This window comes from Streptopelia decaocto, assembly GCF_964273445.1.
Source record: "Streptopelia decaocto genome assembly, chromosome: 7".
NCBI lineage: Eukaryota > Metazoa > Chordata > Aves > Columbiformes > Columbidae > Streptopelia > Streptopelia decaocto.
The window spans coordinates 57189906-57250853 of record NC_138661.1 but is presented as its reverse complement, the minus strand read 5'-3'; the positions used below and the strand labels follow the sequence as shown (position 1 = coordinate 57250853).

General features: G+C 42.9%; 1 protein-coding gene across 2 annotated transcripts; it reads left to right on the top strand.

Annotated features, from left to right (window-relative positions):
- Nucleotides 1-2468: 2468 nt before the first annotated feature.
- SCUBE2 (signal peptide, CUB domain and EGF like domain containing 2) lies at nt 2469-46541 on the top strand (the record flags this gene model as incomplete). 2 transcript variants are annotated; one of them, XM_082057487.1, is made up of 22 exons in its annotated part: nt 2469-2586; nt 4836-4958; nt 5388-5513; nt 8473-8607; nt 14317-14442; nt 14837-14953; nt 15824-15913; nt 17441-17557; nt 18413-18535; nt 20351-20467; nt 22900-23022; nt 23519-23635; nt 24227-24313; nt 24995-25099; nt 26199-26354; nt 26718-26921; nt 35508-35675; nt 38249-38410; nt 39596-39793; nt 40347-40499; nt 41612-41691; nt 42544-46541. In XM_082057487.1, 22 exons carry the CDS (start codon nt 2484-2486, stop codon nt 42694-42696), a joined length of 2883 nt encoding a protein of 960 aa, XP_081913613.1. In that variant the 3' UTR covers nt 42697-46541. The 2 variants fall into 2 exon arrangements, with proteins under 2 accessions (XP_081913613.1, XP_081913612.1); XM_082057486.1 differs by lacking the exons at nt 23519-23635; nt 24227-24313; nt 24995-25099; nt 26199-26354 and having other exon boundaries at nt 2484-2586.
- Nucleotides 46542-60948: the final 14407 nt, after the last annotated feature.

Here is a 60948-nt window from a genome sequence, read left to right as displayed (position 1 = left end):
ACACACTGTTTGTAGTGTTTGTAGTGTTGTGTTCCTGGCAGTCCAAAGGGATCCAACAGCGTTAGTGGAAGGAAGTTTGAGGTTTTGCAATATTATAAGGTAGCACACACCTTGGTACAATTGGAAAAAGCAGATGAGGTTTCTGATGCGCAGCCTTTCTCCAAACATAAACCAGCCAAACCTCTCTCCCCAAAGCATCTGTGGAACAACTCATGAGACTCTGGTCCACACAACACTGAGAAAATTTAGTTTGAGATTGAGATACTGTATATTATCGAGATGAGCAAAAACTTTGCTATTGGTTTTAGGATCTGTATGCATAATATGTGAAAATATCTTATTTGCAAACACTTGTTGCAGATATTTACCAGTAGCTATTTTCCTCCCTAAAACTTTGATTTTATTTTTAATTGCTGAAAAAAACCCCAAACAGTGTTATTTGGGGTCTCTTCCTGTTGAACTGCTCCTGGTATGTTTGTTTGTCTTTCATCGTACTTAAATTATTGCTGAAGTTGTCTTAAGAATTTTTCTAGCTTCTCTCTCCCGGTAAAGATCTTAATACCCGGTGCGGTCATCTGTCACTGTGACCCTATAGTTGAATAGAAATAGTTAAGAATAGAAATAGTTAAGAAGACTACAGAAAGCCGTCTGACTTATGTCTGAGCTTCTGTCTGCTCTGTGCCTTTGAAGAGATATTTTAATAGCAATTCTTCATCTTAAACAAATGAGTATTATATATGAAATAATAGGATCCTTCACAAAGCACTTTGAGATTTGTATGTAAGAAATGGTTTCATTAACTAAGATAAAACTAATACTGTTCCTGTTTGTTTTCCAAGCTGTGTTGAGACCTTTTGATCTAATTCGGGCATTCCCAAATATTTATGTGTGACTTTATATTTTAGTTTACAGAAGTAATTAAGATGCTTTGCTTTTACTGCGTCTCAGAAAGCTTCAGTTATTTGGGAATATGACTCTTCGCTGTCCCTTAGTGTTGTTTGTTTGTTTTCTGCTACACTCTTCGTGTGTAGATTTTATGTCTTTCGTCAAATCTTGTGATGAATTTTAATTAAATGAATATTGGTCAAGTTCATTGAGGAACCTTGACTGGAAAGTGCTTAAAAAACATAACTTTTCTGTGAGGTAGCTTGTAGTCACATGCCTCAATGGGAGATGGCTTCTCTGTGCATTTGGGAAACTCGTTTGTAGAGACATCTTGGCTGATAGCCCTGGAGGAGAGGTGTGTGGTGTTCCTAAGTATGATTGTTTAGTTATGTGAACATGGAAACTGCCGAGGTCTTCATTCATTTATTACTTTCTGTTGGAAGGAGAAGCTTGGTCTGTGGTGTGGGGCTGGAGAATCCTTGGAGTGCTTAATGAGCAGCTTTATGCATTTATAGACGAGTTTGACTAAGACTGAAACTGTCCAGAAGATACAATAGGTTGTTTCTCATTGGATTTTAGAAGAGAATAACTTTGATCATTTCAAAAGCAATGAAGCCTGATGCTCCAGTGAGAAAGGAAAGTGGTAATTTATAGCTACCATTAAGGAAACAAAGACAAAGACTGAGGGAAAGTTTCACTCTGAAGATTTACTAATGTGTATAAACCACCCTTACAAGTAGAAATAGCTTGGTATTTCTCACAGAACAAAACAAAAGAGAAAAGGCAGCGAAATGGGGATGGGAGGGAGGGGTGGAAAAGAATACTGCCTGCTTTCAGCTTGCACCATGAAAGGTCAAACAACATTTAGGAAACTACAATTTCAGTGCATAATGGATAGGCCGCTTTTACCTGCCAAAGGAAGGACAGCTGTGAGAGATCCCTGGCTGGGAAAGGAGGTGGGATGGGGCTGATGGGGATGTTGTGGATCCTGATACAGCCTTTGGAGGGGGATTTCACATGTTGCAGTGGGGTGTAATTACTTGGTAAAAACTGTAATGTTTTATTTTTGAAGAAACAAGCAAGACTGCAGTTGTGTATATCTGGCTTGTGACAGGATGCAGGCATACACGATCTTTGCGTGGGCTTGTCTCTACTAGAAAGAGACCGTTTTATGGGCGCTCCAGAAAGGGGAGCCCCGGTTCAAATACACTTGCCGCTGGCACCCACGGTCTGCGTGTGAGGTATTTCATGTACCCTCAGGAAGCGTCGGCTCTCCGGGACATCTGTGTTTGGGGCGTTGTGCAGGTGTTTGAACGCCGGTGCGGTGGGTGGGTGCGCTGGTGCGGCGGATGGCGGGTTTTCATGTGGGATGGGGCGGATCGTGCGCCGGGGCTGCGCTCGTCGCCTCCGGGTGCCGCCGGGCGGCCCGCGGGGAGGGCAGGGAGGCCGGGGAGGGGAGGCCCGCCCAGCCCCCGCCGCCCCGCTCCCGCTGTCAGTGCGAGGCGGGCCGGCCGCCCGCAGACACCTCCCTCCGCCGCCGCCTCCTCCCGCCCGGCGGCGGCAGCACCAGCGCAGCCTCCGCCGCCGCAGCGCCATCGATGGGGTCCGGCGGCCGCCGCGGCGCGGCGGGGGCGCGGGCGCTGCCGCTGCTGCTCCTGCTGCTGCCCGCGCCGGGCGCCCCCGCCGCCCTGGCCCTGCCCGGTGAGTGCCGCCCGCCGCTCGCCTTCAGCCCCGGACAGCGGCTCCTCCGGGGCGCCGGGCGCTACCGGCTTTCCCCTCGGGGCGCCGGGCCATCGCTGCCGGGGGGCAGCGCCCGGGGCAGGGGGGCGGGAGGGTGAGGCTGTTCCCGAGGTGCGGCTGCTGGCGGAACGAGCGGGGAGCCTTTCCCAGGCCGGGGGTCGCTCCTCGCGGGGCGCTGCAGGCGCCGCTGGTGACTCTGAAGTGCCGGTTTGCAGGCGGTCTCGTCCGGGAGCGGGGCTGACCCCCGGGGGTAGGGCACCTGGTTGACGCCTCACCTTGGCCGAAGGAGCGGGGAAGTGAACTCTGCGGATATCAAGGCTTAATCTGCCTTTGGTGGCCGAGGAATAAACCCAGTAATTCTTCCTGCAGCCTCCTCCGCGTCGCCTTTACTGCCAAGTTTAAGGCTGTGATGTTTGCTCGCAGCCTCCCTCCTCCAGGGTCTCTCCTCAGCTCAGGCTACTGTCACGACATGAGGAAATCTCGCTCCCTGTGCCTACTGATTTTTTTCTAGCCTTCTTTGTGATGCTTCTGTATTCATTAACGCTGGGATTTTTTACTGCTGATCTTCCAAGCGCTGCAGACCATAGAGGGTGACTGTAAAAAGAAAACAGCAGAACGGCTGTTTTGCCCCTGGAGCAGGATCTCGCTGATGTTTCTGTGTCACAGCTTTGAAAGAAGCCCCCTCCCCGGTGTGTGCTTTTTGGCACCCCACCCCCGCCTTGTCGGGCCGGTGTGTCCCTCTGCTTCCCTGGCCCGGGCTGGCCGGGGAGAGCTCCGTGCACAGGGGTGCGCAGCCAGCGCCTGCGGCTGATGCCTCCGCCTGCCCGCTGGCTTCCCTTCCCCATCCTTTCCTCCTGCCCCGGCCACCCGAATCCCACTGGCTGGAGGCCCCTCAGCGATTCCCTTCACCCCTCCTTGCTTGACTTGCTCCCTCAATCCACTGCACCCCCATTTTTAATGGCTCAATTTTTCTGCTTGGAGAGGAAGCAGATTCTGCCGCTCTCTCCGGGTGTTTTCCACCTTCCCCTTGCTTCCTGGGGACTCCAGCGCTGTTACCGGTTCTGTGTGCACCTGAGAGCCAGGAGAGAGAGCACTGCTGCTCCGGCACCGGCTCTTTGCGTTGTTTCTCACTGCTAAACGCCATTAAGAGTTGAAACCAAATGAATATTTTGTGGAGTTGGCAACCGCTGCAGTACCTACAGGCATATTTTGTGATTAGGGGGGAAAAAAAAAATATATATATATATATATGAATGCTATAATTGTAAATGGGAGAGGTGCTGGCTGAAATTCCCTGTTAGAAAGTGATTCCTCCTATAAAAAGTGGCCGATTGTTCAAGGAGCCGCTTTCTCCTGCAATTCATCCTGTTATTTCAGGAGTCACTTTTTGTATGTGGGATGCTCCTTCTGCAATTCTTCCTTTTAGCCAGTTGCTAGAAATCTTCCCATATCCATGCTTGAATTCTCTTCTGCTGTAGGAAAAACTTCTGCTGATGTCTTCTGCTGCCTGTAACTTTTCTTCCTCTTCTTCTGTCTATACTTCTTCATCTCCAGGGCTTCCTCCTGTGCGTGTTTCCCTTTCTCCTCATTTTCTCTGCTCTGAAGTTTCCACCTGGATATTGTGCTTCAGTATGCTGTGCTTTGTGATGGCTGGCCAGGTGATTTGGCAATGCTGCTCACCACATACTATTATTATATTTTAAAAGTGGCATTATTTATAAATTATGCATCTGTTAATTGGTAAGTCTGCCTTTTAACATGTTGATGGTGACATGGAAAGTATATTTCTGTAAACTCTTGTTAGTTTAAAAACCATTGGGTTTCCTAAGGTTCATGTCACAGATGTGATCAAGAACTCTTTCAATAACTGTATTTTGTTAACCAGAAATATTACCAGTCTCTGATGAATCTGTGCAAAACTGTCAGCTAAATCTCGTGGAGGATGTAGCCCATAATAGATTATTTTGGATGTATTTATAAGTGGGTACAAAAGCTTAACACAAGCTTATTTGAATTGCATACAAATACATGTATGTGCAGGTAGAGCATTATACAAATTTAAGTTCAGGTGTATGTTTCTGTCCTGGCTCACAAATACATACAATGTGTGGTTGTGCACTGCCAGCAGGTGCTCAGCCCTGTGCCATCTGGTCAGTGATGTGCACAGGAGACGTGTCCTGTCCTCCAGGCCTGAATCTGTCTTTTCACAGATGTGGACGAGTGTGCCCTGGGGCTCGATGACTGCCACCCAGACGCGATTTGTCAAAACACCCCCAAGCTGTACAAGTGCATGTGCAAACTGGGTTACGCTGGTGAAGGGAAGAAATGTGAAGGTAAAGTGACCAAAGCATTATGCTCTGCCTGGGTCAACATGAGGTATTTCTAAAAAGAGCCGTTAAAAATAATTGCTTAGAACACAGAGGATGGTTTTAAATGAAAATAGTTACTGTTTCTTCACCTGAGTTACTTGTTTACAAAATCAGGGGCAACATCGTGTGGCTTTTGGCCTGGTAATATCACTTAATCTAATAGTTTGTTTAACCAGCAGACGTAAAACCGATAAAGGTAAAGCTAAAGGTAAATCTCGGGGCGTTTGTCACTCTTTAGAAACATTCAGCAAGCAACGCGTTAAGTATAGTCTATTTGCAAGACAATGATGATTTCGGACAGCAGTTGCTGCTCACATTTACGCAGTCTCATCTCTAGCTGTCCGTAATACTCAGGCAAGCATCCATCACATTGACTTTTCCTTTATTCCTTAGACATTGATGAATGTGATAACGACTTCAATGGAGGCTGCGTCCACGAGTGTTTCAACATTCCAGGCAATTACCGCTGTACTTGCTACGACGGCTTCATGTTGGCACAGGATGGCCACAACTGCCTGGGTAAGAAGTGTGTTCATGGACCTTGCAAGTGGTGATGCTGACATAACCCTTCGGCTGCACCCATGGGAAATGTGAGGGGATCTGTTGGGCTAAATCGGCTCAGCTAGAGAAGAACGTTAGTTTTGGACTAAGGAATTCCAGATACTGATGCATTGTCCCATTTTGGCTCTTTCTCCATCTATAAAAGACGAGGATAATTGTGCTGCATTTCTGTTAAGTGCTTTGGGTTAAAATGTGTGAAGGGCCATCTATTATTATGCCAAATGAGTTTGTGTAAGAGAACGTGTTATTATTGTCTTTTCTGTTCCCAAGTTAGTTTAGGATCAGTTCTCAGGTGTGTTTCTAGGTTTAGAAATCTTTACTACATCTAGAAGGTGTGGGCTTCTCACTCTGTGTCTGAGTGCTTCCAGACATGCAAAGTGTAAGGAAAGGACAATGAGGAGTGTGCAGGAGCTGTGTGTGATACAGGCTACTGAAGTACAGGGGGACTAAGCCGAATGCTTGGAGCTTCCCTGGGTGGTTAGTGTGAAGCAAAGTATGCAGCTTTGAAAATGTGTGAAGCTGATGAAGCCGTCCTGCTCCCGGGCCCCGCGCTGGTACCCTGTGTGGCTCTGCCCTGCGCTGTGGTACCTGTCCCATCTGCTTGTTCAGAGATGACTCAGTTTCTCTCTTCTGCTGCAGTGTGGATGTGCCTGGGCAGGCAGCCGTGCCCGTGTCAGCCAGAGGGAAACTCGCCTTCACAGCACAATTTCAAGACTGTAGTTATATTGGCTGGGTTATTTCCCATTATAGTGTATGGCATATCAGTTGGGGGATCAGACCGTCCTGGCCTGTATCTTCAGAAAAGCTCTGGAGTCTTCAGTGGGATTGTGTGGGGTTTCATCTGCTGGGAACTTTATGTGTCCCCAGAGGTGAACTTTGTTACAGTGTAAGCAGAGGAGAGGATGAAGTGACCAAGTTCCAAGTATTTCACTAAAGCAAGTAGAGAGGGAAGCAAAATATCTGCTGATGCTTCAAACTAGTAGGAAGGCCATCTTATTTTTCTCTAGTGCGTTTGTGTAAACACACAGTGGAGTTCAGCTGAAGTTACCACGAAGGGCTGAATGTGAACCAACACGTTGTCTCTTACAATGCCACCAAAGGGTCTGTTCTCTTTGTATCCAGTAGCCCCTCCAGAGCACACTTCAGCTGACTTGTTTGTGATCAGTAAGACCCAGACATAACTCAGACCAAAAGCTACCACGTGCTTTGTTACTGGGAAGCTACTCGGTATTGCATGACAGACTTTTTAAAGTAAAATAAAATGTCATTGACATACAATGAAGTTTTTACCACTGACCTGCCAATTTTGAGATGTGATGTAAACTTTAAATAAATATTTTGGCATGCAGCAAATTGGATCACATCTTCTCTTAATCTGTTTATTTACTTTATTCACGCCAGGGTTGCCCTCCTCTCACCCTTATTTTTGAAGATCTCGGCTGTGTGCCTGGGTTTAAGCCAAATAGACAATTACTTGTTGGAAAGAGATGATTTTTTGTAAGCTTTCCAAGGTCTGTAAGACAGAAACATCTGCTGGAGTTCAAATCTGTAGTTCTAAAGACTTATGGTGGCTGTTTATTCATGATTGTTTGCACATTCACATCACTGTAGAACTCTAAAATACTCAGCTTCTCTGTGATGGAGATATGTCAGCTGCTCCTTTTGCTACAGCAGGTCACATTCTTTTACATCCAATTGGCTTACTCATTGCCTTCAGTAGAAATTAAATCTGTTGTAATGCTATGCTATGCTTCTTACTAAAAGCCTTTCTCTTTCTCCTTTTTTAGAAGTCAGCTGTTTTATGCCAGAAATGCTACAGTGTTAAATTAAAAACATTGTACTTTTACCACAGGAACAATGAACAGAACAGGCAGCAAATACGGTTTTCCACATTAATTTGCAAATGAGACCAATGCTTGGCCTCAGCAACGTTTTCCTCTGTTTTTAAGGACTGAGCATATTAGCTTCCTGTTCAGAGTGGCATTTCTGAAAATTAAGATAGGAAAATTTTCTGCTGGTAGTGGTTACAAAAACCTGCGCTTATTAATGGGTAAAACTCCAAACAATTGGAGGTTGGGATGAGCATCCTGTTGTTCAGAGGATTAGATTAGCTGAAGTTTTTCTACTCTTTGTTTCTCTTGGTTATCTTGTAAGCAGAGCCTTTCTGTATTCTCTGGTATTGCGGAAGCTCTGAATATTGCAAAATCAACATTAAAACTACTTCTAGAACCTCTGTTCTTGTCCTTGACTGCAGTCAGGCAACACAGCAGCCTTGATGGTAAGTGGTGATGACCAAGAGATGAGGGAGGAGGATGATAAATGGGACTGAGCATCAGAACAGATGTGATATGTAAATTTTAGCTTGAGTGAAATAAGGAGCAAAGGATAGGCTTTAAGCTAAATTTATTTTGATGTGTGTATTATTCTTGTTCCACCTTCAATTCAGAATGGGAAGCTTTCTGGAAAAACACCTTTTACAGTTTGGATGAGTTTGGGGCCAAAGTTGTGCCCCACTGACCAAGACAGAACCACGTGTGGATGCTCAGCCTAGATGTGAATGTGCTGGGCTGCTGAGCGCTAGTGCCGTCCTGCTGCTCTGAGGGGCAGGGTACGCTCAGCTAGTTGGAGTGTGGAGCCCTGATTCTGGCTCTACCAGGGCTACTCTGCCTTAGTTGTAACCAGTAACTCTGGTTAGCTGGCTAATATTCCTTGGGAGCCCCGTGACTGGGCAAACTGTGAATAGGGGAAGAGCAGCAGCAAATATATAGTTTCCCAAGGGTGACAGCAAAATAAGAATAGACCAGCCTGGATGGTTACATGCCAAGGAGATATCTGTCTGTACTGCACATTGAGTGGCTGCTGCCAATATCATCATATTGGTGTACAAAGCTGATCTTTCTCTTTCACTCTCTTTCAGATACAGATGAATGCATGTTCAACAACGGTGGCTGCCAGCATGTTTGTGTCAACACTGTGGGGAGCTATGAATGTCGCTGTAAGGAAGGGTTCTTTCTAAGTGATAACCAGCATACGTGCATCCACCGCTCAGAAGGTACTGTTTGCTTCCCTCCAGGCACCACGCAGGAGCTTTTGACAGAAGCTGACTACAAAAACTCCAAAGCAGCTTCAAAACTGTCTTTAGGTTGAGTTTTTCAAAGCTGTGAAGGGTCTTGAAGTCCTCACTCCTTTTAAAAGGAGCAGTGTGTGAGGATCTTCTAAGTGACTTTGAAGCATCTTTACATCCCTTCTGCCCCTTTGATCCCACCTGTACGTCTGCAGTGTTGTGTTTGCTGAGGGCTGTGCTGCTGTAGTCCCGGTGTACGTTGTGCTCTGTTGTGCAGCTAAGCTGTGTCCTGATCCAGGGAGTGGCAACAAACGGTAGGACAGTGAGTTCTGACCATTTCCGTTGGCTTTAGTTACAGGGCAATATCTGCATTACCTTCGGATACCTTTTAGATTCCCTGGACGGTGTTTAGGTTTCAGCTAAGAGATTTATTGTTTGTCAGCCCCAAAGGTATTCAAATTGCGTTCTTTGTTTTGAGTAAAACCTTTATGAAGCGACCTTTGAGAGATCAGAGAGCTTTGGATATCTAACTAGACATCAGATTGAACAAAATTATTCTGGGTGCCCTTAGGGAATACTTTAAAGTGGTTGCTCAGATCAGGGATTTGTCCATTGAACTGTACAGTGAATATCTTACTATGAAGTATTGAAAGCTGCAAAACTTTCTTTAATCTAAGGCTTATCATTGGCATGACTATAAGAGGAATCTGAGCATGAATAAACATATCTCACTTTAAAAATCCCCATAGTGAAGAGATCAACATCTATAGACATATATGGCCATCCACAGATGGGTATGCTGAGGTGGCTGTCATCTGACGCAGCTAATTGATTTTTGTTTAAGTTAAGAATTTGTATTCTTGGCTTCCTGGTACTGGGCTTGGTCTCATGGGGGTCTGCTGGTGCATGGTGGTTCCTCAGGCCATTGCTCGGTTTGCTGCTGCAGGTGCTGAGGCAGGAGTGGGGCCGAGCGGGAAGGCTGCAGTGCTGGGACAACGCATTTCCCTTCATGTTTCCTTGCTAGCAGTGGTGTATGTTTGTGTGTGCGCATGGATGATGAATCTAAGGATGAAAATCGGTTGCTTGAATTCCTTGTCTTGTCTGATGCAACGGGATGAAAACCTTCCGACTCTTTATTCTTCGTTGCTGCTACTTAAGTATCTTTCCTGAAATAACAGCAACAGCATTTCCTGTTGTTCATATTTGTTCCCTAAATGGTACCTTTGGAGTTCTACCTCTGTTCTCTTATTTTTAAAGATGCAGTTAATGTCTTTTAACTTTTTGGCAAAGGTGGCCTTTTTTCCTATAATACCAAATTTCCACTTTTTTTTTTTTTTTCTTTGAAAAACAAGAGACAAAAAGCTGCCTTTTTCCCCTCAAAAAACTACTACATTAAATATATTGTTATGGATACCAGTATTATCAAAAAAGCTCTTACTGTTTTTGCATGAAATGTTTATTTTCTTTATACCGAAGTACAGAAACATTTGTTTTGTTTTTTTGAAAAGGCATTTTTTTCAGGTTATCACATTGTGATTCTTTCCCTCCCACCTCTCCTCCATTACTGTGTAGAAGTGCTCCATGGGATTCCCCTCTTTTCTTTTCCTTGGGTGGGCAGGTCTGTTGTAAGCTAAATATCATTGCTTTATCTTTCCCCTCACTTTGTTTTCAGCTTTTCTGCTCATCACTAGGTCTTCTATTCTCTGCCTTGTGTACACATCACTCGGTGGATGTGCTTTATTAATGCTCTTTTGAGACCTCACAGCATTGATCTAAACAGCATTTGGTACCTACTGCCCAGACCATCTATTCAGTTTTGCTTCTTATCTATAGTATAAGGGAGCATTTCCTTCTCCATCTCCCGGCGCATTTAAGAGGGTGTATACATTGATGCTTGAGAGACCTTCCTAGTAGTCTGTAATACTGGTCTTTATATACACAGAAAAAGAGTTGAGACAGGAGAAATAGAGGGACTTGGGGATGTTGTATTCCTTCTGTTTACCAGTGTGACTGGGGAGCCTCAGAGTCATCTGCCCTTTCAAGCCTAACTGCAATTATCCTCTGGGTTCCCTGTCACCTACTGGGACATGGGACTCAAGGCCTGGTAGTTATTAGAGCAGAGTTTCAAGTTGATTTTTCATCTGATATGACTGTGGTGGCCTGAAGCACAGGGGTGCTCTGGGGGGTGCTCAAACCACAGGAACTCAGTGTGTCTTGGAAAGATGTACACAATTCTGTTTGTTTCCTTGGTTGTCTGCTCCGAATGAGCTCTTCATCTATATGTGGGAGAAAGGATTTACTTTGGGTGGCTGTTAAAGTGGCTGGCAGGACAGCCATGCACATATAGCTTGTTCTGCTGTTTAACTTGTTCCATATTAGCGAATATAAAAATTTGAAGGAAAACAGAGTTTTTTCACAAGGAAATATGTAGTACATCCTGTGGTTGATGTGGATGTTGCTATGGATGACAAATCTTGCTACTCTCCCTTGTGGTATTTAATTCATAGCTATTTACTTGTTGGGCTGAATCAATGGGAGTGAATTGAACCTGCCACATTTAAAATCACTGTATGGACTGAAGGCTTGTGCACAGGGATCATCTCAGCTGTTGCTCTTAGACTCCTGACTATGGAGAACAGTCATAACTAGAAAGGTTTTTGAAAAAGTTGCCTTAACAAAAGGGTGTAGAAAGCGTGAAAAAAAGACAAATGCATTCCAGTTCCGCTGGCTGTGCTGATGGTCCTCACCATTTGGCTCTTAGAGGGTGCCTGTGAGAATCTCTGATAGTTCTTTGTACAAGTGCATCCCCTCCCTCTGTCCTAGTGAGTGTCTGTTTGAATGTGTCCTAAATGGAGCCTCAATGCTCTTAGCGGATTGGTGGTGATGTCCCTATGTCTTCTGTCTAAAAAAGACAAAGATTTAAACACAGATCATACATGAAAAAGATTAATTTAACTTGACATGATAGGAAAATACTGTGCTGGCTTTTTGCGAGTGCTCAGATCTTGCTGAGGTTTGCTGGATAACTTCACGAAGTCCAGTCACCAGAAAGGACTCACCTGGCTTGGTGTCCACGAGGCCAGGCAGGCGCTGGGTTCAGCTGTCTTGGCTGCGAGTGTGGCCATCAGGAGGCTCATCCATCCCAAGACACTTGTGTGTCAGTAGGGCAGAATCTCCTGCAAGAGAAGTTGTGTTTCTGGGAAGCACATGGAGGCATTTGACCAAAATTTGTTTGGGCTTTGGTTCTGGACCACAGTCTGTCATTGCAACAGCTCTGGAACAACGTAACCTGGCGGACTTTGTGTCCATGGAGGGGTTTGTAGTCACACAGCTTTTATGGTTTTACAGACGATTTTAATACAACCTAATAAAATGAGAGTGAGTAGGAATCTACCACCTATGGAAACAAGCAGCAGCTTCATAGTAAATGCTAGAATGTGTGGATGTATGTAGCTTCTGTCAAACACTCACTGTCTTTTGGGTCAGCTGGATTTTGGTGGGTTTGGTCACATTACCTTGTTACACAACTGATACTTTGTTATTAAAATGTGCCCTGGTTTGGGAAGTGCAGTTTGAGCTTTCTGTGGAGACCTGATTGAATTCTGCAATCCCAGAAGGAGTATTTAAACCGTTTGTCTGATCTCAGTGAACTTTACCAAAGTACCTGCTTGAAGAGTTTCCCCTTTGGTAGCTCAATAGAGACAAAAAGTCCCCCAAACTTTGTTAACAGAAACTAAGCTGCTAATTCTCTTAATGCTTTCTAACATCTCTGACCTAACAGACCAAACCATGTTGCATACTTAAGAACAGAAGTGTCACAAAAACACAAGAGTTAATGAGGCTAATTTGTGGCCTAATAGCTTGTTCCGTTCCTTGACTGACAGCACAATAAGGGATGACAGCTTTCATGTGGGCTCCTTGGGCATCTGTGTGCTGCGGGATTTAAGTACAATTGTCTTGTTAGACTTCTACTGAGTCCTCACTGTGGGAAAAGAACCAAAAAGCCAGTAGAGCAGAATAATCTAGGCTCTGCAATATCCATTCTTTTGTTGCTTAAAGCTGTCTTAGTAGAGAAAGGGTTCTGTAGCTTGTGCTTCAGATGGCAAGAATAGTCGTGTGCAGAGCAAGCACCTAATTGAAGTGTAGTGGAATAATGGTGACAAGCTGATCTCTGCTTGCCAATACAGTGGTTTTGTTTCATTTAGTAATAAAGCTGCAAAAAGGTGCAGGTTTGAAAAATACGTAGAGTGTGAAATGGTTCATGCAGTCCCTTTTCAGCAGCATGGCCACCCTTTCATTCTCTGTCTGTGCATCTCTTCAGCTCAGTAGAAGTTCACTGAGGCAATGTGGGATAAGCCCTTGCAGCCAAATCGTGTTACTCCAAGTCTTTCAAATGAAGTGTTCTTGCCAAGAGGAAAGAGTGTTTTGGTGTGACATGTCCTACCAAAGTCAAGGCAGAGCATTTGATGACAAAGGTGTGTTCTCAGTGTACCTGAGGAGAGAATTCAGTTGTATTCTCTCCTAATTTTGTCACAGTGTAGAAGACTTTAGCAAAAATCTGTGGTGTACTGTTAGAAGAAAAAATATCCTTTCAATTTGATCTCTTGATTCCATTTGATAACTCAGCCAGCAGCTGTGTAGTTTAAAGTTGTGTGTGTACAAATTATGTTACCATCTTCCCAATGACAAAGGCATTGATTTAGCTGAACGATGGGGCAAGGTGAAAAATTTTTGCAATAATTAATTCTAGAAACAATTCCTTCCTGTTTAATTGACTTTAACTTTTTGCAAAGACCAGACAAGACACTCTGGCAGTCATTGAGTTCTAGTGCATGAACAGCTTGTAATAGTCAGAGACAAAAATGAAAGGATGTTTTTAGGAGATGCACCAAAAGGAAGGAAGTAATGAGTGTCACCTTGCTTTTCCATTTGGTTAAAGTAAGCACTGGCACTGATTTCTGTCCAGCTGGGAAGGTGTGTGGAAATACAGAACACTGTGATAGTTCCTAGTGGGGTTATTTTGGGAAGTATTTATTGGAATCACACACACACACAAAGAAAACAAAATGGGTAACAAAAAAAAGAGAATTGACATACAGTCTGTGTACAATCTGCATGTCTACCTGGTCACAACTTGGGCACTACTAAGGTAGGTTATGACTTTGGGAATCTGTTTTGTAGGCCAGGAATTGGAAAAGGGGTGACTTTTGTGACTGTCCGTCTAGGCGTTCCTGTGTCAGGTGGCTACTCTTTTAAGCAAAGAAATAAGAACTTCACTTTAGGCTCTGGTCTTGCCAGATATCAGCCACCTTCCAATTTTTATCAAAGAAATGAGTCATTATAAACACTGGTATAAAGTGAGGGCGAGAACACAGATGCTGTACAAATCTAGGGATGTTGCTTTTCCTTGCAGTCAAAGAACATGGGCATGGAAAAGATCACAGATGGAGAAACCTCAGGGCCATTGACTTCGCAGGATTAGACTTTCTGCCCTTCCTGTCTGTCAGCTTATAATTGTTAACACTGTAGGGTCTTCCCAGAAGCAGCAGGCTGTTGTCTGTGTGTATATTGACCTGACTTTATCTGACTGCTGCCTGCACACAGAGATGCTGAGGATTTGTACTGAAATGAGTTTATCTGACTGCTGCCTGCACACAGAGATGCTGAGGATGCTGATGCACTTGTCCTGTTTTGCAGAAGGCATGAGCTGCATGAATAAAGATCATGGTTGTGCCCACATCTGCAGAGAAACACCCAAAGGAGGAGTTGCCTGTGAATGCCGACCAGGATTTGAACTGTCCAAGAACCAGAGGAGCTGTATTTGTATGCAACATTCTACATATGCTTATGGTTTCCCAAACTGAAAAAATAGTGTTGTGTTAGCAGTGATATGGGATTTGGTATGTTATAGCTAAACTGGGGTCGCACGCCTAAATTGTGTGCATTTGGGTTAAACTAGAATCAGTGGCTTGGCTGGACACTGTCACACCACTCTATTGGTTGCTGAAGTGTCTGTATTTCAGGAGTTGTGCCATTGTTCGTAATGGTGGGAAGTTCAGCTCCACAAGAGCGATCTGCAGTGTTTCAGTCTCACAGGGTTCCTCAGGAAAGGGGAGTGTTAGGATGGTATATTTGATGGTCAAATGGAGACAAAGTTGCACACCGTCTTTCAAAGATGCTGCATGTATTTGTGAGATGTAACATATTTTCTTCCTAGTAACATGTAATCATGGAAATGGTGGCTGTCAACATACCTGTGATGATGCTGATAATGGGCCTATTTGTGGATGTCACCCCAAGTACATCATGCATGTGGATGGCAAAACCTGCCTGGGTCAGTATACAGTGGAGGGAAGTAGTTTTTTGTTGGTGACTAACGCTGGAGTGGTGTGGTGCTGCTGTGTGTGCATGATTAATGTTCCTTGTAATAGTATGGCTAGAAAATGTCAAGGAATCCAAGCTGAGAAACCTGCTAATTCGTGTGTGAGTTGGTTGGGTCCAGGAAGCTTATGCTTTCCTATGTAAGTAGCTACCTAAGCCTGTAATGGTCACTGGTTCCTCTGAAGGACAAGGCCTATAACTAAGCAAAGAAGATTCCCATCCCTCTAGGATATTTTTGGTTCAGTTTCTTGTATAGCATAAGCCAGAGAGTGTAACCAAGCAGTACATCTGCTAAAACCAGAACTCTGAATTCAATTAAAATACAATTTTTGCAAGGCAGTTATCCAGTAAAGAAAGCACTTAAGATTTATAAACTTCTTCCAGTTTCTGGAAGAGTTTGTTGTCTGTTGATTGAAATCAAATGCTCTGATAGAGTAAGTGTCTGGTCCTTGTATTAGTCCATGATAGGTGATGATAATGTGTCTTAACAGAACAGTTCATAACAGTTCAATTAGTTCTTTCGTCTTACTGCTGTTCACCTTGTTCGCAGCATGGCTTCTGTTTTGTTAAGAATACTGAAGCAAACATGAGTCATAAGGAAGAAAAAAAGCCAAGTATTGTCATAATTTTGACTGAAGAGTCTTCATGGTTTTCATTATTGCTTTCTTGTTAAAAACAAAAATAAAAAGTCTGCCTGGTCAGTTCCAACAGTCTGATAATTCAGCACGCATTGCAGCTGTTGCCGTGTGTGTACATATTGGAGATCAGATGAGGCTTCTGGTCAGGGCACCTTTACTCATTTGTGTTTTTATGTTCCTTACAGAAAGGGAAGAGGCTGCTGTTGAAGTTTCTGAGGGAAACGCTACAGCAGGAGCTGATGTGGACAAGAGGGTGAAGCGACGGTTACTTATGGGTAAAAAGTGCTTATCCAAAATAATTTTGCTGTTTGTTGAAACCTTTTAGATTGAAGTTGGCTTTTGTTTGGTTGATTGTTTGGTTTTTTTTTTTTATTTTTGGTAACCATCATAGTTCTGAGCTGAATTCTGCCTGAGATGCTCTACTCCCTTTAAGGAAATAATATTATTCCATAATGTATAAGAAACTACATACATTGTGATGGTCAGTAGGAGGTGTCAAGAACTTGCCCTTGAAGTAGTACGTGTTTCTATGGTTCTAATTCGTCATGGGAATGCAGTATGTTCCCTTCTGTGCTACAGTTTTCAGCAGGTGATTGTGGAGGAAGCACTGCTTTACCTGCTTCTCTTCAACTGAAAGTCTGCTTCTGCACAGAACGGCGCAGTGGTAGATTGTATCTGGAAGGGCATGTTCTATCCTTGTATCTAGAAAGATACAAGGCCATCTTATTCTTCCTAAAGGTGTTCGCACCTGGCCCAGAATGCCAGTCTCTGAGCGTCTGTCGCTACTGGGAAAACACTGGCATGAGGAATGTTCATTGAGAAGTATAGGGCTATCTCTGAGCTCCTGAATTAATATTTAAGCATCTAAATGAATGGCCTCATTTTCAATAAAAACAACGTTTCTGTGGGAAGAGGAAGAAAGAAGAGGCACTCCATCTTCAAGTGGAGGTTGGACACAGCCTCCCAATATTGAATGTGAGATGAAAGACTGAGGGAATAAACCAATAAAGGTCTCAAAACTTGATGCTGCAGAAAACTAGGAGACAGAGCTAGAAAGAGAGGATTTAAAAAAAAAACAGATGTGGAAAATGATCTTTGCAGCTCTCTGAATCAATATGTGCTGGATAAAATTGCATTTGTCCAGCCAGTGAAAAGGTTATTTGAGGTGGTTAGGCCAACTACAAGAGCATGAATGCAAAAGGCTGAGTTATTTCTGTTTAGTTGGATATGAAGAACTGTATTTTAGGGATGTTCACTAAAAAGGTTTGGTGAGATTTGGACATCGTTTACATAGGGGGAAGTTAGAGGAACACTGGGGTTGAGATGGCACCTGAGTTAACAAGCCTGAAGGAACGCTTAGTGTGGATGTAATCCACCATGACTTGGGAGCACAGGTAGCACATGAAAGGTGTGGTGGAGTGATTTAAGAAAACTGGTTTAGTAGTGCTGAGTGTAACCAGGTGTCTGAACATTGGTGGGAAGTGTGAGAGGATCAGCCAGGACTGAGTGTTGGCATAAGGAGACAGACTGACAGGAGTAGATTCATCATCAAGGAGTGGGGACTTGTGTTTAAGGTGAGAATATCCAGAGAAAATATGTTAGTTTGTTGAGTCTGCAAAGAAATGGATCTAGCTGAAGCAGGGATTTTGCCAAAACACGTATTTAGTAGTTAGTTGCTCACGTATGCTAGACTAAATGTAGCTGAATAGCAGTGCTCCTGGGTCTGTGCCTTGTATCACATGATGCTTCTTGTTACCATTATAATATCCATAAGCAAACTTCAACTTTGTCTTGTTGGCTAGAAACATGTGCAGTAAATAATGGTGGCTGTGATCGTACGTGTAAAGATACATCGACTGGAGTTCACTGCAGCTGTCCTGTTGGATTCACACTGCAGTTTGATGGGAAGACATGTAAAGGTGAGTTTTATCCTCATGGACATGTGCGTTCCAATACCTTGCTGCAAGGTGTTCATCTGCAGATAAAGGTAATCCAGTGTCCAGAGGAAAGCCAGTGTGTAGACACATGGTTTCCATCGCATCAGGTGCATCATGTGCAGAGAATCCCTGCTGCTCTGCTCCCCTTTTCTCCACTTGCACCCCTCCTGCTAAGATGGCCTCATTTTTCACAGGTGAGGGAATCAGAGCAGTTTATAAGTAAATATCAGTGTGTGAACAGGGATGTGTGAGTAGAATTATTTATACTGGTCCTAACAGCTCTAACGAGAGTACTGGAAAGGAGTGAAGAGGCACTTAGGTTGTACATTAGAATACATTTTCCAGTAATTAGATGTTAAGACTGTTCTGCTAGGCAAAAAAGATGGAATCCCCACACCTGAGTCAATTAGTATTAGATAAAGAACTCACTCTGATGTTGGCATGAAAATGTCAGGGTAGCTGGGGAAGTCTCCTCTGTCTGAGATTTCTTAGGAAGAGGAAATGGAGAGAATCCTTAAAAAACTAAAACCTGTCAGAAAACATTTCAGTCAAAGCATTTCCAAACAGAACTTAGGAAAACGGTCTTTTGTGAATACATATACCCACATGTAACAGACATCAATATGTTAAATGAAAGCAAATAACAGTCATGGGGCTGAATGGGCCAGATCATTCTTAAGAGCTGGATCTGATCTTCCTTAAAATTTGTAGCAGTCTCACTAGATTTTGTTTCTGGGCTTCTCTAGCCAATTGGACGTGACTGTTTTCTTGATCTGGCAGTGGAAGTATGTCGAATGTACTGTGCTTATTTGCTGAAGCACTTTTTTTTCGTTACAGATATTGATGAATGCCAGTCCAATAACGGAGGCTGCGATCATTTCTGTAAAAACACTGTTGGCAGTTTTGATTGCAGCTGCAGAAAAGGATTTAAATTATTAACAGATGAGAAGTCTTGTCAAGGTATGTGCACTGGAAAGGCAATAGAAGTAGAACAAATCAGTGTGGCTTGGACATCTGCTACAATGATGAAGTGATAATAGACTCCAGAGTAATTTCCATGCCTCAGGTGTGTTTTTTTTCCTTAAACAGCTGTTGAGTTAATATAGTTGGCTTGATACTATTGTCAGAGGCAAGTTTAATGGCACAGTGAACTATTATCTCGAAGTGACAGAGAGAGCATCATATTAAAAAGCTCTTTATGAAGATAATGGTTCCCCTCCACTCTATTAAATGATCTTAAAATAATTTACAGGGGAAAACAGACAATACCTCTCTGTCCATCTTACTGACTAGCTCACCATTACAGTGATTTTTTTTTTTTTTAATGGGACATTTAGGTGCCATGAGTTCATTATTTAAAGAAAAAAAATATAGTGTGATCTATGAAAGTATAGGCCTGTAGACGGACTAGTGGAATCACTATTCCCTAAACGTCATAGAACATTTGATTTTTAGGATGACATGGATTTCTCCTGAGAGACTTACAAAGCATATTTACTTTTCTGTATAACGGTTTGTACATATGGAGGTAGAAATCTTGTTTAAGCTCTTAAATACATTAAAATGTAAAGATCAAAATGGTCTGTGTTTTTGGAAAAGCTACAGTATGAAACAATATAAAGCAAATCAGTCAACTGGGGAGGTGAGTAATTCCATTTCCTAGACATCCAGCTGACATTAATGATGAATTTCAGAAAGCTGAACTGACCAACAGAAAACAATTTTCACCTGGGTTTTTGGTGTATTCTTATCCTTTTAAAATCAGACAAAGAAGGACAAGTATTTCTATGAAACAACTTACTATAAAATCATAGATAAGATTTTCAAGATAGTTTGTAGGTTTTTAATGGAATCTGTTTATGAATGTATTTTAAAGACTTGCATCTCTCTTTTGTCCCTGTCACTTCTATTACTTCCCCTAGATTTTTTTTTTTCAAAAGTGATATCTTGAATTGTACCAGAGCCCAAAAAAAGAATAATGTAATGTGTCAGTGATGTTGCTGTGAACTTTTTTGTGTCTTTCAACATTCTTAGATGGAATATATACTATCACAGAAGCTTTAGGTGCTTTGGAGGGTATAATAAACATCTGGGCCCGCAGAAAGTGATGGGAATTTTACCTTTCAATTAGCTGAGATTGTGATCAGGCTATTATACAGATTAAGCTTTGCAAAGAAGAAGTGCGCAAAGTGATTGTAACGCCAAAGAAAACTTTCATTGGAGAAAAAAGATATGTCAGCAGCATTTAGAGACAGACATTGAAGTCTAAACATACAGTATAATGGAAAAAAATCACTAAAATATTCCAGTCATCTGTCTGTAGGTGTATCTCGGAGAGCATGGTGGTTTTCAGCAGGCTTAAATTGGGCACTGTGTATTCATATAGAGTTTAAAATGTGGGAGAATGAGGGGAAAAAACAAAGGCAATACTTTATTTTGTAAATCTATTTCTGCAGACCTTATGTAGACTTTTCTTAATGAAATAAGAGTTTTGTTGGCATTCTTTTCTCCCATAGAAGAGAAATAGTTTATGTTAAACACAGTTGTTAAAAATATAGCAGCAGTTTTCGTGTTTGCCAAGAAAAAGATGTTATTTTTTGGCAAACTAATTCTTCTTTTAAAAGTTGCAATTTCATAATGCTACATTATTTGAAAGAATTAAAAGAATTTGCTTAGTTTACATAAACCTGCACATCTCTGTGTCCAACTTTGTTAGCTCATCAGTGCTCCCTTGTCAGGCTGAAAGATGCTCATGTATCCCTTTAAAACTTGCAGACATTGATGAGTGCTCTTTTGAACGGACGTGCGACCACACGTGCATCAATCATCCAGGCACCTTTGAGTGTACTTGTAACAAAGGATATGCTCTCTATGGCTTCACGCACTGTGGAGGTGAGTTATAAAAAGATACAGCAGGCTGTGATGATAGTGCTGATGCCACAGGGCTAATTAGTGTCTGTGCAAGACACAAGCCTGTGTGTATGTAGCGGGTGTATAGAAGAAATATTACTCTTTCTCATGATAAGAAGACACAGCAAAAGTAGAAACTAATCCTGCTTATTTCTGTCCTTACTCAAATGGTTTTCTCTTCCCAGCCTGCATCCAGAAAGCACCTGTGACTATTAGAACAAACTGACGGGTATGAAAGCCATAATTTGGTAGACTTTTCACATGCGGAAGTCACATTGACTTCCATGAAAAGTTAGTGGAACAGGACTTAAAGAACAGGAAGCTCTGGATGACTTAGAAAATGATGATTTTGAAGGCTGCCCTTGTGCATATGTCAGATCCTCATGTGATGTAGAATTTAGCTGATGTAGTACCACTGATTTACATTGGCCAAGATTAATACTCTCAAATCTTTTACATCTTTCCTGCAAGAAAAGTTAAAAAGAAATGTTCACAGAAGCTCAATATGTGTGAAGTACTAATATTTCTGGCACAAATTCTCAGAGTTAACATGAGGAAACATGAATAACTGGACACTAAGTGGAATTAAACCTGTTATTTGTATAAGCTCTAAGCAAGATGTTACTGACTCCATATGCTTACTTAATTCTTAGTAAGACCTATTTATTTCTGAGGCAGAATGAGCACACTTGAACTTGGAGATAACAATTCAGTGATCTCTGTGTGCGTGATCTGTTTTAACCTCTGTCTCTAGAAAGTCTGCAAAGAAGATTACAGGGCTACAACATCACTGTGTTTTATCCTGATGAACAGGGAAACCTTTCTGGAGGTGAAGTAACACTGTTCATGTGTTCTTCTTGCTAAAAGTCTGTTCCCATGAATTCCTCTGCATTTATCAATTTCTTTTGGCCACGAATGGGGGGAAGGAACTGCAATTTTGCTGTTGGCTGCTAAGTGTTCTCTTCATATCATACTCCTGTGCAGAAGATGTTAATTCTTGTACCATAGCAAGTGCTTCATTTACTGACAATCACAGACTGTGCCAAAGCTGGTGGGATGCTAAGTGTACTTTTTGTGACCTATATGGGAGAAGTCAATAAGTGCTGGAGATAACAGGTTGCCACTGTATGCAGCATCCTAACAAAAGGTCAATGAAAACCAGAGATTTGGGCTGCTTTGGTGGTATCTTAGGCAGCAGAACCAGTTAAAGTGTTCCCTGCTTTCTCCATTATTCCTCTGCTGCTCATTCCTATCTCTGCTGTCTCAGTTCTGTTAGTAGTGTGTTTTTTTCCCTGAAATCAGCCCAGTTTTGTAATCTGTTTCACAGTGTTTTCTACCAAATTTTTACCTGTCTAGATGGGGGAACAAATGATTAGGGAGAGCAGTGACAAAGCTTGTCCTACTGTTGAGAAAAACGTCCGTAGAAGTGGGTTCCCTCAGTTGCACAAACTTTCTGGGACTTGCAAGAGATTTTTTTGGTGGTGGATTTCTAAATTTATGTATAATTGCCATGAGGCTTCTGGAGATAAGTGAAGCTGTCATCGGGATGGATCTGAGAAGCAGAGACAGAGAACTTTGCATTTCGCTTTGTTTTGAAATTCATGAGATTCCTGTCGGCCCATTGCTGCGGCCAGTCAAGGTCCCTCTGAATAGTGGCACAACCATCTGGTGTGCCAGCCCCTCCTCCCAGTTTTGTATCATCTGCGAACTTGCTGAGGGTGAACTCTTGTCCCACCATCCAGGTTTAATGAAGAGGATAAATAGTATTGGCCCCAGCGTTGACCCCTGGGGTACACCAGTGTTGAATGGTGTATTCTGCATCAGCGTGCAAGTTTGCACCAAAGGCAGTATGTTGTGTTGTCAGGAGTTTCTCCTCCTATTGGCATTTATTAGGTGGGGCACAGCCTCGAAATTTGGTAATTGGCCAAAAGGAACAATGATGATACAATGGTATTATTTGTCCACATGGAGTCAAATAGTGTTCCACAGCAGTTGTATCTATCTGAGCACGTTGGAGGATTTATCAGTATGAATCCTGTCCATGTCATCTGCCTTTATTCCAAGTTAAAAATATTAATTTAATTAACCAGACACAGTGCAATGCAGATTTGATTTGTTCTCCTTTTCTCTGAGTTTATTTGTTATCATATTGCTGAGGCTGGATATTTTTTTAATTATGTGGTTTAAGGACCTGCCTAACACCTCCCCTCTGACAACATTTGACCAATGTTGACATTTATCAAAGGATTTCCATTAAAACAAAACTATTTCAAGGTGAATGTCCAGATAGCATTCTCAAAATCTTTTCAAAACCCTAGTAAGCCATATTTGTGTACATGTTTACCTACCAGACTTGGAGTACAAAACTTTGGCAAGAGTAACTTTTAAAGAGTATTTTTACCTTTCCTCTGTAGATATTAATGAATGTAGCGTCAACAATGGTGGTTGCCAACAGCTTTGTGTGAATACGCTGGGAGACTATGAATGCCTGTGTCACTCCAACTACAAATTACACTGGAATAAAAAGGATTGTGTTGGTAAGGTGCCTTGTAAATACATTTCTACTCCTGATGTGTCTGATGTGATTATAGCCAAATCCGAAAAACCTGATCTGTCCATTTAAGTGGTAAGAGCCATCATTCCCAGTATTCCACTTAACCTTTTAGTCAGGCATGATGGTACTGATGTTGAAACTGATAAAAACAAGCAAAAAAACCCTAGCCAAAAACAGGAGATACTTTGAGGGATTTTGATGCTTTCTTTCCTGTGCTTTTATCTAGCTCATTCTTTCTATTTCCCTTTGTCTTCTCTGCATGAGAAGGTTTGCTGATGATAGCTTTACCTGAAAAGAAATTACTTATGTTGTGTGGTCTTCCAGTGACTTTATTTTGCTTTGATTTTCTGTGTAAATAGCATATTAATTGTGTTGGTGCTCTGAGGTACCACCTACAAAAGCAGCTGCATGCCAGTTTACTAGTAGGGTGTATGTAGATGTTTTACTTCTCCTGTGAGTATTTGTTTTATCCTATTTAGAGACAAAGGGTCTCTTGCCTGATAATATGTCACCCAAGGTATTGCTGCACTGCATTAAGAGTGGTGGGAGCGATAGATGCTTCTTAAGCTGCTCTTCGGATGTCCAGGTATTTTCTGGTAAGTCAAAACCAACAAAACCAAACATGATTCTGTAGAGAGTGTAAGAGTAGCAAACTTGCTAAGCCTCATGGAAGGCCCAAGAAGTAGACAATCAACAGGGGCCTTTCTTTCACTATAGATAAAGGGCTATATCCAGAAAGCCCCCCCTTTATTTTACAACCAATCTACCCTCAGATTCCCTTCTCATGACAACTGTCTTTTGGAAGCTGGGGAGGACGGGGCAGAATTCTCTGTGCTCCCTGGGCCATTCCTTAATTGGCCCTGAGAGCTGCTGCTGAATGGGGTGAAGGCATTCCAGCCCTGCGTGGGGCCGGGGGTTTTGCCTGCGCAGCCCCTCCGCCCCACAGGACACAGCGCACAGACGCGGCCAGTCCTTATGGGACAGATGCTGCTTTCTTCCTGAACCCTTTAAATTGCTTAGAAAGAGACAGCCTCCAATGTGGGGTATTTTATGAACAGCATTACAGGAGAAAGGTGAAGGCAATGATGCTGATCAACAAATTAAAAATGTCTTTTATACTACAGGAGTCTTCAGTCTGTGCACAGTGCCTGTCTCTTTACTCTCTGTCTGTATGGTCTCTCTGTTAGGAACACAAGATGCCTACAGCCTCACCTGTGGCAGGTCATCTCAGCTTAAGAAAAAGCAGCAAAATACAAATGCATCCAGCTGGCTGGGTAAATCACTAGATTTACTGTTGCATGATTTGACTGATTTCTTTTAATAGGTAACTGTGAAATAAGGATGTTTCTGTTGACTTTGTTTTCTCTCTCCGTTATGTTTCATCTGTTTATTCTTCCTTGTGATTACAGTTCATGATTACTACAGGAAATTCTGCTTTTACTACTTCATCAACATTACTCGAACTAAAACTTAAAAAGAAGGAGAGGAGCAATGGTCCCCAGTAAAATAAACAGCTAGGCCAGGAGCATTATTCCTCTTTTTTAGATATCCAAACCAGGCAGTAATGACAACATACAATATGTTTAGGTTTAGCTGTTGGACAGTAAAGTTTAAAAAGCATTTCAGGTTAAATAGATAAGAGGTGCTATTTTATACAGACATAAACTACTTTCTGAACTGGTTTGGGGTATCTCCTTCAAATTCAGCTAACCTTTGTTTTATTTACCCAATAGCAGATCTGGACTTAGTCTCATTCTTTTTCTGCTTTTTCTTTTTTAATGAAATCTAACACACTTTGTTCCAATTCCAGTTGTGAGCCAACTTCACAGCAGGAGGGAGCTGGCATCTCTAGGTTTCTGTGATTACTGCTTTTTTGCTTTATATCAGCATTATGATGTGACATTAGGGTTATCTGTTCCTTTTTAAAAATAACATGTGATTGTTTCTTCCTGAAGATACTTCAGCCATCAAGATAAGCGTAACTTTTAAATTAAATGAAGGAAAATGTAGTTTGAAAAAAACTGAGATGTTTCAAGAAGGTCTGGAACAGATGATACCAGGTATGAATGTAAAAATGCAGGTAAGCAGGTTAGAGCCATAGCTCAGGGGTTACTAATTGCTTTCCTGATATGAAATACATCATAAGTGAAGCACAGAGGACTGCAAACTTTCTGCTCTCCACATGTCCTCACACTCCTTCCCAGCCATCATTCTTGCAATAGTTATTTCAGACCACAGGACTTCCCTGTGACAGCCTTACAGTCTTGATAGGAAAACCCTTCTCCTTTTTTGTTTGTACCACTGCCAATAAATTCTCAGCAAAACCAACCATACTTTTCATTCTCTTGATTTCTTCCTTTCCTTTCTCTCTCTATCCCTTCTTTCTGTTCTTTATTTTCTCACCTGCTCCTTTACTGTCTGATGCCTCAGTGAAGTGTCTCCTGGCCTTTTATGTTGACTCTATTGCCAAAGGGTTATTCCTCTTTTCTCTTCCTTTTATACTTCAGCAGCCCCAGATGGACACAGTGAGGTCAGCTCTTCCATCTGTTCCAAGGCAGAAAGTATAGCCTGGGAATTTACAAAGCCAGCAGAAAATGAGGAGTACATTAAACACACAGACACACACCACACAACAAACAAAAAACCACCAGGGGCTAGGGGAAGAAGTCACTAACAATATAGTCAATCAGCACATCAGTTTGGTTGCCCTTAGAAGAGCAACAGTGAGAAACTACACTAGATGCTCAGTGAAGAGTTGTATACTCCAGAACCAGTATTATTCTGGGTGTTTTCTGTAACTAAATCTGATTTCCTCATTGAAACCTTGAAAACGGTCTCCAAGTGTCCTGCGTACACAGCCACTGCTTAATTTAAACACCGATGTAAGCTAACCAGTTTTTCACAGGTTCATGTGAGTGCCCAATTTTTGCCCTCAAGTAGCCTGCCCAGTGCAGGCAGCATCACGCTTTTCAGATGTGTTGCACGGTGCAAAGGGAATTCATGAGAACGTGCTGGCAAAAGCCAGGGGGAGCGGGCTGGGCACTGAATGGTGCCTCAGACCCACTGCAGTGCTACAGTCTCATCCCAGCTGTATGGGATGATGTATGTTCCATGACATAGCTGGCCAAGCTGTTGCTTCCTTTAATTCTGTTCATACAGAGAGACATAATTCCGTAATGGAGAGCTTCCACTATGTAAACCTAACGTGCAGCTCTGGCAAGAAAGTTCATGGAGCCCTCAGTAGACTGACAGCGACTAGAGAAATTTTTGTCACTGCGGACTTTGAGCTTGAAACAAGCCGAAAGGAGGTGACAGGTTGGTTGGAAAATAATCCAAGGTGCGGTTTGAAGCTTCTTGCCATTTGCTCCTTGATTTCTGTATTTTTCACTTCTATCTGTATGCAAAATGATAATAAAAAGTATCTCCTGTTTTGCAATGACTTTTACTGTTTAAAAAAGGCTGAGGGGGTGGGGGTAGTTTCAAAGATCAAAGAGCTGCCCATAGATTAAAGTCTTGTGGTCTGATTAATTTTCTTCTGACTTGGAGGTGTTTTCCTCAAGGATTTCAGACTTGTTCACAGAATTGGTTTCTCAGTGATTTGCACTGGTTGGTCTTTAGAATTAGGTGGATTTTTGTGCGCGGTCACTTACAGCAGCTTTCATCCTCGATACTTTTCAGACACATGTGATGTGCGCTGTGCTCGGAAAAAGACTGAAAAGAGGTTCCGTAAAACCATTCGAACCCTGCGGAAAACAGTCAACAGGGACCAGTTCCGTGTTCGTGTCTCTGGCATGGACCATGAAGTGGCCAGGAAGTCTCTCAAGCTATCAGAGCCACAGCAGTCCTGTGGTGTAGGACAGATGCATGTGGGTAACCGATGTGGTAAGTAAATGTAAATTAGGAACAAACCATCATGTGTGTTTTACTGGTTTGCTCAGGTCTGATGAGCTTGAGGGGGGATCACGGGATGCTTGTCCAGGAGAGAGGAGGGCTGTGTGTGAAGAAGTAGGGGTTGCTGTTTGTGCTACTGACATGTGCCCCTCCATGTATTTATTGTTGCTGATCGCTGTGTTATGGAGTAGAACAAGAGCTCAGTGCTTTGTTGTGGCTGATGCACAGCCTACAGTAAGCTCAAAGGAAGAAATTGTGGCCGTAACATCAGGCACCAAAGGCCTTGACATCACTAGTGTTATTTTTAAGGCTACGTCTAATATCTAGTGTAACACTGTGTTTCTGAACTTGTGAAGATTTCATCCCTCCCTTGTTCCAAAGAAAAGGCTGAGCAGAATTTGATACAGTCGCATTCTCTTTGCTGATTAAGCTCTGAGTCTCAGAGAATCTTCATGACAGAGTTATAAATTAATGGAGAATAGGTGTTTTATAGGCCACTATGCAGAAAAGTCTTAATTATCATGGCACTGGAGGGCAACCACCATAATGCAGCCCATACTAAATGCTTCCAAAGCACAAAAGTTAAGGAGAGGGGTCAGATGTTATTTTAACGGGGACCTAACAACCATGACGGCTAATTCGGCTGCACAGGGTAGGCAGCATGTAGGTGGTTTTGTGAAGCAGCAAGCCTTTAAAATGGCTGTCAGACTGAATTAGTACATCTTCCAGCAGCAACCCATTCAGCCCCAGAATACATTTTCCAATCCAGTTTTGCTAACTCTGGAAAAACTTGGATTCCTAGAATATAAAAATGAATTGGTGGTGTTTAAAACATCTGTGCGAGCAAGCAGACTAGGGAATTACTCAGGAATTCTGTTGGAAAAAGCTGTAAGCTCTTTTTTTTTTTTTTTTTTTTCTCTTTTGTAACATTGTAATAAGTCTGAAAAACTTTAGAAAGCTCACCAAGATGAGTTTGCATGGATGTTTTCGAGATGTTGTGTTGGATGCTTGAGGAAGGCTTTGAAAAACTGTCTGGGTCCATTGTACAGAGCACAGTATAGCTTTCAAGCCATGTGTGATTTCAACTGGAAAAAAACAGCAATGAGTAAGCTAGAAAGACCGCAAGTAGATAAGGCAATGTGAGTTACAGTTAGGAACTGGAACAACAGAGACAATTTTGGCTTTTTTTTTTTTGGTAGCTGTGGAACCAGTTTCATTTCTCATTACAAATGAGAAGCATACCTGACATTTCTGTGCTAGTTCAGAGAGAAAGAGGGTTTTGGGAGAATGCCTGGAAAACTTTGGTATGGTGAGCACAGTCTGTCCTTGGTTGAAACAGACATTGAGCGTATGAAGACAAATGTTTAGAAGAACAACTTGGAAAAGTCAAACCTTTTCTGTTGCTGAATTGGTGCCACAGGTTGCTCTAGACATTTGAACAGGTACTGCTGTGAGCAGTGGAACCAGAAGTTATGATTCCCTGTGGGTCTCATGCCTTATGGTTTGATTTGCTTGTGTCTGAAGAGGTGCAATCACTACATTAATCTTCCTTTCTTCAGCTGAACTATTCAGACCATATCCTTGTGTAGATCTAGGGTGCTCAAGCAGGAGGTGGAACTTGCACCACGGCCTTTTGCTTGCATGGACTTTAAGAAGGTTTCTCTCCTCTATTTGCATGTTCCCTACTTATTTACATTAAGCATACAGAAACTTAGTACCTTTGAAGCCTCCTTGCATCCTTGGTCAAACTGCTGGAAGTTGGACAGAACGTTCACTGGCTGCTGAGGGGACATAAAAGCACACACAGAGGCAGTGTTGTTATGTACGCCTCATTTCCTTAGAAAAAGCTGATTGTCCCAGTGTGTATGGTGAAGGCAGCACGGGGTGGCTGCTGCTGCTGCTTTGACTGAAAGTCAGGAGTTGAGAAACAGACTGAGGAGAAGAGAATGGAGTGGGAACAGTGTGGAAGAGGAAGAAGCTAGCGCAGGGATGTGTGTGGGAGAATCAGGATTGTCCTGTTTGCTTTGTTTTGATCAGATTTTTTTGCAGAGCTGCCAAAAACTTCTGGACAGGAGTGGGGTCCTGCTTTTCTAGACATGCTCATGATTCTGGGGAGGAAGTGACTCCATAGCAAGAGATACAAGGTCAGCAGATGGATTCAGTGCAGGTGGTGGATGTGGTCTCTGGGCAGGCAGAGAACTTTGGCAAAGGGCTTTCACTCATCTGACCAGCTGAGCAGGAAGGAACATTTTTAGTATGCAGAATGGTTGCATGTGTGTCTCTGCTGTTCTTAAAACAGCTGTTGATACTAAAAGGGAAGTGCCAGTTCTGAGGGGTAGCGTATTTTATTTCAAGTTTGCTGTTTAATGTACTGTTCTGTTTGGGATTTTCTGATGCTTTAAAAGTTCAAGTGTCACATTTGTCTGCCTCGTTATGTGTGAGCTCTACAGCAATGAGTAAGCGTATTTAGCATTGGCTCACATTGATTAATTCCTGTGAATGGCTTCCAAAGAACAACCAGCAGTAGGTCTCTACTAATGTATATCACAGGAAATGCATGTAGCAAAATGGAACCTTCATCAATGTTCCCAGAGAACTGGATTCTCATAGCAGGACTGTGATCTTTCCACACTGAAGTAAATCTTATGGTAAAAAAAAATGCATAGGAATGACAATGTTTCAAGACTAGATGAACCATGTGAGGATGCTGGAAATGCTGCATCCTTCTTGGAGAGGAGATTTGTCCTGGGGAGAACATAGTTTCATTCACTAGCCTGACACAAAGTATTCATTCTCCAGTATGAGCTAGACATTAGACAGATTTAATAGCCAAAGACCAACTGTTGAAATACTAGAAATTCCTTGTAAGAATCTGATTTACCAGAAACCTCCATATTGAAAGAGAAGAAGTTCATATCTGTTGGGACCCTATTGCCCTCAGGCACTTTCCACTGAGGGAGAAACAAGCAATTTAGATGCTTTTTCTACTGCTTAAAACTCTGTCATACCTTGATCACATCCCACTGAGTTGAAAGTGCACCTTGCCTGTTCCATTGGTTGTTTTTTCTTTTTGTGTTGGATGCATGAATACTTTTAAGAGAGGGAAGAAGGCAACGAAAAGCACCATTCCCTACAATTGCTGTATAAAAGGATGTGTGAGCATGCCCTTGCTGCATGGCAGTCACAAGTGTATTCACCCAAAAAGCTGTCACTTCAGAGAACAGTAAAGATGAGCTGCTCTGGGATAGGCACTGCTCTGATGTAAATGCTGAGCAGCTTTATCTTGTGTGGGAGGGGTTGATGCATTTCATTGCTCAGCATTCAGCAGTTTTGTCCCTTTAGTTCTGAGGATGCAAATAAAATATTAACAGTTCATAGAAAATGATGAGCCACATCTCAACATTTAGGTGTGGTATGATACTGGATACTGGCATTGTAAAAGTATGAGAAGTATTTAAAAAGAAAAGCAAAGTGCTGCCTGCCTTTGCACTTGTCAAAATTAATAGTTGTGTTATACAACAGAGAACTAAATGTTGTGGGTTTTTGCTTCTGTTGTGGGGTTTTTTTGGTTGTTTTTTGTCTTATTTTTTTTATTTTTCTGTGTTTTTGGGGTTTTGGTTTTTTTGTTTGTTTGTGGTTTTTTGTTTGTTTTTTTTGTTTGTTTTTATTACAATTTTATGAAAATCTGACAAGAAGAAATGAATTATCAAATGGGAGAAAGGGTGCTGTTTTTCTGCTAAGCTGCTTGCTCTGACAACCATAGATTTAAGACATAAATCCTTAGGATGCATAACCATCTCATGTGACCTAAATGTGTGAACCACTAGAACACAATAACTTCAAGGATGGTGCTTCAGAAGTAATTTGCATCAGTTGTTGATGATTTTCCTTATAAAGTCAAGGCATCATTCTTAAGAAAATGGTGAATTGGTGGATCATGACCTCCTTTATGAGGTTCACCTTCTCAGCCACTGAGATACTACAGCATTTGTCTATAGGAGCAAATGCTCAAAGGCTAATGTGTTGAAAAGAGGGGAAGAGCCTTTAAATGTCTTTGTAACTGTTAATCCTGGTTCCCTGTGGTCCCCTCTTTCCCCTCCCCAGCCCCTCCTTTCTTCTTGTTTTTGCATCAGAAAAGCTTTCACTTTTTTTCTTTAAAACAGCTGCATGAGACTCAAGACTGGGTTTTTAATGGGTATTGAAGACAAAGACAGACAGTGGCTGCAGAAATGAAGTCTACTAGAAGCAATTGGTTCTTTTGTTCTTTTGGAGAAAAACAATCAGGTTTCTGAAAAAAGAGCAAAGCCAAGCCAGTGGAATTCTGATTTAATGGCATTATTTGCAAATCTTCAGATCTTGTTTCAACTGGGTATTTCCCATGTGTCAGATGGGACCATGCAATTTATAGTTTTGTGAAATGAAGCTCAAACTTTTTTGGTTTCATTTAAACAGAAGACAGGAAAAGTTTGAACTATTAGAGGGTGGGGTTTTGTGGTGTTTTTTGTTTGTTTGTTTGGGTGTTTGTTGTTGTTTTTTTTTTCTCTAGAGAGCATTCATTTGTATCATCCTAATTTTGGGCACAGTCCTGTGGATTTCCATGCGATGATTTCTGTGTTGACATGATGACCTTATAATTAATGTTACTATAACTGAACCTAGCACCAAGTCTGTTTGTTACTCTAGATTGGGCCCTTGTGAGTGCTGTGAGCTCCTGAACAGGCTTTCCTCCTTACCCTTGCTCTGTGCTCCAGTAACATTAGATGGGGTTCCTGTGTTTGGAACATCTCTAGGTGGAAGATGGAGAGGAACTGGAAGAAGTCTATGGGGAATGTGTTTGTGGATCAAATGGTCTGGACACTTGTACTACTTCAAAAATCTTGGTTTGATGTAGTCATGTGAAGAAACCAATTTATTTAAGAGCTTGAGGCATTAAAGCTTGTGCATCACTTAGAGTAATTTTAATATTTGTATTGAATAATGAATATTCATTAGACTATAAATAGCTAAATCTGCGTCCGGATGTATTTACCTCTTTTCACATAAGATCTATTAAGGTTTGAAGTGTTTGGCGCGTCTCAGAAGTCATAGTGGGGGAAAGATAGGGTTATGCATTTTTCTAGGCAGTGCAATATTTCAAATTTAATTTTTCCAATCTCTGTATTTTATATACTTCATAAACTTAATCCAGAGTTTCTTGCTTTTGTCAGGTCTCACTGATTTCAAATTGAGCATGACTGCTTAACAGCCTTGAGAATGAGAGTCATTATTAAATGTAGTAATGTCAGGTATGAATATGTGTGGAGTACCCTCACAGGCCTATGCTCCAGCCAGGCCTAGTCTCTCCAGTTCCAGGAAGCAACACCACATATGCTACTTCATAAAACAGTGACCTCTGTTGTCAAAGCAGCTAGTGTTCCCCTCTCCTGCTCTGTGATAATGATCTGAAGCCATTTCTGAGCAGAGAGTGGACAGCCCTTTCCTTACTGGGGTGGTGGTGTCCTGTGAACCCAAACCCCATGGACACACAGAACAAGCCCATTGCTCATCTGGCTGGACTCCTCTCTCAGCCTGGTTTGTCTCCAGCAATATGCCATTGCCCAAACAGACGTTTTTGAGCAGTGGTTTGTACTGAAAGAGCTAGGTAGTCATTACATAGCTTTCTCTCCGTGTTTGGGGCAGCCTGTCCTCTGCCCTCCCACTCGATCCTTTTCTTTCTCCACGCAAGTTCACAACAGTAGCTGCCACACTGTACGCAACTTCATTCAGCTGGTTTTGCACGCCCTATTACAGTGGTGGTAGCCAGTTGGACTTTATTTTTTTTACAGTTTTCTTTTTGTTGCCAACTTTTAGGAAAATCAAAATGAAATACTTGAATACATTGTTACAGATCAAATGCAAATTTTATTTTTTTTTATCAAGGTTGACTTTTTACACAGTTCCTGCCTTTCACTGTCTCAGCCCTGTGTTTCTTCTGTGGGCTCTGTCGCAGGCATAGCCTACTGTCCTGCTGACCTGCCACAGGCATTCCTGGTCATCCTTGGGGCAGCCGCTGCAAGTGGAAGACAAGAGGGGAGTGGGGCCTGAGGCAGGTGAAGTGTAGTTCTGGTGCAGCTTAAGGGACCTGAGATTAACACAGAGCAAAGTCAAAGCCAACTGCCAGCCTGTCCTGACAGTTCATCAGTTCTAATAATTGTGTAAACATAGTGTTTGTATCACCTTACACTTTATCTAGTAGTCTAGCTGCTGATCACCTAATTTGGCTTTGAACCCACAGACACAAAGTGTTAGCGGAATGATATTTTTTTCTTGCTGCTAGATAGCTGAAGTGTGGGAATGTACTATGATGGCAAATGAGAAATTTGTGGTTTATACCCTAATAAAACTTAATAGGATGAGGAAAGACAAATAACTTGGGACTCTTGCCCCAGTGCTCAGAATCCTGGAAGCTAAAGATTGGCTGGAGCTCACAGTGGGTCTCAATGTGGAGGGAAGGCACAGAAACAGACCATCTGATGCTTCTGCCCTGTCTCAGAACACCCCATGTTAAGGATCTCGCTGATGTTTGAGGAGATGTTTTTAAGTTTACTTCCTCAACGCAAATTTTCAAAAATTAGACACTTTGCTAACTAATCCTGGAAGATTTAGTTTTATTCCACAGGGAGCTCTACAGTTTTACAACCTGCAGTTTCAAGGCAAGTAAGGTGGAGATTATAAAGCTGCCAAGAGAGATCTGATGGGATAAGTTCTCAAATGTGAAATTTCCACTTAATTCGTGGGCTTGGTTCCTGCCTAGGACAGGTTTCCTTTGAGCTCTGTTAGCCAGCTTACTGTTATGCTGGACTCCGAACAAGTTCAGGAAACCTGAAGTACAGTTTTAAGGTTGAATTTGTATGGTTTTACATGTGTCAATGTAAAGTAGCCTGTTCAAAACAAAAACAAAGCAAAGATGCACATACTCCTCCAATGCAAAACCAAAGAAGCCCAAACTTGACGCAGGATTAAAATGAAGGGAAAAATGCAGTTTAAGGGGAGACAGCAGAGGGCAAATTGAGACTACTCAGAGCCCTGATTTTTCATGGAGCCATATAGTTTTTGAGGGAAGGAGATTTGTGCTGGTCTTTCCATTGCCTCTGGGTTTCTGAAGTCAGTAGCCACTTCTCAAAATCACCTTTACTAACCTGGATTGTCTTTCCTTGTCATGGAAATGTAAATAGTATTCTTTCCTTACCTTATTAGGAGTGCTGCAATGAAAGCCTTAATTCATTCATGTTTGTTGAGTTGCACAAAGAGTACAGAGATGAGTGTTCTGTAGAAATGTTTATAAAATGAAGAAAGGCTTGAAAAGTGTGGGAGCAAATGAATGTGTGTCCTTATGAAAGCAGAAGTGATGTGTGGTGGAAAAAGTTAAAACCAAGACCTAAGACTATCTCCTTCCTCACTACTTTTCATTGATAACCTACAGAGCGTTGCTTAACCTGCTTATTTTATTTTTAAGCTAAGGAGGAACACTCACTATTCCACTCAGTGTATCAGCCATAAACAAAATTCTTCATCATTGATCATGACCGGTAGTTAATGCCCTGCTTGTTGTTAGTCATATATCCTGAAATGAAGCCAAGGCCAATTTAACTTCCTAACAAAACAGCTATTCACTGAATGATTTATTTCAGCTATAAACTAAAACTAACAGTTTATTATTGTAACAGGTCTTTAAAAGGACAGAATTTTTCAGCACAGCTGAACAACTGCAACAGTATTTTGTGCCTTCCAGAGCAGGGTAATCATTAAATTCTGGCACTGAAATCAGTTCTTTTGTGAAAAGCTTGAAGAACGGAATTTTTCTGAGATACCCCTAAATATTCCCAGGCTTGTTAGATAATATTGAGGTGTATCTTTGAATAAAATCTGTCAGATTTAGTTAATGCTATCTATGCACCATAGAGGACACAGCAATCCAGCGCACAGATAATCATTATTCAAGATCCAGTATCAGAAAAATGGCAAGAATATTTCTCCTTTAAAAGTCTTCGGGGCACGTATAATGTTTAGTTAGAGAATTTGCACATTTACTGCTTGTGCTTGGTGTTACTGAATTGTGTGAAAACCTTAATGGTTATGAAGTATGAATATTCAGTAATTAAGATTAAAATACTTGTAGAAATCTGGAAGTACATTTTTGGCATGTTAGTACTAAATGATTTCATTTGCGAGGGGTCCAAGAGTTCTTTAGCTAGAAAGCAGAGATAATCACTACATAATTGCATTGTACAGATTAACAGGGAGTACTGGACAGGCCTAGTGCCCAGAGTGGGCTTGCAACAAGGTGTGAAATCCATTCCAGCTCACAGAAGAGCTCGCCAGCACCAGAGGTTACCAGTGCCTGTTTCAGTTTTAGGAGGTATATTGCATGGATTAAGCTCTGTCTGTTGCTAGCATTCAGTTCTGAAACCCTGGCTCCCATTTCCCAAGCAAAGAGGAGAGCACCTTCACCATGAGGTTTCAGGTCATGCTCAGGCTCATTGATGTACCTTCACCTATAATATACAGGTTGAAACAGGTGTGGTCTTCCTCTTCCAGATCAGTGCTCACCAGGTGAATATTCTCCTGATGGCTTCAAGCCCTGTCTGCCATGTCCCCTTGGAACCTACCAGCCCGAAGCTGGGCGAGTATCCTGCTTTCCCTGTGGAGGAGGTCTAACAACGAGACATAGCAGTGCATCTTTCTTTCAGGACTGTGAGACCAAAGGTAAGGTCAAGATTTATTTGATGAACTGTACTGCTCTGAGGCAAAAGTAATTGCTGCTGCTGCTGCAAGTGGGGCATTCAAAGAAGGGCCATTCTCCTTTCAAGGATCTCTCCTTCCAAGGCTCTCACAGTTGCCTGGCCTGGCTACCAGGAAACTCAATAAAGCCTCGCTTCTTTTTATAAGTAACTCTTATACAAGCCTTGAAGAGGGGTTAGGAGATACATGGAAGCTGGTCAGTGAAGTCATAGAAAGGAACACCAGTGATAAAAATGAAGTCTCAATAAAAAAAATCAAGAGCAGTATGCCTTATTTTGGTTTTTTTTGCACAGCAGCAACATGAAAATGCGAAGGAGGGAATTGCAGTCCTGCAGTATAACTAAGAAAATAGTTTCTTCATGTTCATAAAGAGAAACTGGCTTGGATGGCTTGGGATATACCTAAAAAGTTAGCAATTCAGCTTTGCAGTACCTCAGGCAGCCTCTAAACTTCATCCCACTGGAGCTGCCATGCAATAGGCTCCCAAGGTTTTCCTCACAGGACTGAAAATCAGGTGGGGATCATATCTTTAAAAACAAAGGAATTTTGTTAGCAACTTAGTTATCTAAAATGTAAAAAGCTGAAGGACACCTATGAAGTTACCTTTGAAAACACTGATAAAAATATGTGTCCATGGAGAGAGAGGATATATTAATTGATATAATGGTTTGCTCAGTGTCTTAAAGTGTGGGTAAAAGAACATTGCTTTTATCAAAATCACCAGAAGAAAAAGTGTTAATAGAAATGTATTATCGTAGAGTAGAAATAAGGAATAGAAATAAGGTCCCAATGCAAACATTTGGTGGTGGCTTAGATTAAGAGATCTCTCTAGTGTCAGTTAAGATATGTTTACTATTGAGAATTGGAACATAATAGAATAATCTTGCAGTATGGTTGCAGAATTAATATTACTGGTAATAATGTGATAGCTAATAGAGTTCTTCAGTGAAGAATCACTGAATCCGTGCTGGTTTTTTCATACTTCATTTTGCAGAGTTAAAGCACTAAAAATTGTGTTATAAACCATGGATCAAGATAAGAAGAACTGATTTCAGTTTTATTTAACATAAACAAAAACAGGTCTACAAATGAGGTTCAGTGCTCAAATCAGAGTGATAATTAAAGGATATTTTTGTATTAACTGGAATGAAGAGCTCAGGGATTTGCCTGTGGAAGAGGCCGCACGAGACATGGAATCACAGATGCAAGAACTATTTGGAACTTGTGTCTGAAGCATTTGGATTGGGCGGGTGGAGCATGTAGGGAAGGGATCCAGGCTGAACCAGCTAAACACAAAGCTCAACAAGACCAGAGTTATTTGTGAGTAAGCAGAGCTTAAAAGGGATGGAAAAAAGGGACTGTGCAGCACAGAAAACTACATTTTACAGGCAAGGTAGTAAATTATTTTGATATTGAGCTGAGAGCTGTAAAGTTGCCAAATGAGGTAAAAAGAATAGGAAAATGCTTTGTTTTAATTTTTTTGGTCCCATAAGGAAAAAGAATCAAGATGGTGATGGAGTTAAGAGCAAAGATAATATATGGCTGATGCTCTTGACTGCTTTCTGTCAGGTTTCAGTACAGATAGTGATGGGCATAGACGCAGATTAGATAAGAAAAATCCAATTAAAAGAAGCATATTACAAATGTAAGCAAAGGTGTTTGGGGTCCTGTGTTCTCAGATTGCAATGAGAGAAGAAAATTTTCCTGTTGCATGCAAGGAACTAGAAAAATAGTTGCAAGTCTGCTAGAAAAGGATTTTTTTCCTCTGTGCATGTCTATCTCATGTCTAAACCTTCCGTAAAATCTGTTATGCTTATGAAAGAGTTTGTGTGTCGGAGTGGGGTGAAGAGCACCTCCTTGCTTTGGTGGAGCAGGGGGTGCTCTCAGCAAGCCCTGTGAGGGCTGTAGCTTGTGTGTCCAGCTAATATGACGACTGGTGTGACGTGATGAAATAAAGCGGCAGCAGATCTGGTGGAGGTGGCTGTACCCTGAGTCATGGCCTGTTGTTGCCAGACAGTGTGTGATCATGACAGAAGAAGTTGATAAACAAGTTTAGACACTAGTCCTGATGCAAGGTGCCACTTGTAGAGGACGAGGGTCTTTCTCGTCTGCTTGTGATGAGCTCACTAGGATGCAGCAGCAGTGTACATGCTGCCAGTGCACAACAACTGGCAGGAAAGAAAGGTTTAGTTAGTGTTTCTACATATTAATCACCTTCCAAGTCAAATGTCAGTGGCAAGACCAATTGGTAACACGTTACTCTGCTCAGTGTCACAAAATCATGGTGGTTATACTCACTCCCCCATATCTTTTGTTATGGCTTCTACACAGAAACGCTCTATAATGTTGCATTTGGGATATTTGAACTTGCACAAAGTGACCAGATAAATTAAAATCTTTTAATTTACCTCTGCGTTATTGCCCTCATAGTTTATGAATTTGGCATTTCAGTTATTAAAATTATAATAAATCCTATAAAAATGCACAAAGTAATATTCTGATGTTTAAACCGTGCTGCATATTTAATTGCTCTCCAGTTCAGTGTTCACCTGGCCATTTTTATAATACCACAACTCATCGGTGTATTCGCTGCACAGTTGGGACATACCAGCCTGAGTTTGGACAAAATTACTGCATTTCATGCCCTGGAAACACCACTACTGATTTTGATGGATCAACAAATGTAACACAGTGCAAAAGTAAGTATAGCAAGATGGTTTTGATGATCTATTACAAATGAAAAGACTGGACCATTTTAATGTTCATAGTGGCCCTAAGGGCAAAATTTAGCTTTGCTCCAGGGAGCTTGGAGAGAAGCAGTGCTGTTGCTCCTCTTGCTGCCTGCCTGCATCTCATCCCACATGGCTTACTGAGGTCCATGAGAGACCATTTCTGCAGAGTGGTTCCATCATTCTTGTTAAGGTAAAGTGATGATTGTTTTGCCGTCTGGTGCTGGGTCTCTCTAGTTCTTGCTATTCAATCTTTTTTCCCATGATAGAGCAGACAGAGTTCATGTTCTCAGCACCCTGATTTCTTTCTCTTCTATTAAAAGGAATAGAAGTTCGCTCACAAAACTTAATAGTTTTGGTAACCATTTCTTCTTCATAACAACCTTTGAAAGGCAATTACAAAGAGAGCCACTGTTCTATATTATGGTAGCTGTAGTGTGGGATGCTCAGGGTAAATTAAAGGGGAAAAACGGTGGGTAAAGAGGCGACTGCTCAGAAGAACCTCTGGAAATGCATACACACAGACATATATACACACACATGTACATAGAAATACGTTTCTGGGAACTGCATGTCTCTCAAATAATCCATTCCCTGGGCATGTCCATACTCACACATCACTGTTACGGTGCTGTAGTGCCCAGACTCTTATGCCACACAGATGTGGGGACCACAGGATCCTGCGCTGGGGTTCACCCTCTCTTACTGCCAGTGTGCAGAGCAAAGGCTGCTGTGCTCCATGGGTTGTGCTGCTGCGGGCACGGTGCCTGAGCAGAGCACCACAGACTCCAGTTAGACTTCAACTGGTGCTTTTATAAACCCGTTCTGTCTGGAACAAGCAAGTGGAACATCCTTGCTTGAGCATTTTTATGTCCTCTTACACCTGCCTTGCTGCTTGCCTGTGCCTTGGTCGATGCACCCGCTGTGTTACCAGGGACTAGTCTGAATTGTTATGTCTCAGCATAGGTTAAAACACAGAGGCAGAAGCAGGCAGCAGTGTGAAGTGAAGCTAGCAAAGAGAACTGTGCCTGCATCAGATGGGAACAGAAAAGTTTGTGTGTCTGTTGCCCATGCACCGTTTCTAACAGTGACTGTAGAAAGAGCTGGAGGATGACCTCACTTTGCCTAGTCCTGCACACTGTGTTGCTCTTTCAGACAGGCACTGCGGAGGTGAACTGGGGGATTACACTGGATATATTGAATCACCAAACTATCCTGGGGACTACCCTGCAAACAGTGAGTGTACTTGGAATATTAACCCACCGCCAAAGCGCCGTATTCTGATTGTGGTTCCGGAAATATTTCTACCAATAGAAGATGAGTGTGGAGACTACCTGGTGATGCGAAAAAGCTGTAAGTCTGAAATATCTACTGAGGCACCTGGCAACACAGGTTTCTCACATGCATTGCTGTTTACATAAATTACATGCAGCCTGGCTGGCCTCTACTTGAGAGCAGAAAGTTCTTTAAATGAAAAATTGAGAAATTGTGTTTGGTAATGCTGCTCCATAGGTTCAGGTGAAGTAAGGGTGCAAGGCTATGATGTTTCAGTGAACTCTGAAAGAAATATCATCAAGAAGGTGTAGATGGTTCAAGCTAACTAGTCATGAATTATACTTGGGTTAGGGAAGAGGAGATGCTTGCTAGTCCCTACAAGTGCCTGATGTGTGAATAAACAGCTTCAGTTTCTAGTATAAGCATGCCCGTCAAACAGTAGATGTGGTTTTTTTTAAAAAAGAAATATATTCCTTGACCAAGAAATCACTAGTGGATGGCCTGCCACATTTTGAGGAGTTTCCTCAACACTAGCAAGCATTTCTTGTCATGGTAGTTTAACTTATTTTGTAATTATTCATTAGTATGAAGCACTATCAGATAACTGCCTATTACGTGTTTTCTTTGAAAGCTTCTTCCAACTCGGTGACCACGTATGAAACCTGCCAAACCTACGAACGCCCTATAGCTTTCACTTCTAGGTCTAAGAAGTTGTGGATCCAGTTCAAGTCGAATGAAGGGAACAGTGCCAAAGGATTCCAAATTCCTTATGTAACGTATGATGGTAAGCAGATGTGAGCAGCTGAGCTGATGTGGACTAGTGCAGCTGCAGCGGTGCAGAACTCCTTGTGGGCTCCTTGACCCCATTAAGCAGCAGGGTAACCCAGCACTCTCAGCAGTGTCACTCTGAGACCAGTAGCTGCTTCCATTTAAAGCTAGTTTAAGGAATTCTGCATTGCGCTGCAGTCTTAAGTGCCACTGTATTTCCAGTCTTCCACAGACCTAAACAAAGACCTGGGATTCTGAGCTCCAGCCTCCAAAACGTAGAGCTCAGGGACAGAATCTGGGTTTTATGCATTTTTGTGCCTTCCCAGTTCTGAGTTGCTTCAGGTGGCAGCAGGGAACTGTTAGGAACTGGGCAGAGCCAAAGTGCCTCTGACTTACTGTATTGCTGCTATAATCTGTGATCTCATACCAGATAGCAAATACCTATCTAGAAAAGAAGCTTAAGGGCAAGAGTTTCACCCTATCCTTGTCAGACTCACCAGGAGTGAAACTGGAACTAAGGCTTTGCACTTTGGCATAAGTGATGCAAGAATGAAATGGCACATTTCTATTAACACTGGATTAATTGTGAAGGAGTCATCCCTGCTGTGGTCTGCAAAGTTTTGTCAACAGAGGATTATTTTCAGGGGAGACCTCTCCTTTTGAGGCATTTCAAATTTTGATTGACTAGGGGTTTGCCTTTTAAGAAAGCGTCCTCTTACCTATTTTTTTCTTTTTTCTTTTCTTTTTTTTTTTTTTTTTTTTTCCCTCCCCTTCTTACTGTAGAAAGAAGTCACAAGTATTCACAGATGAGTTTCTGCAGTGCAGGCAGTTTGAAATGTGCTACTTGGTTACAGTATGCTCTACAACCCCAGGCACATTACGATTTCTTTTGGTTTTGACAGATTGATGCTGGGCAGCTCAGCAGAGTACACTGTTTTCACAATAAACAGTATTTTTAGTTTCTTTACAGAAGAGCATTTAGAATATTTTTGACTGCTAATATGAGGGCCAAGTACCCCTGGTTCTTTTGGGGTAGAACATCTAACTATTGCATGTGTAACCAAGGGAGGTATTGAGTATGTTAAGTGAAGTGAACCTGCAAATGACTCTCTTGTGTATTCCCCATAGAGGATTATCAAGAACTAATAGAAGACATTGTTCGGGATGGTAGACTTTATGCGTCTGAAAATCATCAAGAAATACTTAAGGTATATTCCTTCCACTAAACATGTTGGTTTTGATTGAAAATGACACTGTTTTGTGGTGGTGAGATTGCATCCTTCACCACAGCAGATCTGCTCCTTGGTGCACTAGACACATGCTGCTTCAGGGAAGTAGGATGAATCCAGCACAGCCTGATTGTGCAGAGCAGTGGATGTGAGACCCTTTGTCCAGGGGGGTTTAAAGGTGGATCAGACCTACTAGGAAACTCTATGGTGATGATAGCCCCTTGAGCCTCACATAGATTGTGCAGGAAGGAATCAGTGGGGCAAACTGAGGGACATGGGATTTAATCTATTTGGTCCTGCTGTTTGTAGCCTGTAGATCAACAAGGGCTTTTCCTTCCTGTGTAACAACAAAAATCTCTTTGTGGATTTATAATCATAAAATCATAGAATAGTTTGCGTTGGAAGGGATATTTAAAGGTCATCTAGTCTAACTCCCCTGCAATGATCATTTTGACTGATTTGCCTTCTCTGACCTCAGTTAGGGGACAGTTACAATGGCACGTTGAGGATGTTATCCCAAGTGAGCCTTTTTTTGCTGAATATCAGATTCAGTATTTGTTTCTTTTGTGGGTTTTGGTGTTGATTATTTTTTGTTTGTTTGTTTGCTGTTCTTGTTTGAAGTATGAGGGGAGAAATCCTGGTGCCACCAATGATATATGTGAAACTCCAGTGATTTCCCTGTGGCCTCGATGTCAGCCTTGATCCACTAGTTTCTGAGCCCCTGAAGCACTAGTACTTGAAAAGTAAAGTGTAAAAAGTAAAACACCCATGATCTTTTATGACCCTAACTCCGCTGTGGAATTACTGTAAAATCCGTTTTCCTTTTTCTAGGACAAGAAACTGATAAAAGCGTTGTTTGATGTGTTGGCGCATCCACAGAACTACTTCAAGTACACAGCCCAAGAGTCAAGAGAGATGTTCCCAAGATCCTTCATTCGGCTGCTGCGCTCTAAAGTTTCCAGATTTTTGAGGCCTTACAAATAGTTAGCACTGTACTTCAAAAAACTGACCAGCCCTGGCCATGCACAGAGTGGTTGTGGTAGGTGGGGCTGCTTTCTGTGTTACACACACTGGCAGAGAAACTCCAGGGAAGCTTGCCAGCTCTGTTCCTGGCAAAGTTTGGCTTTCTTAGCTAATATAAATATTTTGATGAACAGAATTTTGATTCCTTTCCAGATAATACCTTTTGGGTACCACAGATACTTCATGGATCTCTGAACTGAGTGGTGCCGAGCAAGAGCAGAAGTTTGTAAAGTTCTGCCCTGTTGCTTCATCAGTAACTCTTAAAGCTAATGACGACAGACAGGCTAAGTAGTGTGGTTTAGGATGAACTCTGGGCTGCCATTAATACATGTTACCTCAAGAAAGATGGGTTCATGTTTGGTCTCACTGAAAGTGAGAACAAGATTGATGTTTCTCTTAACTTTTGCTATGCAGGAAATACAGAGCTAAGATTGAAGTAGTTTTAGTTTGAACCAGTGAATCCAAGAATTGCACAAGGTGTAATTTTTCTCTGAACTACATGTTGTATGAGGCATGCAGAGAAATAAGCAAAAGGTTGAATATTAGTTTGAATGCTCTGGGTCTTGATCACACTGTGTTCGTGCTAATGACCTGTTGACTTAAATTGACTGATACCAGAATAAAACCAGGGCACCACAGTAATGGAATAGAGACCCTGACCTGCTGGACTCTCCCACTTTGGGCTGACTGCAAGTGTTACAACAGAGCAGATTTGTTATTAAAACCCAGTGCTCTCTCCCTGTGTATAGGCCTGGGACAGCATGAGGTGTTGGCTCTTCCAAGTAGTATAAGATGGTGTCCTCTGAGCACCTAGAGTTGAACACACAAGCCCAATTTTAAATGCAGGCTTTGCATATATTATATTCTTGCACATTACAATTTAAACCTGTATAAGGCTCTTAAATGAGCCTTAATTCTTACGTTCCTTCACCTGTCTGAGCACCTTGCAATGACCTTGTTGAGCAGAGGACAGCTGCTTTCGCTGTCTTGCTGGAGAGAAGTAGATGTACAAAGATATTCCTCAACCGGACCGTGGCCACAAAAGTCATCTATGGTGAAATGCTGCTCAAGATTCCTAAAATCTGGGTCCTTTTCCTCAGGTTGTGTTTCTTACAGGAGATAAGGCTATTCTGAAAGGCCTGTAGGGAGCACTGTGTTGATGAAAATGTTTTTGTTATCTCAGTGCTTTTCTTTCCACACTAAAATTGCATCACTGTTCTCTGACCACACAAACTGTTTCATGGGTGTAATGTATTTTTTGGGTGTTCTGTACTAAAGGGAGATGGCCGCAGTCCCACTTGTTTGGAGATGGACTCACAACCTCCATCATTCGGTGACTGGCAGCGCTGAGCGGTGCAGGGGGGACCAGTCTTCTTCTGTGTGCCCCCTTAGGAAAGGTACTGAAATTCTGCTGTGTAGCCAGAACGAATGTTCGCTTTCTTAGGATGTGGAGTCAGATCTCCTTGGGGTTCATTGCATCGGTATGTGGTATTTAACTGTTGTATGTGAATAATACCATGTCCACAGTGTGACAGATGAAACTCTCATCAAGAACAGGGGTCTGAATCTGTTCCCTGCACTGTTAGGAGCAAATGAAACTGCCAAGCGCAGCCTTGCTGAACTGTCACGCCATGGCAGCCCTGTTTGGTGGCATGTGAGGCAGTGCAGCCTGTCTTGTGGTGACGACACGGTTTGATTATGGTGTGATGGGCAGGGGCAGCAGCCTCAGGCCACAGCTGGGAGCAGAACCTCTCAGGATGGGGTGAAGTGATGCTGTATTCCTCTTGCTACTGCCCAGAAAGAGTTATGGTGGTCTGGGCAGAGGAGGGAAATGGCTTGTGTTGCTGCCAAGAGGGAGAATAGTCCCTTGGCTGGCTGTACTGAGGCTCCTGCTCCAGTTCGAGAGCTGCAGGTGGGTTCCTGTGGAAGAGTGGTGAGTGCCCGTTCCGGGGAGAAAACAGGGTCAGTGGGGAGGAGGGAGGCAGGGTGGCAATCAGCAGAACAAAAGGAAAGGTCCTGGAGCATTCCTGGCTGGTGTGCATCATCCTGAGCAGGGGCTGTGATGCCTTAGTGGGGAGACAAGACAGGAGTTATCTGGAAGAAGGTATGAAGCAGTGTGATCAATAAAAATGGCTAAGAGATGACAAAACAATAGGAAGGGTGGTGAGACAGGCGTGCTATGTCTATGGTAAAGCGCACTGTTGTGGTGAGATCCCAGGAAGGTATTTCAAGATAGTTTCCCCCTGGCTGCACAGCCCCTACCTCTCTGCTGTTTGTGGCTTCCTGTGCCAGATGCCATGTGTCAGTGAGTTGCAATGACTCACCAACCATCTCTGTGTGGCGATGGAGCACTTTGAAATGGGCGAGATGCTGCAGATCTGCTGGAGGGTGCATGGGCAAGTTAGAGACATGTTGGTGGGGCACTGGGAGAAGAGGACCATGGTGTGCCAGCTTCTGGGCCAAGCCCAGCAGAGCAGCTTTGCTGTGATCTGTGTGCTCTCTGCCATGGGAAGCAACCCAGTTCTTGCTGTATTTCCCCACTCAGAAGGCTGCAGATCTGAACAGTTCTGTTTCGTGTTGCTGAACGACACATGAATCAGAGTGATTGGTTTCGACAACAGTTCAAGAAAACAAAAGTTGTGAAACATCCATATATTTTTAATTTATAAAATCGGGATTTCCTGCTCTGTGCATGAGTTACTGATGTGAGCTCTGGGTTCATTGTGCTGCACCTCGTCTCACAGGCAGTTCTGCATGGCTGCTCCGGGACCAGCACCTCGCCTTTGGTCTCTGCACTGGGTCTCAGCTTTGCTCCTCCATCATCCCCGTGTGCACAGGCCATTCCCATGGTGTCTGTGGAAGGAGAGGAGTGTGTCAGTGCACAGGCCTGGGCTCAGGAGAAAAACCTTGCCCTTCCTTTTGCTCCACAGCCCTGTTAGTTTTCTACATAAAAAGTAAATGACTCAGAAGCACTTCTGTTACCCTTGATCTAACACTATGAATCAAAATTTCCCCTTTTACTGTGGATCCTGTGTGTGCAGTAAAGAGTGAAGAGGGAATTTTTTGCCATCTTAAATTTTGGGAGAAGTGATAACTATTGCAGAACATTCTAACACTTGGCATTGTATCTTCATAGTGATGGTAGTGGCTCTGTAGAAATGTTAATTTCTACTTTCTGTGTGGTTGTAGACAGATGTTATATTTTGGCAACAAATGATTCAAAAAGTGTTTAACCTTATAAAACAGAATTTAACTTTTGAAGTAATTACTAGTGTTAACTGGATGACTTAATGTCACCTACATAAGCATAAGGATCTTTTTCATGATTGTAAATTAATGTAAAATGTTTCAGACTGTTACTCTTAATAAGAGAAATAAACCAGTGAACTTTTAGTTGCATGAAAACCTTGGATACTATTATTAGTTGTCTTTGCTATACTGAATAATAGTTTTGTGACAAAATTAATGGTTGTGTAGCAAGTTATCTCACATCTGATAGACTTTATCCTGGGAACACCTGCTTACTTTACAATTTTGTTTCATGTAATATATTATTAACCTGCATCCTCATAAAGATAGAATTCTTCATACATTTAGTGATGCACAGATTTCTGGCTAGTATAATATCAGAATTATCCTGGTAATAATTCTAATAATTATGCTAAAAATATCTCCTATATGATGAGCTGGAGTGAATTGGCCTATTGTAAGCAGCTATATGAAGACAGAATAAACTGCTTAAAGTAACTTCAAAGTATTTTATTACTTTGTAGATTAATCTGATTTTTTTCTTAAAAAAAAAAACACCCCCAAAAAAGAACAACCCCCAAACCTCCTTGTTTAAACTTAAAAATAATAAACCAAAAAACCTCAACAAAGTAAAAACCCATGTTAAGACACAAGTTCCCAGTATGTTTTTAAGATTACACCATAGTTTCATGAGAGCTTTTCATTAAATCCACTGATTTAATTTCTTAAAATTAAAAAATAGAATTAGGTCATGGGAAATTATAAACGAGTTGGTCTATAGTAATTTTTAATACTGTTATTCTGTATTTGTTTCTGTGATATTGCATTGAGATTATTAGTTGTAGTCAATATATCAAACTTTTATAAAAATAATCCCAATATCTTCTCCATTTATTCAATTTTTTTTTTGACCCTTACCTTTCTTTCATCATAGTTACAAGGACTGATTTGTATCAAACTGAATGTAGCCATCCAGCTTTATTTGGTGCAGTTTTGGAAGATACAACTGTATTAATTCAGCTGTTACCTGGAAAAAGTCTGACATTGGTTTATATGGAAAAGTGAGCAAAGTAAATGACATACAGGAATACAGAGGTCATGGCAAAGTATGATGACTACAGGAAAATCACAGCAGAAACTATGTTTTTCTTATTTCTTCCCAATATTGTGGATGCTGCCACAATGGTTGCAGTGATGGACACATGAGCACTCAGATACCCTCTGGGGCAGGGAATGTCAAGATGAACTATCTTGTGAACTCCCTGAACAGTGGGAACTGAAATTCTGACTGGGACTTTTGGGTGTTTACATCACAGAAATAAGGAATATCAGAATATAGAGAGCAAGACTTGAAGCTTATTTAAATCTGGAGAGTCGGAAGAGGTCTGATACAGGTAAGAAGGAAGGAATAGTATTACAATAATCCTTAGAAAGAGAATGCAAGGGTAGTGGTCCACAAATATTTCTGAATTAAATAAACTTTAATGCAAATGCTTTTTCTATCACACATATAGACAACATCCTGTAAATGCAATAGATGCTGACTGTAAAACCTGTCACAACTAAAATGTACATATACTTCCTATCTTCTTCCTAATGGTGCTCTGGTCAAACGTTGCTTGTGCAAGGCTGCTGCTAGAGGAGACAGACAACCACTTCTTAAAGAACTTGAGCCAAGTTCAGGACCGGGTACAAATAGTTTTGTTTCTAGACATCCCTGGAACTGACCTGTCCTACAACGCACTTTACTACTGCCCATTTAGTTTGTGCAGTTCTTTTGCTCATAGGCAGATTTTTACTCTCTGTTGTGGAGCTCTGCATTTCATAGCATGCGTTCTGCTATCACTGTGGAACATCCGTGAGCAGGGATGCAAATATAACACCTGTGGGGAAAACAGGAGGAGTTAATGCATTCTATCTTATTAAACCACTTTAAGTGTTGGAAAAAGAAAATATTTCTCTGTTTAAATATACATTTCAGTGCAGCTGTTGCTCTGATTAAACATATTTTGAATAGTAGTAAAGTTTTTTTGAAGTTCATGTAGCAAAGCCTGTTTAGTACACAATGAAAAAAATAGGTAAGAAAACACAAACTTGAAATATTTTCCCTCATTGAACGTGTGTGTAAATATAGAGTTCACTAAGAAACTGTCATACTGGCTAGCTGCTAAACTTGATCTAAAGCAACTGAAGCCTCTTTTTCTTACTGGAAAGTTTATTCAAAAGGCAATGTAGACTTACAAACCTGGATATTAATCATCTGCCATGACATTTCCCGTCTGTGTTGATTCTAGAGATCACAAAATAAGGGGTTCGTGGTTTTAATCAGAGAAAAAGTTGCACTGGAAGGTGAAATATTCCGAAGGAATCACTTGAAATGCAGTTTGTTGTTTAATAGTTCTTTTTTCAAGTGTTTCATGTTATACCAAGAACACTACAAACATCCGTGAAACACTTATGTACAGAGCAAGTTTATGCTTAACTGCATTTAGAGAAAGCTTTATCTTTTGTTCCAGAGTCAAATATAACAGTGGTAGCCTGAATGCGGGTTTTTGTGCATTTTTTCCCTGCTTGCTGTGCTAGAAAAAATATAAGAAAATACTAAGCATGGACAGGAGTGAGTTGGATAGAGAATCTCTATCTGGAAATAAGTTCAGGAGATGGAGAAGTGTAGACGTATGTCAAATACACACATGTAGGGGTGTGTGTGTATATATGTATTATGTATTTGACAATAAGATAGCCATATGTGCAACAGCTGTCATGAAAGGAGAATGGAAAAAATACGAATCTTAGGCAGAAAAAGTGAGTGAAATTTTTAAAAAAGCAGCAAGCTGGCCCAGGATGTAAACTTGGGAGGACTGGGATGCCGGGCACAGTGGGCTCTACTCACGCATGCCAGCGCAGAGCCATGAAAATTATTAAGGGAGTGAAGCATCTCCCTTGTGAGGAAAGGCTGAGGGAGCTGGGGCTCTTTAGCTTGGAGGAGACTGAGGGGTGACCTTATTAATGTTTACAAATATATAAAGGATGAGTGTCACGAGGATGGAGCCAGGCTCTTCTCGGTGACAACCAATGGTAGGACAAGGAGTAATGGGTTCAAACTGGAACACAAGAGGTTCTACTTAAATTTGAGAAGAAACTTCTTCTCAGTAAGGGTAGCAGAGCACTGGAACAGGCTGCCCAGAGGGGTTGTGGAGTCTCCTACTCTGGAGACATTCAAAACCTGCCTGGACACCTTCCTGTGTAACCTCATCTGGGTGTTCCTGCTCCGGCAGGGGGATTGGACTGGATGAGCTTCTGACGTCCCTTCCAATCCCTGACATTCTGTGATTCTGCGATTGTGTGCCTGGTGGGGAGCAGAGCTTGCTCAAGATGAGACAAGGAATTCTTGGGAGTTGGGAGCCTTAGAGGGGTGTAAAAGGGTTGGCAGGGCAGAAAGCAGGCAGCATGGGGTGAGGACATCATGGGGCACTTGGTGCTGGCCAGCATTATTGGTGAGGAGCCTGCTGGTTCACGTGCTGGCAGCCCTTGGGGGCTGCTGTAGGACCTGCAAGACTGGGCATAATTTGCAGTTTTCTGTGTCCATCTACATGCTCCCAAAACACCAGGAAAGAGTTGGAGTTAGGCAAAAGAGCAAATGAGGCTTCAAACACACCTCACATCTGCATTTCTAGGTACCAAAAGTCCTTTAGTTGTGCACTGTTTGCTGTCAGTGTGGTGCAGCAGGGAGCCACAGAGTTTGCTCTGGATTTAGAGGCAGAGGTTGGGAGTTGCTGATCACTGTGCTAGCGCTGGCATCTGCCTCACACCCTCTTTGTCTCCAGGCTCTGTAGCTACATGTCCCATCACCAGTTGGAAGATCAGTTGTAGAACGCCAGCTCAACTGGCTTCTGGAGGTGCTGCCTGAAGCCACACGTAGCCGGTTGGTGTAAGAGAGGGGATCACAATTTTTCTGGGGTCTAATGTGGAAATTAGGATAGCACTCCAGAAAACCGGGAATTTGGCATCTGTGTGTCCAGCAGATAAGCCTGACTGTGACACAACCCTGCTCATGAATTTGGGTGGCCCCCAGTTTGCTGTTACTCATGTAGCGCTGGTGTGAAGGAGAGGTTGTATGGAAAAGCTGTGAGGTACCAGTTATTAAAACCAGGACTGGCAGAAAAGTGCTCAGGGGGCCTGTCTGGCTTACATAACATAACTACTGCGCCCCGGCTCTCGTAGGTGCTAATTCTCTCAGCAAACTTACAAAAATAAAACCTTGAAAAGGCTCATCCATGCTGAGAACAGCAACTTCATTCAGTGGAAGGAGGAAGCTTAGCTCTAGGAACTGAACACTCAACACTGCAGGCATTGCTGTCTTCCTTGGCTGGTCCAGCAAGCACCTCAGCCAGGGCCCGTGGCACGAGAGGGGTGGATGCAGCAGTGCTGAAATAAGCACATTACAAATACATGTCCCAGCTCTGTCAGAACACGTGTCCAACTTGACCATTTGCTGTTGCAGTGGATAACAAAGGCCCATAGTTCTCTGCCCCAGCAGGATCTGTTTCCACATGCAGTAACAGAGAAGAAAAATCTGATGCAGAAGATGGTCTGGCTTAGGGGTGCTGTGGGCAGGTGCTCTGGCACACCTTCAGATAAGAGACTAGAGCCTTGTCCCTCCCTCAGACACCTCACAGGATCCATTCTTCCTTGCCATATTGAGGACAAGCTCAAATAAAGAGGTTTTTGAGGATTTGGGGAGCTGTGATGATGAGGCATAGGTTGTGATGGCCTCCGTGAAGCTGCTGTTCCTGGGGCTGTTGGCATACCACAGCTCCCCGTTACCTGCCCTGGCTGTGCTGCCTGGGGCTGTGCCAACGCGGTGGGGTATCAGCCAAGGGGCTCCCCACGAGAGGGCAGCACGTGGCCCTAAGAAATTTTAAAAAGCTGTTGAAACCCATGCTGACAAACAGCGAAAGGTTTTGGGTTGGTCTTCTGTAGCAGGAGGCTTAAGCCAAAGAGCCTGCTGAAACTTAAGGGTTTCATTAACCCAGCAGCTCATGGTGTGCTTGGGTTTTCCTGCACAGATGGACCGAGGAGAAGCGTCTCTCTGTCTTGGGCTGGCTTCAGCAGCTGTGGTGGAATCTGAAGGAATATTTCCCACTACCCTGGCAACTGCACAGGACACATGCCCCAAGGAGTGAAATGTTCTGGGCAGCTGTAACAGGAGCTCCAGGCAGCTTTTCTGAGGGCACTGGCACCGTTAGCCAAAATACACAATTCAGATTTTCTTTGTTTAGCATCTCTTGAGCCCAGCCACTGCCACTAATCAATCTCTTTGAAGAGGAGATTTTTTTAAATGACCTTATATTTTGCATTGTTCTATTTCAACAAAATGCAAATAGGGGGGCTGGAAAGGCCGATGCTGCTGGGCCAGATGTTGTTACTTCTTCAGATTGCAGTGGGAGGAGACCCTCTTCTAAACTGAATTCTGACCATCAGTCAAGGCCATTCCCTCTTCTTTTCCAAATTACTATCCTGTTTCCCCAAAAATAAGGTCAACCCCAAAAATAAGCCCTAGCATGACTTTTCAGGATTTTCGAGGATGCTCAAAATATAAGCCCTCCTCCAAAAATAAGTCCTAGTTACAGTTTATTAAAAAAATTAATTTAAATACTGTCTTGGCAGCTATACATGTAGAAAAGTAAGCATCTTTTGGAGCAAAAATTAATATAAGACCCTGTCTTATTTTGGGGGAAACAGGGTAGTGATGAAATGTGCAGGTTGCAAGTTGTTGATTTCCAGGCAGAATAAACCTCAAAGGAAGCTGGAGGAAATGGGCTGTGAATGTGTAACTTCAGTTGCTGTGATTTACTTCTGAGAACAGTGAGTGATTCTGGCACTCTACCTGACCCCATCCCTCTTGTGACTCAGTTCTTACAGATGTCAATAATGCACTCTGAACATTTGTCTTTGAAAATAAAATGGTGTGTATAATCAGCTGCTGATTTCCCCCATCATTTCAGGGGAAGCTTCTCAGCTCGATCACAGCTTGACACTCCTACCAGTGGTTGGACAGATGATCTTGCGGTAAGTTATACCCAAGGTAGGGCAGAAACACCTCAAAGCACAGGTAATCAATAGCACCATGTGTCTCACTGTTCATACCCGCGGTGCACATGCTCCTGCTCTCCTGGGGCAGTTGGCTTCCTTTTCAGACTTGGTGCGAGCTGAAGTATCTTTCCGTTGACTAGACTTGAAGGTGGAGATATTTAACCAAACCACAACATGGCAAACACAACCTCTGTGTTTGGAGAGTTACATTGAAGTACTGTTGACGATTCTGTGCGTTAGCAAATATTAGCACTGAGTATCCAGTAACATGTCTCACTAAATCTTACCCATTATGAGTTACTGCAGTTTCGCATGTGCCATGTGGAGGGGGATACAATGGTAGCTCACTTATACTTGCAGCACTTGCGAGTGTTGGAGTCTTGGCTTAATAAAATAAACATAACAGCTCCACAGAGGTGAGAGATCCTGTGTTTGACTAACACTGCGGTGACCTTCTCTCTAATGTTGGTGTAAATCATATTTTTATCTTAAATGGATACTGTAAAATATCTTAGGGTAGATTTTGATTTATCTTAAAGCTGCAAAATAAAGATATTTAGATATATTTGATGAACTCAGGTTTGAATGCTTTATGCTCCAAAATTTATACATATATATAATTTTTTTTTTAACTTGAAGCATTCAAATGCTGAGTTCATTGAACTGGTCACTTGGGAAACCAGAGCAATTCCAGACTTGACAGAGAACCTATACAAAACAACCTATCCCCCCTTCCTCTCCTCTGAAGGAGGGGTGCAAAGCTGTCTTAGATCTGACCTCCATAACAAGGTGGAAATATTAGTCAAATAAAATCCCTCTATGAATAGTCCTTTAACTGGTAGAGGCAGAAGAGGTTCACAGTCGGTCTTTTAAAAAGTATAGTAAGAATGTTGTTCCTCGGTGAATCCCATATTGGCACTAGTTGAAGCAAGCACCTGTTCTCAGGGCTTTTGCAGAAGAGCTGGGAAATTCTAATTCTGTTCCATGTGCTTCGTCACTGGAGATACTCTGTCATTTTTGTCACCGTCACCTGGTAAACTGGGTATGCCATATGGGAACCTTTCAAAAAGCAATACTGTTTCAGAGCTGATCATTTCTCAGAGCTTGCCTGAGTAGTTCCCCCACCCTCTCCTCAAGTACTGCTATTCAGGAATCATACCACTCCAAAGTGTCTGGAATGAGAAATACCTTTGCGGCAGATTTATACTTGGGCAGAGGAAAATTCTCTAGCTAGAAAGCGAGAAAAAGCAGAGAGCTTTTAAAAAGTTTGCATAACTCCTTTCAGGCCTAAGAGTTCCCGCCCTGTGGCAGGGAGCTTGCGAATAAATAGCTGTGCTTCACCCTGCCTGGACACTTCAGTGCCAGCTCTAAACTTGTCACCCAAAGAGAAGAGATTTTAAGAAGTTTCAGCAATGACTTCAGTTCTGTCACTTTGTGGTGAGGGCAGAGTGCTGAGTCTGTGGCCTCATACACTTCCATGGCGCAACACCCTTTTTCCTGGAGCCAACATGTATTTCACACAGATGAAGGCACGGGGTTGTGTGCGAGATAACCCTGGACATAACCACTTTGCATAATGGGAAGCAAGGCACTTTTTAGACCCCAGTGGAAAATCAATGTGATGTGGTCTTCTCCTGGCCCTTTGTGGGCACCTACCCATTGTGCTAGTTGTTTCTGAGAATAATTTGTTTAAAAATAAAGTACAAGGGAGAAAATGAGAACCTATTGTTGTTCCATGTTTGCAGCAATCGATAGGTAAATATTTAAAACGTCTTGCTGCCAAGTTAGGATCAGGTTAGTAAACTACTTCCATAACTGTAGCTAGGCATGGATGTCATTCTGGGCATCATGTATCTCCACTGCATATCCACTAATGTTCAAGGTGTTGACTCAAGGGAAAATTTGGCCAGCTGCCTTATGATTAATTAACCACACAGATGTAAAAGCAAACACAGATCTCCTAAGTTTCCCAGGGTAATGTATACATTAAGCACTAAAAAGGCTTTGCTTCATTATCATTGGTCTAACAAATATATCATGCGATTTTGTGTGGAGACTGATGTTTTGCCTACTAAGGAGTGACTTTTCACCAAGCTGGGGAGGAGTTTTGCCCAGAGAGTCGTTTGCTTGTAATGTCAGTTTAGCAAAGCATTTGAGCAGGTACTTAAGTGCACTGGTGGATAGAAATGGATTATTGTATTGGAGTATTTAGACCAAGAATGGACTCCTTTGTGTCCATAAAACACAGAAAGATTGCTGGCTACTAGCATAAGTGGGGCTTTGTAATGGGTGCTGTGTATGGGCTTTGTCCCAAGAAAGTGAGAAAATTGCTGAGGGGGCAAGGAAAATACTGGGGGGGGGGGGGGGGGGGGTTGGGGGGTAGGGGTGGTGTGTGAAAACAATGGCTTATCTCTGTTGGAGCAAATTCGGTGCTGTTCTTGCTCTTGCAATGGCTGTTTATTGGTGTCTTAGATATTGTGGGGTTTAGGTGTCATTGGTCCAAAGGCTAATGACAGCGAAATCATCTCTCAACTGCCTTGATGTGGTGAGTCAATAAGCCTTTTGTTAGGAGTGGCTGTGAACTATTTCAAGAAGTCAAGGGGAGTAGACTCAGCAAAATTAAGGCAGCAGCCTTGTGAGAGTGGGGAGAGGAGGGGGTTGTCGTTCAGCTCAGCACATCTCTTAGGTACCATCTGAAGCTCTGGTTTTTACAGTTTGTTGTCAAGCTCTACTTTAGCGAGGTGCTCTGATCTGGGTCTGTGAAGAGACGGAATCTGGCTGTTGCACAACATCCATCATTGACTCTGGATGAGCCAGGGCATCCTAACCACATTGCTTGATTTTTAAATACAGGCTTTTTCATTGCAGAACCCAGCTGTGAGTCTTTGTCTCCTGGGTCTCCCTACCCTCTCTTACCCCTCAGAGCCAGCATCTGTGCCCTCACCCTGCCATCCCCGTGCATTTTGGGGAGCAACAACAGGCTCCCTGTTACTTCTTAGCAGTTCCTGCTGGGCTGACACAGGACCCGATGTGAAGAAGAGCAGCGCCCTCTTCCTCCTGCCTTTCAGAGCTCAGAGATCTTGAGGCACACAGGAATGCCACTGGCGCTATTACTCCTGGGTGTCAGGCTTCTGGAAAGTTTAAAAAGGAGAGGGAAAATGGTGTTTGTGTAGTGTGAAATGACTCACGCTGTTTTAACCTTAACAAAATCCCTCCTATATCTTTAATGACCTGAATGTAAAATTTATGGTGTGGAATGCCCCAGCAGCAGAGGAAGCCTTCGGGACACAAGCTGCCTTTTGCAGGACGGGAGGGGAACTGAAATCCCCTGAGGTTTGGGAAGTTTGAATGATGTAGTTATGGTTGGCACTTTGAATATATGTGTAGCTTACTTCAAAATAAATATTTGCAGTTCAACTCCAGCATACATGTGGGAGGGTGAGAACTAACATGCATTGATGTTTCTTAAAATTAATCATTTTGAAAATTTTATACTGGAATAATCTCACTGTTGTACAACATAAACAGAGCTTAGTGTCGTTACTTACTGGGGAGAAACTTCACCTGCCCTCTACGTGCACCATTTCCTGCCCACCTGCCCAGGTGGAGGTCCTGAAGAAGGCCATGCAAAGGACACTTCGGGAAAGCAATAAGACTTTGTCTTTTTGCTTGAGAGGAAAGTTTCCTGGTGTCTTCAGCAACTTGGAAAGCTCTGAAAGACCCAGTGGTCATGTCTGTGCTTGTGTGTGCAGCTGCTTTCATAGGAGCAGCACCTTCTAAGTTGTGCTCTGATCTTGTCTTGGAGGAAACCAGCCTGTGAGTGATGCCAGGGGCAAGATCAGCTCCATTCTCCCCAACCTGTGAACAGAAATGGTGTGGTTCAATGCACAGCAGCCACTGTCACCTCCGTTAAGGGCTGTGGTTGTTCCTACTGGTTCTATGATGTGGATGTGGGGAGAGGCCAGACTTTCTGTCCCCCATGCCATCCCCCATGTGTATTGTTCTTTTATCCCTTCCCCAGTGCTTGGCAACGCACCTGCCAGTTTCTCCCTTTCCCCTTGGCACCCTGTTCCAAATACTCCACCTGTCCCTTTGCTGGCATGTGGAACCCACAGCTGCTTCTGTCTCTTGTGGGACCTGGAAGGCGCTCAGCACAGTTACCAGCGTGGCTTTGCAGACTCCAGAGGCAGGACCTGTTCTTATGCTCCACCAGCCACAAATAGCTCCTAGCTGGGAGTTGGCTGTCACTGAGGTATGCAATAGAAGACACTATGAAGTGTACCATTTGCTTCCTTGACCTACTTTTCCTGTGCTTTTATTGTTTTTTAGAAGTGTGTTTCAGATTCTTTAAAACAGGAAAAATAAAGGTAAGGGAGCTCTTGCAAGACTTGCCATTTTACTCTCTCAGTTTGACACGTACAGTTTTTGTGTTCCTGAAACTATAATCCACCCGTTGTCTCCATATATTAAGAGAACTAGACAGATAAATTCCGTTCAGTCTCCTATGAGAAGCTGCACCATCTCTGAATCCTCTCCCAGTGTCACCAGTGTCCCCCACTCTGTGCCTGCTGCCACCAGCCTATGCACCACACAGGACATGCACGGGTGGAAAGGAGGTTGGAGTGGCACCCAGGGTCAATAGGGAGAGCAGCCACAGGAACAGTTATCTCCATGAAGCACTCGTGCTTGTGACGGGGCCCGTATCCCAGCCCAGGAGGTCCTTCCTCGTGGGCAGCACTGGAAACACAGATGGTGGGTGTGGAGTTACTGTACAAAATGGGCCACATTTTGGGAAATCTCAACCTGGTTCTACTTTTGTATATCATAGGATTTCTCCACACCTATCCACAGTCTTTGTTTTGCTACAAATGATGCTTAAGAAGCTCACTAAATCCTTCTGCATTTTTGTATCCAACATTTTTAGAAAAATATTGTTTTCTAGTCTCCAAATTATTCCAGTGGTTTGTCTGAGTATACTAGAGCTGACACTTACATATCGTGCACTGATGCATAAATTACTTCTCTTCATCAGTTACTATGATTTCTTTTTCTTGAGCTCTTTACAGTCTTCCCTCTGGAAACTGACTCTTTATCTAAAGTTTTCTCTTTGCACTGGGGTAAATTTTTCTTTCTGAGACTCTTGCCTGCTACTGCTTCTGTTACATTATACAACTCTGTCCTTTCTTCTGAGTTTTCTGGGGCATGTCTGCATCTCTTCAGGATATGGCAACCACTAACATCACTTCTTTTTAAGGAAAGATGAGAAATATAAAAAAAAAGAAAAAAAAAAGAAAAAAAAAAAAAAAGGAGACGAACCCACTTCCTGCTCTGCCTGCTGCTGCTTTCCTTTTCATCCAGAGAAGAGCGCAGCTTTTCTTTCCTTATGCTGGTTAAGCTGCAAGCGTTACTGGTATAAATCAGCTGTAAATGGGGGTATAAAATTGCCAGGGCTTAGCTCAGACAGTTTACATCACGTGTAAAGCAATTTGTGTCTGCAGGCGGGACCCATGTTGCTTCATTGTCTGTGGACAATTGCTAACAAGCTCCCCGGTGCTTCGTGTCCTCTCCCCTCCCTCCACGGGGGTTGCCTTCCTCTGTCCCCACCTGTGGTGGTAAAGGGCATGTTGGAAAGGCCAGGGACAGCAGCATGTCATTCTGTTTTCTCTTTGCAGTGGTTTTGGAAGCTGAGGACAAAAGCAGCCCTGTGCTTGTCTTTGCCGGGCCAACATGTGCCCTGGCAGCAGGGCTGAGCCCACTTCCAACATGTGGCAGCTTTGCTGGTAACCACCAGGGCCACCTGCCCCTGGTCTTCAGCACGTGCTGTCCCCAGCATCTGCCAGGTGTCACCAGCATGTGCTGGCTGTCCGTGTGGCAGCAATGGGCATCTCGGCTTTTTTGGCAGAGCCACCTTGGCCTGGAAGGCAGGGCTATTCCCTCCAGGTGGGAGGTCTGTCCTCCATTGCAGCTCTGTGAAACCTTTTTCTTGACATCAGCCTTGATGTTATGCTGTACAGAGAAACAGGCACAGACCAGTCTCCAGTAAGCAAATGGGAATTTTTCTGAAATATGCCCCAATTTGGACACATGACATGGTGGGGGGAGGGAAATGGGGCTGATAGCCCTGGCTAATCTGTCACAAACAAATAACTGGTGAAAAAATTAATGAAATATAACAAGAGAAAGTGTAGAGTATTACATCTGGGTAGGAACAACCCCAGGTTCCAGTATAAATTGGGGAATTACCTGTTAGAGAGCAGCGTAGGGGAAAGGGACCTGGGGTCCTGGTGGACAACAGGATGACCATGAACCAGCACTGTGCCCTTGTGGCCAGGAAGGCCAATGGCATCCTGGGGTGTATTAGAAGGGGGGTGGTTAGTAGGTCGAGAGAGGTTCTCCTCCCCCTCTACTCTGTCCTGGTGAGACCACACCTGGAATATTGTGTCCAGTTCTGGGCCCCTCAGTTCCAGAAGGACAGGGAACTGCTGGAGAGAGTCCAGCACAGGGCAACAAAGATGATGAAGGGAGTGGAGCACCTCCCTTATGAGGAAAGGCTGAGGGAGCTGGGGCTCTTTAGTTTGGAGGAGACTGAGGGGTGACCTCATTAATGTTTACAAATATATAAAGGGTGAATGTCGTGAGGATGGAGCCAGGCTCTTCTCAGTGACAACCAATGATAGGACAAGGGGTAATGGGTTCAAACTGGAACACAAGAGGTTCCACGTAAATTTGAGAAGAAACTTCTTCTCAGTGAGGGTGACAGACACTGGAACAGGCTGCCCAGGGGGGTTGTGGAGTCTCCTACCCTGGAGACATTCAAAACCCGCCTGGACGCATTCCCATGTAACCTCATTTAAGTGTTCCTGCTCCGGCAGGGGGATTGGACTAGCTGATCTTTTGAGGTCCCTTCCAATCCCTTACATTCTGTGATTCTATGAACCAGTTCTGAAGTCAAGCACTGGGATCAAAGTATCCAAACTGAGCTGCTCTTCCAGTGTGGATTCTGAGTAATTTGAGCAGATGATTTACTGCTCCTCCCACTTTCCTCTTTCCCAGGATTAAAAATAAATAGGGGAATTAGGGCCTTTATCTCATTTATTGCTCTTGAGCAACAGGCAGATTTTTGTCTGATCTGTCACACAAGGAGCATTTATAACACGCAGTGGAAATGAAATTGTAAGACTGGGACAAAATGCATGTTTGCTACATTAAAACACAGGCTGCAGTCTTAGAGCTGCAGTATGAGAGGGGCTTTTCATGCTCCACCTGCCATAAGCCAGAGCTGGCTGGGCGTTTGCTAGTGCACCAGCCAGAGTGCCACTCCTCTGTGGAGCTTTTATGTTAAAAATTATCTCCTGGTTTCAGTGGCAGTCCTTCTGCTTTCCTCTGTGCTTCCTTGCCTTTGGGAGAGCACGGATGTAGTCATCCATCTTTATTTAATCAGCTGGATAAGTGCCAAATAGCTCCCAAGGTGAAAAATAAGGTGCTTTTATCCTCCCGGAGCATGTTTGCCAATATTGGAACAATGGTCCTGTCATGTAAAGAGTCGAGTCAGCGTGGGGTGAAAAACGTAATATCCCCCTTCAGGCTGTCATCCTGGTTATCCTTCTGCACACCAACACACTCACTGAGCTCAGACTGCTTCACGTGTAATGGCCTTTTTGTGCAGCTGTGAAGAAATGGGTCTGGGTTTTATTGTATTCTGCATTCTCATCTGATATTTCCCTCTCTCTCCCAGGTCATGTGAGGAGGGGCTGAACGTACATATGGTCTGACTGTGGCTGCAGAGCTCGGATGTAAATGCTGCTCATCTGCAGAGCATTTCTGTTGTGGCATCAGCTCTGCTCGGTGCCAGCACCGCTGCCCCTGCGGGGTGCCAGGGGTGCAACGGACTGGGGCTGTGGGGTGCCAGGGGTGCAGGGTCTGCAAAGGGCCAGGAATGTGGGATGCCAGGGTTCTGGGGGTGCAGACATTCCCCTGCAAAGGGGCTGCTGTCAGCCTTCAGCACCTCCTGTCACTGAAACTTTACGTTTAAAATGTGCCCAGATGAAGCTGCAGGTGGGCGGTTAAGGGCTGCCCTGCTGCGGGGTGGTGGTGAGTGGGCAGTACTGGCTGCAGGTCACTGCTGCCAGGTCCTGCTGGTCCCGTCCCCGCTCGGGGCTCCGCAGCAGCTACAGGGAAGGGAGATACTCTTCGGGACAAAGGAGAAACTCCGGTGCTGCATTTTAAAGTGAATCTGCCTGCTTGGCATTTTCATTACTTTAATTTGGGCTTTTTTCTATATGTCTCAGTTGCTGCAAGGGGATTGTCTTTCCCTAGTTGCTTTCAGACAAAGTCCTCTTTTTCCTCTCTCCCCTACATTACTTTGAGGGTCTTCCTGAAGTATTTTTCCCTGTCCTCTTCTGTCCTTTTCCTGCCAGAGACAGGAGTGTTTCCCTGAAGTTGGCCAAAGGCTGATGGCATCTTGGTGAGCAGAAAGTGAGTCTGGACTGCGTTTGTGGGGGAGAGCAAAGTCAGGTCAGCACTGCAGCTCCTCCCAAAGGTTAGGAGCACCCTGGAAATCAGGCTTAGCCTAAATCCTGGGCTAAGCTCTGCTTTTCTTGTGCTTTGTCTTGTGCATCAAAAGTGTCTGTCGGTTTAACAAGAACCAAATCCATGTGGGGTGTTTCCAGATCTGTACCATCTCTCCTGAGGTGGAGCTACATTTTCTCCTCACCTATTTCTTGCAGTGAATGAGTTGGAAAGTGAAAGGTTCAGGTGAATGCCTACTGCCTGAGCTGCACTGCTCAAAGTGTGGGGCCCTTCTGGGAAAAAAACAAAACAAAACAAAAAGTGTTTCTCTCTGGTGAGAGATTATGTATTACTTAAAAA